Genomic DNA, 72089 nt, shown 5'->3' on the forward strand with positions numbered 1-72089 from the left:
TTACATGATTTGCTGATTAGGCTTAAAGACCAAACTCTTTCATGAACACCTCTGCACCTAATGACATTGATGCTATTGATGATGATGATATTGAGGATGTTGTTGATGTTGATTAGGATATTCATGATGATGATGACACTGTAGGGACCTGCCATTTCGGGTGGCAGACACAGTGAACTGTCTCAGGATCCTTACCATTGGTCAGTGGACCAAGCTCAGCTCAATCTCCATTGGCCACTCTAACATTCGCACCTAGGTGTGAAAATCACACAGAACAAAACCAGAGGAATTTCTTTGTTCCTTCTCTTTCGACTCTTTCTACTCATCTGCTCATCTCTCCTGGCATGCGAGAGGTGAGCTGCTGCGCTCCAGACCGGAAACAGCTCTGCTCTCTGATTCTATGTCCTGTTAGGAAACAGACATAGCCACAAGGAACCAAACGGCAGAAGATGCGAAAGCCTGCCTTTTTACCAACTAACTTCAAGCAACAACCGCAAGGAAGTTAGCACCAAGCTATCAAGCTGCTGGGAAGAAGTATTGGAGCGATCAGCTTCCTCCAATCTGCACAGCAAAGACGACATCTTTGATTTGGAACCACAACTTCAACACATGGAATTACAAACCCTGTTCTTCCATGGTAACGTACTGGGCCTTAGCATTAGCAATCGCACAGGGCTGAGCAAGACAGTTAAACTTTGATTTCTAGAATGTACCTGTATTGATATGGTTTAATGTTATTCATTGAGTTTGACTGTGTTGATTTATCTGTATTTGATTTTTGGGTAACTGGCTTCGCCACATCTGATGTGTTTAGTTTATGCTTCACATAGACAAGGTCTTGCATGCAACTAACCATCTTTTCTAACCCACTGCATATCTAACACACATTAAGATCACATACAGAAACTGTGAATTAGTTAAACATAAACATACAGCTTCAGATAATCTTAACCCCACATCACCCCCCTCTCTGTCCTTCTTCTCAGAAGAACAAAGAGGTCACGTGATGACATGCTGGCGGCCATCTTTGATTCCGCCATCTTTGTAGTTTTTCAGTGCTCACCATTTTGTTTGTAGGCCATACAGACATTTTGAGACAAGAACCCATCTTGTTCCCCCCCCTCTCCCTCTCTCTCTCTCTCTCTCTCACACACACACACACACACACACACACACACACACACACACACTGTGTTTGGTTGTTTAGTTTAGTTATTTAGTTAGATTAATATTGTGTTTTGAACCTTTATTATCTTGTAAATAAATGATTGTGGAATATACATGCTGGTCTCTTTAATGTTGCACAAGAGTGAATAATGCCAACCTCTGCTATGTCAAGAACTCCGATATCCTTCAACCTTTACTATCTATTTTGGTTATAGTTATTAATTTAATTATTAATCAACGTTCCAAATTGACAGTTTAGCATATATAATGAGACTATATTAACGTTTTGGTCATTGGTCCCTGATTCCAGGGTGGTGCCCCGTTTATTATTAATGTTTATTGATAATCTTTATTAATATTAATAATTCTATTATTATTTATTAATTAATTTGCTAATAACCAAAACCTACTAAAGTAGAATCCCTACAACACTGATGATGTTGTTGATGTTGTTAATGATGATGATGACAAAAAATACATTATCTGCTTCTTTACACCCTGTGCATTGCCTCTGTGCACTGCCTGTCGGCACCTATGTCCGATCGGACTTGAAGCTGTTGTTGGCACTTACTCACGTTGTTCCCTCCTATCTAGATCCTTCCTTGTGTTGTACGAATTCTCAGATGTACGTCGCTTTGGACAAAAGTGTCTGCTAAATGAAATTGTAGAATTGATTAGCACTAAACACAAAGTACAGCTGTGTCAAGAGGGTGCGTACGAGGTAGCAGGGAAAGAACCCAACTTCAGACAATCCAGACTGACATGAGCAGTTCGGTGATTTATTGCCAAAATAAACACAAGCTTACTGGCATGGGTAGCAAGTTCTGATGGGAGTCTATAGTTAACAGTAGTGGGACAGACAAGCAGATACAGATTTTGTTTCAGGTCCCCGAGGCCAGAAGGCAAAGACATGAAGCAACATTGATAATCTGGCATTGACGGGAGGTTAGGGGGGAACGGGGGTGGTTTCCCGTAAGTATTTACAGGGTGATTGAGAAATGAGAGCACAGGTGTGCAGGAGCATGTGGGAATCAGATGACAAGTATCGACAGGGATTACAATGTAATTCAATCTGTGGCAACAGTGAATGCTCAGAGAAAGTCCTGTGGTTTAAAGAGATAGTTTAAAGACACGCAAGAGGGGAGGTGGATAGGTCCAACAAACACATGGCTTTCATCCAGGAGACCGCTGTTCGTGTCCTGTGCGTCACGTTACAATCAGTTGTTCGTTTGTGTCCCGTATTCACAACATTCAACATCATTTTCACTGTACAAAAGTAGTAGTTTTAAGCCCAATATGTAGTTCTTTCCTAAACTTAACTATAGTGGTTTCGTTGCCTAATCCTTAAAGGGACTGTTTGTAACTTCTTACACGTATAAATCAATCCGGGTCGCTGTCCCATGCGCGCTTGCGTGTGGCTACGCTGTTCAGACAAGTCTCCAACACAAAGTACACGGAAGCACCAAAACCGCAAAGTTATATCTAGTGAAGCCCGTCTGTTAAACAGTGTTGGCCGCGGTCGGAGGACGTGGGGGAGACCGTAGCTTCGGTCTCCAGGGCCGGAGTCTCTGCTGTACTCTGCTCCTCTACTTGCCTTCACTCACATGCCTCGCTCGTTCTCGCTATTTCGCTCCACTCTCCTGTTCATGTGCGCACACAACACAATGCAGAAGAGTTAGTAGCTCTGAGAATATCTAGTGAATGTACAATGGCCGTTTGTGCAGAAATAACTGCTGCAGCTCCTCCAGACCAACAGAGGTTTCCCGTGTCTTGTGAAGTGACGGGGCTCCGCAGAGAGAAACGTTGACGTCCCCGACCAAAACTCCGGTGTCTCCCCTGTTCCTTCTGACCGCGGTCGGGAGGCTGAGGCAGGAAAAGCCAACACTAGGATCAGCATTGATTCATGGAGAGACCTTTGTCTGGTCAGCTAACATTACTGCTAAGCAGCTGAAATATAGAGTGATATTGTGGTTTTAGCTGACGTGTGTCGCCTCACTGTTTTGAGCGATGCTCGTTCATGTCTATGTAGAGCGAGCACAAGCGCAAGCCCGGCGCTGACTTTCGTTGACTTAACTGCCACAAGTGTCGCTGTTAACAAGCATTTCTGATTCTTACAAACAGTCCCTTTAAGTGACGCCAAGGGTAACTATAGTGGTTTTGGTGCCTAATCCTTAAATAACGCCAAGGCTAACTATAGTGGTTTTGATGCTGAAAATAAAGTGATGCCAAGGGGCGTCGCAAAGCAGCGATATGTGACGTATTGGGATGAGAACGTGTTGGATGATACAGTAGGGGCGGACAGAGAAAACTAAAAACAACTGTGGCAGACGTGACAAGCTGAGGCAGATGGGAATGTCATTAGTTTTGCAGGTGTTTGGTCATACCCAAAGTACTTGACAAATTATCTTTTTTACCTATTGGTGGCACTAGAGGAAAAGTCAGGGGATCACCAAAGTCAGTAGGATTCATCCTCTGGGGACCATGAATGTTCATTGCAAAATAAATCATTGCAATCTATTCAATAATCAAAACTGAGATACTTTAGTTTGGACCACACTGCTTAAAAATATTGATTATTGCAGCTTTAACTGTCCTCCCGAGATAAACAACAGTCATAGGTGCCTAAACCTAACCAAACCGTAACCACACAGACAAATGACGTCGTCCTGCCAATGAGAGCGTCAGATCAGAAAACATTTATATGTGTCAATCTAGACGCTATGGACGACGTGTCTTGTTGTTTAATTTGGACGTCTTACAAAGACAGAGCTTTGCAACATACTATGGGCCTAAACTGCACTATATATGAAAACATCATTTTACAAAAGGACTTTAAACCTATGTTCTTACAAGACAGGTATGCGGTGAATAGTGTCTAAATGCATAGAAAGTAAAACATAAAGAGGAACAGCAATAATTTCAGAAAGTACATGCCAACGCTTGATTATTTCCGGTCTTTTATACTGAAGGATTTTTGCAACAATTGCTACCATTTCTGTGCACCATATATTTATATAGTTTACAGATATTAGAATAATCTTCAGAGTTGTTTGATTATTTTTCTGTTTCTACCTGATAAACCTGTAACACTGTCACACCTGCTTTGAATAGTCAACATGGAGGCGTAGTGAATCACCTCGATGTTGCACCACTGTGTGGAGAAGGGAGAGTGACAAGGAAATTCCCTCCATAAAGTATTTTACTATGGAGGCGGTTTCCAGATAAAAGATATAACAACAAACAAGGTGTTCACCCCAGTTAAATTACACACCAGTTCTGCTTGGACAACACAAACCGTACCACCTGCAGAATAAAGAAAAACAAACGTCATATGAAGTCTGAATGTGTTTGCTGTTACTAATATAAAAATAAATGATAATATTCAAGTGTTGGGATGACATGATACTAAAATCTAAAATATATTCTGCACTGTGGCTGCACAACACTTTTAAATACTTAGACGGGGCTAACCCAGATGACACTTCCCTCCAGGGATTAAAAAAATGTGTAACTTCACATTTGAAAACTCAAATAATTTTAACTTGATATACCATAAAAGTCAGGAGGGAAATGATGAGATACACTCAGTTGCCAGTTTATTGGGTTCACCGAGCTAAAAGTAATGCAGTCTAATACAACAGCTCTGCAATAACTCCTAACCATGAAGATTACAATGTTTTTTGTTGAAACTCTTCGCAGTATTACTTTTTTTACTTACTAATTTAGTTTTAGTTTTATTATTTACTTTAAAGCTGCAGTATTTTTTACATTAATGGATAAAACCTCTTGATGTTTGTTTTCTTATCACAGTGCATTCTGGGAACAGTTAGTCAAAAGTACAGGACTTTAGCCCTGATTTTCCGCTCCCTGACAAAAGCTCCAGATCAGAGGCAAATCTGTGTTGGCTTGCCGCTCGTACATGTGTGAACTGCTCAAAGACGCAAGCTGAGAGGCTCGTCGATGCATCGCAGACACGTTCCACATATCTAGCATGCTAAATATCTGGACCTGTCCAGGACTCTGGCCACGAGCTGCAGCTAATGAGAGCGCGAGACACGGATTGAGGGGAAACCTGGAAGAGGAGGGGTCGCAAGTAGCAATAGGAACTTACTGTATGTGTTGCATTTGCAACAAGAATCAAAGTTGTTGTTGCATCTAGAGGAATAAATAGTCAAAAAGAGTGTAGAAACAAGTGGAAACAAGCTATTTTGTGAACACGTGCCAACGACAACATCAGCAATGTGTCTTGCGTATGGTATCACGTCATTTACCGTGTATTTATCTCAATGTGTGCCAACCACACCCTGTAGCATTGTTTTCACTATAACAACATGTTGCATCACTGAAGCAAGATGAAAACTTGCCATGGATGTAGGCCAGTAAAAACGTTTTGTCTTGTTTTTTTAAACTGCCGGTAAATTCCTCCTTGAGATTTGGCAGAGATTTTGGTCGGGATAACATTGTTCTATGTGTTGGTTCAAGCATTTGCTCCCATGCATTAATGTTCCCAGGACCCAACCCTTCAGCACAAGTGATGAGACCTTTCAATTGAACAATTACTCTTACTCAATGCTACATTGTGTAGGAAGATATCTTAATGGGAAACATTCTTGTGGATCTTGTGACAAAACTTCTGCGCAAAGAGAAGCTGATAATTGGCAGAGTCTATGTGAAGATGGAGCAAACCTTAGTTTCTGGGTCACAAAGTGCAGAGAGGGAAGCGAGGGAGTAGTGAAGGCAAGAAAGCAGCATTTCTAAGGATATGGGTGCAGCATAGTTCTTCAAATTAATTAGAAAAAGCATTCTTTTACCTAAACTGTAGATCTGGTGAAGCACTATTCTGAGACATAATGAAAGCAGAATGATAAGCAGTGTTTTTGACAATTAAACTGATTAAACTGAAGAATACAATACTCCCCCTCCCCCGCGCCCCAGTGCGACCCTCTCATCGGATGAGGAACCCCCCCCCCCCAAAAAAAGCCCTTTTAACAGGGAAAATATAAAAAATGGAAGAAACCTCAATAAGAGCAACAGAGGAGGGATCCCCTTTCCAGGATAGACAGAAGTGCAATAGATGTTGTGTGTACAGAGTATCAACATAATGAGAATAGAAGGCTGTCAAGCAGCTTCCCGGCGTCGCCAAACAGATAGGTAGGGCCAGAGCAACACGACCTCTTCTCCACGCCAAACAGATAGAGCCAGAGCAACACAACCTCCTCTCCACCATGGAACCTAGAGAGACGACCAGATTTTTGTTTATTAGGTCACAGTTTCTTGATAATGTAAACTTTTCCCGTGCCAATAAGCCTCTTTGGACTGAATTAAATTGATAGAGAGGCTAAATCTCCTGGAGAACGGATGTCCAGGTCCATCATACTATACTGCAAATACAAGTTAAATTTGGACCGTAATGTGAAGGGGATACTGAACAATTAGGCAGAATTTGTTGAGTTTACAGTAAATGACTGGGCTCTAATATGTTGCATAAGAAGGATCTGAGTGTTGCTGGACTTCTCAGGAAGGTATGTCGGCTTATTTGTTTCTCAAAACTGAAAGCTATTGTTTCCTTGTTTTTATGCCTCCGCATGGACGACAGCTGTGGCCGGAGGCATTATATTTTCAGATTGTCCGTCTGTCCATCTGACCAATTCTTGTGAATGTGATATCTCAGGAAAGCTTGGAGGGAATTTCTTCAAATTTGGCACAAACATCCAGTTGGACTCTGGGATGAACTGATTAGATTTTGGTGGTCAAAGGTCACTGTGACCACACAAAACAGGTCTTTGGCCACAACTCAAGAATTCATATGCTAATTATGACCATTTCACACAAATGTCTGACAGGATAAAATGATGAAGAGATGACATTTTGGACAGACATGGATGTAAACTGCAATTTGAGGCAAACAACCGCAAGGCGATAATTCTAGTTTTTTTATTTGTTTATTTTTTATTATGTTTCCTGATTCTATGGAAACCAAAGGCAGTCGTCCCTATCCTGTTATCTCGAGACCACAACTTAATTATCGTCTTAACACAGAATAACAAGATCATTTTCTCATTGAGAGCAAGAAACAGAGGGAGGAAGAAACATTCAGATACAGGGAGAAGTGATACAGAGACAGAAAGAGGCGACAAACATGTGATTGTGTGCACATCACACTGTGTTGCATCTCTAAGCACTTCAGTTCTGTGGAATCAAGCTGATCATTTTCTCCATTCATGCACAGGATTTGGATGGCGCTGTGTCATGCGCGTAGAAAATGTAGTTTGCCTGAGCGTGCAGCAGAGAGCATTCCTCACACATGGCAACACGGACTAAAAATAGCTCAGAAGCCCCTCATTCACCACTATGGGATATTTGCTCGGCAGGCGTGGGATCCCCGGCTGGCTATGGCCAGATTTGATGTACTGTATATACCTCTCACTTTCATCTCCAACGTCTTTTTTGCTTCCCTTTTTGGGTTTTGCAAACCAGCTGCTGGTGGATTCTACCAGGCAGGCGAAGCAGGACAGAGAACACTTCCACTAACCCAGAGTCACCACTCTCACTCCTCCTTATGCTTACACACTCTACATAAACATATGAGGCTTTCTCAGTTCACTACGTAGTGTATCACATGGTTATTTTTCTGATTGGTTTGAGCGAAATTTTGAAATCACTCTACTATTTAGTATTTCACTTTGCTTTACATACCGATGCATGTCATAATTTTGTACTGGATAATCTCTTATATGACATTCTGATGAATAGCGATTCTGCATTAATCAAGCACTAGATCACATAATGCATCTTGGGTTCTGAACCTTATAACAACAACCTGCAATGCTAAAGATCACAATAGATTAATGCCACGTTCGTGTCATATGGGATGTATGAAATGGGAACGATTTTCGCGTTTACGAAGTTTCATATGAAGATAGAGTTGGTCGTGTGGGGGTTAAAAATACTACAATACAGCACTTTTCCCATACTGTAACAAGTCAAAATGTCTGCTGTGACTAAAGTTGAATCTGTTGGGAACAGTGGGTTACCTCTGGGGTCTGAAAATTGAAGCCAATGCAGAAGTGCCTTAAACTTGCATTCTTTCTAATATTCTGATTTATTACCTCAGTAAACATCGTAAACATGAGTTTATGGTCTCAATTGCTAGTTTCAAGTCTTCTTCAATACAGCATGATGTTTATTTAATAAATTATGGTCCTATTTAGAGTCAAATAGACCATAAAGCAGGGGATGCTTTAGGGCGTGGCTACCTTGTGATTGACAGGTGTTTTCGTCTTACAACTTAAACCCTTTCACAGTGTTTTTTCAGTTTGTCACAGCTAATAATAACCTTTTCGGTCGCCTAATTTGTCTTATTCAGCGTTCGGTTGTGCTTCGCTCCACCCTCTCGCGTCACTTCTGGTTGCAAAAAAATCAAGATGGCGACAGCCAAATACCGAGATGGTGACAGCCAAAATGACGAACTCAAGGCTTCAATGGGTGACATCGCGGTGACTACGTCCACTTCTTATATACAATCTATGGTTGGGAACAAGCTGCAGCATCCTGTTGCAATAGCTATTTCTGGGAGATATGGAGTGCTACGTGCGAGATGTCACACCTCTTATACAGTTCAGTGCATGATTGGTCATGAAACTAATCGCAAAGGTCGTATCAAAATCAGCATTTGGTGTTGGTTGTGTGTCATGTTGCTTCTTTGCTTAGTAAGCAGTGAATCATTGAAACTGATTTTCTGTCGCATTCTGCCTCTCTGTTTCTCCTTTCAGCCACATTCCCGCTTCCCCAAACCCATTCATTGCCATCCTCTACCTATCCACCGGCTGCTCTCAGACTTTTCCACCTGCTGTAGTCACATGACTCCCTCATCCACGTGCTCACCTGTTTCCACTTTCCCCCATCTGCAGTGCAGTAACCCCTTTCCCTTCAGGCCCAAAGCCTTTCTCAAACCAGCCCCTACAACCTCTCCCTACCCACTTCCAATCCGTTCGTGTGGAGGGTCCGTCCTATTAAGTTCCATCCCAAACCAATTAGTGGGGAGTGGAAGTGGGTTATAAAATCCTCCAACAGCAGGCCTGCATCAATGCCGACTTACTGGCCACGTGCAATGGCGTTTTGTGTTCGTCATGGAACACGCTTCGTACAAATGTAAGTTCTGTGCAACTACCCATACAAACGTAAACTGCTCAAACTAAGATATTTAATATTGTCATATAGACGTTAACAACTTAAAGGTTACATTCAAATATACCCTTGTCTAGTCTAGAAAATGGCAGACACGTTCATTTGATTGCAAAGTGTTGTATATTTACAGGGACTGTTACAAAAACCAAGCAGCTCATAAACATCGGAGTTAAAAACGAAAGATGCTTACAGTGCATAGTATGCAATTTCGGATGAAGCCACCATGTGTTGGAATGTGAAATGGGTTTAAACCGAAAACAATGAGCCTTTTTGCGTTTCTTTCTCCATTTACTGTACCCACTAATGTCTTGCATCATCGTGCATTACTAATGGACAGCATAGATGCATTTAGCTGAGTGTGTGGCATTGGGCACCAGGTGTATTCAACACCCCACCACCACCTCATAGCCTTCGCTACCTCTCACTCCTCGCCTGCTCAGAATGATGGATGGGCAGCTTAGCGTGGCAATCGGGACACCAGGGCCATGTGAAATAATCCCCTCTTTCACTGGCACCCGGCTCAGCATGGTATTACCTGCCCTTGAGCTGTCCTCTCTACACACACTCTTTATCACTCAGCACTCTGGGAGGTCACAGAGGCTGTGTGGAACGCAGGGAGGAGGGGTTGGTGCTTGTTTATGTGAATGAAAATGTGTGTGCATGTGAAATGAACAGCGATTGTACGGGTGAATCATGAGGCTAAGTAGAGGAAGTGGAGTACGCAACAGAGGATATAGCATCATCCTGCAGACCACAGAAGGCTATGATGTGATGAAACATCATACAGCTGTTTGAAAAAACAGTTTCACAGAGGCAGTCATCATGTTATCAGCTAGCCTGGAGCTACGCGCTCAGAGATTCATATTGTGGATTTATTGCAACGGTGACGTAGGTATCAGTTCTCCAGGATGTGCCACGCAGCTCTGCCGTCATGTTGGCCATGATCCTCCCAATCAGGGTCACTATAAGTTCATGACAAACACAGATGTTTTGAAACCAGTTCAGAGGAATTCCTCAGCAGACGCCATGTGAACATTTAAATATTTTCATTGCAACACAAGATCAGCATTTCTCTAATTAAAGTGAATAGAATCAGCTCTATCTTTACCAATATGACGGCAGAGCTGCGCGGGAACTGACTGGAAAGCTGATACTTCATACTTATGTGGAATGATGAGCAACATTCAGGCTTTTTTCTAGGCTTTTGCCGAAGCTTTAACATGGCATTAACAGAAACAAATTTATCAACATTAAAGTGATGAACACATAAACCAATAACTATAATCCAATAATATAATATACATTATTCTGAAATGAGACATTCTGCATAAATCAAATCAAATCAATTTATTTTTGTATAGCGTCAAATCACAACAGAAGTTATCTCAAGACGCTTTATATGTAGAGCAGGTCTATGACCGTACACCATAGTTTTGAGACCCAACAGGATCCACCAAGCGCACTGTGGCCAGGAAAAACTCCCCGATTACTGGGAAGAAACCTGGAGCAGAACCGGGCGCAGGGCGGGCGGCCATCTGCCGAGACCGGCTGGGGGGATAGATAGATAGAGTGAGAGAGAGAGAGAGAGATAGAGAGATATAGAAGCAGCCACAATAGCAGTCTAGCAGCTGTAATAACTAATACAAGTAGGGCTGATAACGCAAAACCAATAGTGGTGGATGGAAAGAGTGATAATACAACTATCGGAAAGCCAGCACTGTCCAGCATCTCTCCTCAGTACGTCCATGTGTATTGGTGTGGGACGTCCCTGCGATCGATGCCCGTGCATTGGTTCCTGCAGCATCAGCATGCTTGCTGGGAGCTCTTGATGTCTTTGGCAGTGATTGAGAAGTGTTATTCTCCAGGCTGCCACATTGTCATTAGGTGTTGGAAATCCCTCGTTAGCATTGGTAGTCCCTCGTACAGACGTAGTTAATTAGGGATGGTAGCAGTTGGTGTCAAGCAGGCACCGACGCGGCAGCAGATGCAGCCACAATACCGGAGACCACCAAGATCCAGGTGAAACCCTGCTCCAAGTGTACCCATGCTCCAGGTATAACCTCGCTCCCTGGTGTGATCCCGCTCCAGGTATGACCTCACTCCTGGTGTGACCCCGCTCCACGGTTAGCTGCGAGACAAGGAGGCACAAGGACTCCCGGGAAGGAATGAAGTTAGTAACAACATGGACATGGGACATGAGTATATACAGAAGGAGAGGGGAGCTCAGTGTGTCATAGGAAGTTCCTTATGACAGTGTGTCATAGGAAGTCCCCCGGCAGTCTATGCCTATAGCAGCTTAAGTATAAGCGTTATCAAAGAGGAAAGTCTTTAGCCTACTCTTAAATGTAGAGACGGTGTCTGCCTCCCGGACTGAAACTGGGAGCTGGTTCCAGAGAAGAGGAGCTTGATAGCTGAAGGCTCTGGCTCCCATTCTACGTTTGGAGACTCTAGGAACCTCAAGTAACCCTGCATTCTGTGAGCGCAGTGCTCTAGTGGGGTAGTAGGGTACTATGAGCTCTTTAAGATATGATGGGGCCTGACCGTTTAGCGCTTTGTAGGTGAGGAGGACGATTTTAAAATCTATTCTGGATTTTACAGGCAGCCAGTGCAGAGAAGCTAATACAGGCGTAATATGATCTCTTTTTCTAGTTCTAGTCAGTACACGTGCTGCAGCATTCTGGATCAACTGGAGAGTCTTAAGAGACTTATTGGAGCAGCCTGATAATAAGGAATTGCAGTAATCGAGTCTAGAGGTAACAAATGCATGGACTAATTTTTCTGCATCATTTTGACACAGGATGTGCCTGATCTTCGCAATGTTACGTAGATGAAAGAAGGCAGTCCGTGAGGTTTGTTTTATGTGAGAGTTAAAGGACATATCCTGGTCGAAGACAACTCCCAGATTCCTTACGGTGGTGCTGGAGGCCAGGGCAATGCCATCTAAAGTAACTATATCATTAGATAATTTGTTTCGGAGGTGCTCAGGGCCTAGTACAATAACTTCAGTTTTGTCTGAGTTTAACATCAGGAAATTGCAGGTCATCCAGGTTTTTATGTCCTTAAGGCATGCTTGAAGTTTAGTTAACTGGTTTGTTTCGTCTGGCTTGATTGATAGATATAATTGAGTATCATCTGCATAACAATGAAAGTTTATGGAGTGTTTTCTAATAACATTGCCTAAGGGAAGCATATATAAGGTAAATAGAATTGGTCCAAGTACAGAACCCTGTGGAACTCCGTGACTAACTTTGGCGTACATGGAGGACTCATCGTTGATATGTACAAACTGAGATCGATCTGATAAATAGGACTTAAACCAACTTAGTGCAGTTCCTTTAATGCCAATTAAATGTTCCAGTCTTTGTAATAGGATGTCATGGTCAATGGTGTCGAAAGCAGCACTGAGATCTAGCAAGACAAGTACAGAGACAAGTCCTTTGTCCGATGCCATTAGAAGGTCATTTGTAATTTTCACTAGTGCTGTCTCTGTGCTATGGTGCACTCTAAATCCTGACTGATAATCTTCGAATAAATGATTGTTCTGTAGAAAGTCACACAGCTGACTGGCAACTACTTTCTCGAGTATTTTGGAGGTAAAGGGAAGGTTAGATATAGGTCTATAGTTGGCTAGGACCTCTGGATCAAGAGTGGGTTTTTTAAGAAGAGGTTTAATTACAGCTACTTTAAAGGACTGTGGTACATAGCCTGTTAGTAGAGACACATTGATCATATCCAGTAAAGAGGTGCTAACTAGAGGTAAAACTTCTTTAAGCAGTTTAGTTGGGATGGGGTCTAGGAGACAGGTAGATGATTTAGATGAGGAGATCAGTGAGGCATAGTGAGTACTCCTACTTTTGGTACTTTAAGTATATTTTGATACTAATACTTTTACTTAAGTGCACTTTTATTTAAAGGCACAGTGTGTATCATTTAGGGGAATCTATTGGCAGAAATGGAATATAATATTAAAAAGTATTTTTCATTAGTGTATGAACACCGGACAGTAAGAATCGTATTTCGTTATCTTAGAATGAGCCATTCATATTTAAGCCCTGTTTCCACCGCAGGAATGATGGGCTGAAAGAACCTTTTAGTTCCTGGAAAAGTAGTTCCAGGGACTAAAAGTCCTGGGAACTTTTGGTGGAAACTCGGCTTTATATAGGAAGCGGGTCCTCTTCACGGAGCCGGCCACTCTATGGAGAGGAACTTTTATATAGAAGAAAACAGTAAGGGGTAGATACACTACATATAGATAATACACTACATACTTTTCCTGCTTGGGCCGGAGCCGACAACATAACTCGCTCTGGAGTTAACCCCCGTCACACCACTCAGCCGCTGGGAAACACAGGAAACCTCTGTTGGTCTTGAGGAGCTGCAGCATTTATTTCTGCACAAACTGCAACTTCTACTGTTTTACTTGATATTCTCAAAGCTAAACTAACTCTGTCTTCTGCGCCACTGCACACATTTGCTGCCGCTCTCTCTCTCTCTCTCTCTCTCTCTTGCTTCACCACTCACTTACCACGTACACACACTCTACGCTCTGACTCTGCTATTCTCCAAATAACCTACGCTACTCTTACAACATGATATTGTTGAAATATGGAGATAACAGAGCACATTTTCAGACATTCATCGTGAAATAGATTAAAGAATAAAGAAAAGAGAATTTGAGAAAGACTCTCCCCTCATCCGATGATGGAAAGGTGTAGGGAGGAGGGGTTTCCAAAGTAGGGCTGATAATAACGCGTTAACACAAATTAATTTTAACGCCACAATTTCTTTAACACATTAAACCAACTTGCGATTTTTAGGTTTTAGCGGGCTCAGTTTTAAAGTTAGAGTGACGCTACTGGTATCATATGAAACTAAAAAACAAAGGAATCCATTGGTACCAACCATGTATACTAGCTTGTATGTTAGTTTGTTGCTAGTCGCAAAGGAGGCTAAACAACGCTCTACACTTACACTAAATTTTGGCGAGGAAAAGGGGGTCCCTTGACCTCTGACCTCAAGATATGTGAATGAAAATGGGTTCTATGGGTACCCACAAGTCTCCCCTTTACAGACATGCCCACTTTATGATAATCACATGCAGTTTGGGGCAAGTAATAGTCAAGTCAGCACACTGACACACTGACAGCTGTTGTTGCCTGTTGGGCTTGAGTTTGCCATGTTATGATTTGAGCATATTTTTATGCTAAATGCAGTACCTGTGAGGGTTTCTGGACCATATTTGTCATTGTTTTGTGTTGTTAATTCATTTTCAATAATAAATATACACATACATTTTCATAAAGCAGCATATTTGTCCACCCCCATGTTGATAAGAGTATTAAATACTTGACAAATCTCCCTTTAAGGTACATTTTGAACAGAAAAAAAATTTGTGATTAATTTGTGATTAACCGCGATTAAATGATTTAATCGATTGCCAGCCCTTTTCCAAAGCTATTCTACTGCCCAACAACCACTTCTGATGGAGCATAGTTGCAATTGGTGGATAGACCATGACCATCAAAGTTCACCTTTTTTATTAACCACAGTCTTCCCTTACCCTTAACCATAGTGTATCTGCAATGCACAGATAATGTTGATTTGATATTTGATAATGATATTTTTTTTTTTATGAGTGTGGTACTCCATACCAAATCTGTGCAGAATAATCCAATATGGACATAATTCCAAATCTGAGCTAAAAGATCAGTAAATATTGTATTTATATTTGTTGGGTGGCCAGAAGCACAACCCTAATGTTGCTAACATGTTATATATAGCTTGAAAATCAAAAGAACTTGACAAACCAAACGTTTTTGAAGGCTGCGCTGCTGGGTTTGTTCTGCCCCCTAGTGACCAAATCGTTCAAGGTTTAAATTATTCAAGGTGACTGAATCTAAAATTGGATTCACATTATTTTTGTGATATTGAAAAAGCTCAGTTTTTCGTTTTTCACCTCGGGGTTGTCTTGTGGTTTCATCCGGTCTGGTACGAATGATGTCACCTAGAAACGAACCCTTGAACTGCTCAATAGACTGAATAACAGAAGAACTAAACTAAATAGCACATTTTTTTTTTTTAATATAATATTATATTTATATAATTATTTTGAAGAATGCTTTGCCATTGATAAATGTCTTTGTACTCCACAAATGTTCAATTTAACACATTTAACACTGGTACAGCAGCCATGAAGACTTTTAAACTGACACAGTTTATGATTTTCTGATGGTACCCATGCATTCAACTAAATATTTTGATGAAACTTTAAATTTGGACCAATGTCAGAAAGTGTCGGTGGTGTAAAAAAGTGTCATTATTAGACTAAATGTTCTGATTTCCAGCTCACAGGGGACACAGTTTGTAGATATTTACCTTTATCCATCCATCCATCTGCAACCGCTTATCCCGTTAGGGGTCGCGAGCCGATCCCAGCCGACATTGGGCGAAGGCAGGGTACACCCTGGACAGGTCGCCAGTCCATCGCAGGGCTGACACATAGAGACAGACAACCATTCACGCTCACATTCACACCTACGGGCAATTTTAGAGTCCACAATTAACCTAACCTGCATGTCTTTGGACTGTGGGAGGAAACCGGAGTACCCGGAGAAAACCCACGCTCACACGGGGAGAACATGCAAACTCCACACAGAAGGGTCCCAAGCCGGATTCGAACCTGCAACCCTCTAGCTGTGAGGCGCCAGTGCTAACCACTGCACCACCGTGCAGCCCATATTTACCTTTATGTCCAACATAAATTGAATTTATGAATATTTGACTTTAAAAAGTAAAATTAGATTAGATCCAACTTTATTGTCATTGCACAAAGTACAAGTTCTGAGACAATGACATACAATTTAACATCCAACCAGAAGTGCAGAGTAATGTATATAATATATAGAAAAAAACAGTAAGGGGTAGATGCAATAGATAATACACTAGATACAGTATTAATCATTTGCAGCAGTTACAGGCAAAATATGCAGTGCAGGTATTAGTACAAGAAAATGCAATAGTCATATATTATATTCAGAATAAATAGCTGGCTTTATGACTACGGTGTACTATAATAATACACTATAGGTCAGATATATACAGTATAGACAGTATAAATATGAATACACCGTAGGTCAAATATACAGTATAGACAGTATAAATATGAATACACTATAGATCAGATATATACACAGTAGTACTGTATAGATACAGTATGTATGTTTATTGGTAGGTCTGGGTCATTTAGAGTGCACTATAATGTGTCTATGTCATCACCTGAAATCTTTGTCTGTGCTCTAGTTAGTAGTCAGCAGATTATTCAGTGATTCATGCTCCCCCCGCCTGGGGAGGATGACAGACTGACGACAGCTGGGTAACTTTCAGTACCTCTAAAATAAAACGGTACACTGGAAGGCGCCCCGTCGGGCCTTTCACATGTTGCCCTGTTGACCTGCACCATGTAATGCCTGTATACGGCTGGGTATTTTTAGGTTTCAGGCAAACCTCAAAGGATACAGTCGGCCATGCTTCTTAGATGTTCAAAGTTAATGTGATAATAACACGTTAAAGCAAATTTGTTTTAACGCCACTAATTTCTTTAACACAACTTGCGATTTTTAGGTTGTAGCGGACTCAGTTTTAAAGCTAGAGTGAAGCTACTGTCATCAAATGAAACCAGAAAAAACCCAAAGAATACATTCGTGGATGGACCATTAACAAATCATATTTACCGTTTGGAACAAATATAATGGACATGGTCACGAAGGAGGTTAAATAACGCTCCAAACTTACGCTAAATTTTTGTGTGGCAAAACTGGCATGGCCATTTTCAAAGGGGTCCCTTGACCTCTGACCTCAAGATATGTGAATGAAAATGGGTTTTATGGGTACCCACGAGTCTCCCCTTTACAGACATGCCCACTTTATGATAATCACATGCAGTTTGGGGCAAGTCATAGTCAAGTCAGCACACTGACACACTGATAGCTGTTGTTGCCTGTTGGGCTTGAGTTTGCCATGTTATTATTTGAGCATATATTTTATGCTAAATGCAGTACCTGTGAGGGTTTCTGGACAATATTTGTCATTGTTTTGTGTTGTTAATTGATTTCCAATAATAGATAAATACATACATTTGCATAAAGCAAGCATATTTGCCCACTCCCATGTTGATAAGAGTATTAAATACTTCTCCCTTTAAAGTACATTTTGAACAGATAAAAAATGTGCTATTATTTTTTGTGATTAATCACGATTAACTATGGACGATCGTGCGATTAATTGCAATTATATATTTTAATCAATTGACAGCCCTACTTTTTACCCTACTCCACTGCACTGACTTAGATAGATTTATTCTTCAGATCAACACAATATATGTAACACATAAGATCAGCATTGTTGAAGATTAAACTACCCAACAGTGTATGAAGTAGTCCAAATCATCTCCACCTCAACAACATTAAAATGCTACTTACATTTTAGTGAGTCAGTAATGATCAATATAACATAACTCTGAATGGGGCCATTTTGCATTGTGAGTTACTTTTGATACTTTTAAGTACAATTTGCTGATAATTTGTATGCACTTTTACTTCAGTAAGGTTTTGAATACAGGTCATTTACTTGCAAAGGACTATTTTAACATTGTGGTATTGATACTTTGACTTGTGTAAAACATCTTAACTTCTTCCACCACTGTGTTCGTCACTGTATCCCTCAGTATCTGAAACATAAGCAGACATTTATATACGTCTGCTGAGTACTAAGAAATTGCATCAAGGCCAAAACAGATGTTGCAGATAATATTGGAGCCCCTCTACATCTGACCTTATCAGGAACGGAACATGTAGTCTTGGAAAGGTGACGATCAGTCAAACTACTTTGAGAATTGTTTACTTACCAGTAGTGGAAAGTACTTTTACTCAAGTGCTGTACTTAAGTATGAGGTGCAGGTGCTGGTACTGGTATTTACATTTTATGTTACTTTATACTTCTACTCATTTCAGAGTGAAATATTGTACTTTTTATTCTGCTACCTTTACACACAAAAGCCAAAAATGACTGTTTCCAGCTTCTCAAAATGTGAATATTTGCTGGGTTTTCTTACTGTTCTATGATTGTAAATTTAATATATTTGAATTCTGGACAGCTCGTCAGACTAATCAAGCAGTTTATGGATGCACACATACTGATACCGGATCGGATATTGGGCCGATACGGACTCAAATAGCTGGATCAGATATCGGTGATAATGGGGCCAATCTATTAAAATAAATTCTATGTTTATATACTATATACATTATATACTGGAATTTGAATTCCTGTTTAAGTTTGACCAATTTGTTGCTCCTTTAAAATGGTTTACACCTGAATTGTAATTCCTGTTAATTTTGAAGATTTTTTTTGCCAAGTTATTGGTGTACGATTTATTATTTTAATAATAAATAACAATTCACTAAATTTATATCCATGTATTTATTTGTTGCATTTAGTTTTACAAAGTTAGGAAAGCAATGTTTAAGTCACGCCTGTTGTTGCCTTACACATAAAATAACGATTCCAGTCACTTCCACACAGTGAGGCATACAGATGATTAATTTAACACTGGTATCAGATTGATGCTCAGTATCGGCCGATACCCAAAGCCCAGGTATCGCTATCGGTATGGACTGAAAAAGTCAGATCGGTGCATCCCTAATGCAATTTAAAGATGTGTCTGAGCATTTTTCGCTATTTTTTTTTACATTGTATGGACAAATATTGCATCAATTAATTGCAAAAATGATCTGCTGGTTAATCAATGATAAAAAAAATTAACTGTTACCTTAAAAATATCAAGAAACATCTTAACAACTTTGTCGCACTGATCCTGTAAAGATAGAGTGACCTCCAGCCATAAGTGGGAGGATAAAAAGAACACACCTCTCCTGAGCAAAAACCTTTTTTATTTCTCGTTGAAAGGAACTTGGTAGAATATTACAGCAGAACACACATGACTGAAACAGCTGCCATTTCACGTAACACAGTACAGGAAGAAGGATGTAGTTCAATCTCATGTGTAATATTATATATAGTATATTTATATGAATAGAAAAGAAAAAAAAACTATTGCTCCCATGTGTATATTTTTTTTTTCATATGGCATTTCTCTGCTGTGTTGAAGTGGGTAAAGTAAAATTCAACGAGAGGTTTACACACCAAAGGAAGTGGGGACAATGAAAGTGACATTTCCCAAAGCAAGGGGACTTTGTGGCTTTTTTTTTTTTATTAGGCTGAGAAGTAAACTTTAAACTGTTTCCATTGCAAGAAATAAAACTTGAAACCGCTCTCAAAAAAAATGGATAAATACCATCATACAGCAATCAGAATATGCGAAAGAAAAGAACACAAGGCAGCTCCGCGTAAGAGCACGCATGCAAAAAATATCATATTCTTAAAAAGGAGCACTAAAGACAAAATGATGATTGCAGGTGTTTATGTTTGCGTCGTATGGCAACTGATGGAAAGCCAATTTGTGACAAAACATGGTAAAACGGGTGGACTGAAACGAGGGGACAACTCGATGCTATGTAAAGTGAACTGGAGTGCTGAGTGTTTGCTGACAAACTACTTCAATGAAGTGGTTTCTAGAAATTGCTATAACATACTTTGTTATCAATTTGTTGTACTCTTCTTAATTTCCTCTAAGGAATAAAAGAAATGTTAGGAAAAAAAGCAGGTATGAAATATCACCCTGGACAGTTGCATCCAAGTTTAGTGTTTTAAATAAGCCACTTTAGGCAGCATTATCTAATAAATGTCTCATATTTCTAAGACATATTTCAATATATCTCTTTTGAAAAATAATCCTATCTATACTTGATCTTTTTAGTAAGTAAATCTCTTCCAGTATATATATATTTCTTTTTTTTTTTCTTAAGGTACAGCACCCCACTGTGAGTTTTGTTTTCCAAGAGGACCTAATTTTTTCTTACAATCAGACTGAATATTGCTTCAGTCATTAATGGTCTGAGTTCAAGATTAAAGGATCCAAATGGCGCACCCTAAATAGGTCAACAAGGTCAATTCCCTGGAGACCATAGCTCAAGCCCGGCAATATTAAGCTTTAACTCGAAAAAATCGTGACCAGTGCTAGAGGCCCGAGCTCACCGTGTCCCCTTTGACAAAAAGGTCACAGGGGTCAAACGTGGGCTTGCATCGTATGAGACATCATCAGTTGCCACAGACGTCTCAACTGCAGCAACAGGCTGACCAGATCTGCACCCAGAACCTCTTGAGGATGATGCACAGGCACAGGTAATGCTGATATACCCCAAAAATACAGATTGGACTAGCCAGTCCTGAGACAAAACAAGCCACGCGTGAGGACGCCTCACCACGTTTCAGCTATCGGAGCAGGAGGTTAGCACCTGAGGGATGCCCAGGAGGGAGGGAAGAGGAGGGGAGAGGTCATTTTGGACCCGTTTGGATTGTCCAGAGAATCCATATGAGTCGTGTGCTTGTAACAGATTACCGTTATGGTACCTCGCTGGGCCGAGTGGATGTCCTGAGATGCCAAGGATGCCCCCTATAGCTGACACCGTGGCTCTGGGTGTTGTGTGGGTCTGTCTGGGGCAAGCTGTTCGTTACAGGTCATTTTTTAGACAAAATACACACACACACACAGCCATGGTGAGTGATGCAGGCGCTCTATCTCACTCCTGCTGGTATGAGTATGTCACACTTCCTTGTTATCATCACACAGACTACAGGTCAGCGTCCAGGTGAGCTGTTACCATTGGATAGTAAGCAGGAAGTGGGTCTGATAACCTACTGGTGTAACTTGAGCACTGTCAAACTTAATTTGCTGGGCTACATGTGAGTTTATCAAATAGAAAATCCAATATATATATATATAAATATAAATATAAATATATATATATATATATATATATATATATATTTATTCGTTTTATATATATCAATGGGGAATCTCATACAGGAGCTGACTACTGCAGTCTGCATTTAGCTATAACATCCACCTAAGCTTTAGGGACATGATTTCTCTTATATAGACAGTAATTTTCTCAGTCAAATATATATATTTTAGCATTTTTAAGTTCGATTCGTCATGCACAGAATAGTCGTTCCTATCTATCTCTTGTTGTTTATCGCCAGGCTTTTTGCATCATGTTGTTGTCAGCTTCATCACAAGTAGCCACCTTCTCTCTCCATCCATCTCCATCTCCATCAATCGTCTTCCACTTCGTCGCCCTCCTCCGACTCCTCTCCTCCGGCTCCTCTCCTCTCGTACGTCTTGTCCCGGTGCCTCTCCTGGATCTCTTTCATTTCCTCGGCGTAGCGGCTGAACGCTCCTCCGAACTTGCCCCACGCCTTGAAGGGGATAGTTATAGAGTTCCTGTAGCTGGGCTTCACTTCGCTCACCCGCAAGAAAACGCCGTACTTGTTGGAGCCCACGTCGAAGAAGAACCGCTTGGAATCCACCATGATGGAGGTGCCCTCCGGGAGCTCGCTGTAGCCTCCTGCGCCTCCTCCTCCACCTCCACCGGCCAGCTCCTCCTCATCTCCACCGTAGTCGTCTATCAACTTGGCCAAGGCGTCGCGGAACTCTATTAAACCTTGAGCCGGGAGTGCAATGGTTTGCCCGGCCTGTAAGCCAGCTCCCGGGATGCCACCGACTCCGACGCCGAACCCAGGGCCTCTATTCACGGTCTGCCGGATCCGGAGAAACCTCCCCCGCTGGTTCTCCTTCAAATCGAGGTAGTATTTTCGGTTCTCCCGCACCAGGAACTCGCTCTTCAAGGCCCGTCTAGGCCCGGTGTCATCCCCACCACCACCGCCGGATGATTGAGCGATCTGCTCCGGAGTGCTAGGCCCCAGCTGGGCGTAGTGCTCTATGAAGTCCCCGAGGTAGTCGCGGAACTCGGCCGCCACTGACATGGAGAGAGTCAGCCGGCTTTTAGAGCCGCCGGCGCCGACCTCCGCGATTTTGATGAACCGGCCTTTGGCGTTCTGCTTCACGTCGAGGTAGAAGCGTTTGTTCTGAATGTCCAGCCGCTTCGAGGCCAGCTCCTGGGTCTCCGCTTCCCGCTGGTAGTGCTGGAATCCACCGCTGCCTCCTCCACCCCCTCCGCCTCCGCCACCGCCGCCGCCACCTCCGCCACCGCCGCTGCTGCTGCCGCCACCACCGCGCTCACTGCCACTATCCCCATCCGCCATCTTCGCCACCAGCAGCCCGTTTCTCTGCGTATCTTTGACCCCCACACCTCCCTCCTCCTCCTCGAAACCAGACGGATGGTTTACTGGGCTCTGATTGGTCGCCTCTAGTGTCAATCACAAACATCAGACTCTGATTGGTCCGCTGCTGCTGCCAATCGGAAATGTTGCCGGGCTCTGATTGGCTCGCTGCTGCTGTCAATCACAACATCAGATAGAGGACGTGCGTTTTCATTGGCCAATTCTCCTGCCTGTCATCCCAAAAACGTAACCTGCACTTCTGGATGACATTCAAAGTACATAATGTATTTACAGTCCATAACGGCTTTCCACGTCAGTTAGTGATGATGGGAATTCCGGCTCTTTTTAGTGAGCCAGATCATTTGGCTCAGCTCAACCAAGAAGAGACGGCTCCCAAACGGCAACTTAATTTTTTTCACTTATGATGTGTATGATGTGTGTGCACATATAGCGCTTAAATTATCGTCGGTATTAAACATCATGTTACAGCACGTAACATCACTAACATTCAGTCACAGTCGGTGCATGGAGTGCCCGTGGTGCGGAGAAAATTGTCCTATCATTCTGCATTGAATTAAAGGGACTATTTGTAACTTTCAGAATTGCTTGTTAACAGCGACACCTGTGGCCGTGAAGTCAACGAAATTCAGCGTCGTGCTCGCGCTTGTACTCGCTGTAAGTAGACATGAACGAGCATCGCTCAAAACAGTGAGGCGACACACGTCAGCTAAAACCACAATATCACTCTATATTTCACCTGCTTGGCAGTGATGTTAGCTGACCAGACAAAGGTCTCTCCATGAATCAATGCTGATCCTAGTGTTGGCTTTTCCTGCTCCAGCCTCCCGACCGTGGCCGGAGGGAGACACCAGCACCCGGTCGGAGACGATAACGTTTCTCTCTGCGGAGCCCCGTCACTTCACGAGACACGGAAAACCTCTGTAGGTTTGGAGGAGCTGCAGCATTTATTTCTGCAAAAACGTCCACTGTACATTCACTACATATTCTCAGAGCTAAACTAACTCTTCTGCAGCGTGGAGTGAGCGCACGTTCACGTCTAGAGGTGGAGCGAGACAGCGAGGACGTGCGCGGTGTGTGTGAGTGAAGGCAAGCAGGCAGAAGAGGAGAGACACGGCCACACGCGAGCATGAATGTGTCCCGACCCGGTACATTTATACGCTTAAAAAGTTACAAACAGTCCCTTTGATAATAAAAAAAAAAAAAAAAAAAAAAAGAGCCGGCTCTTATCGTTCACTTAAAAGAGCCGGCTCTTTGAACCGACTCGTTCCTGACCGACACATCACTACCCGTCACAGTATTAAACATCATGTTTAACGGACGTCCACGACGGAGAATGTGTCCGTTGGTGACTTTACTGTTGGCATAACCACTTTTATGACAAAGCTACTTGTATATGAAATAGTTATGCGTGTCCTTGTACTGAAATTGAAGAGTTAATTCCAACTACGGCCGCCTGATTAATGTATTTTGTACATTTTTGGGGTGGATGGATGCCCTCCTATGGAAGGACACACACACACACACTAAGTCCCGCCTACTTGTTGGTTCCGTGTGCAAAAAAAAAAAAGCCTAGGCACGATGATGATCTTATTTAAGGGTGGGGGATGGGTGACTCTTCTGCAAACCCTTCTGTGATTGGTCGAGACAGAGATTCGAAGTATGAAAACGCAATCCGATTGGCTGCGGAGGACTTCCCACGAGGGGTCGCATGTAAAAAGGATTTTGCGAAAGGAGGTTTTATTGTTTCTTTTGCTTTTTCGGGGGAAAGAGAGCCCGACATTTGTTTGCTTATCTTGCTCCACTTCAATCAAATAACGAGAAGGAAAAAATGGTAAGACATCGGTATATGTATACTGTAATGAATGTGTAAACTGTAGAGAAGTGTTGTTGAGTTAATCCGAGCAGAAAGGTGTTGATAAAGAGCTAACTGTCAGCTAGCACGTTAGCATCAGAGCTAGCCGAGCTTTTAATGCACATTTCGTTAAAAAGGTGACATTAGATTCGCTCTGTGTTTAATGATTCCTGTTTTGCACAAGTTGAGTGTTTCATTTGATTCATAGTTGTCTTTTTTTACGCTTTGGCCTCTTATGAAATGTGGATTAGCAGCCATTAGCATGCTTAGTTTAGCTCGTTTATTAGCTTAGTAGTTGACCACACAAAGTCTCCCTAAACCCAGCCCTGAAAACATGAGAATCAACTGTGATTCATGTGCTGCTAAGTGACTCTGTGAGGGGAGCTTTTAATGTGTTAAAAAAATGAATGAAAACGTCAATGTTTTGTCGTCTTAATCCGTTTTAAAGAGGAGTCACTTAGCAGCATCCTGCTGACAGACAACAGCATATTTGTCAGAATTGCCCTTTTATTAGTTTTCTCACCTTTTATTGGTTTGTTTCTAAGTTGTTGTTTTTTTATATATATATTATATACATTAACCATTATCGTGACCACCTCTTTTATTTGTTATATATGTCATTGGCGGGAAAGCGACCACTGTTTAACTGGGCATCTTTAACCTTACCTAATTAATGTAATAGTAGAGTTTATTGTTGACTCATTTGTTGAATTTTGTTTTTGCAATGTAACCACTTATTGCACTCATATCTGGCTTTGGAAAACTCCCCAGCCCACTACTTTGTAAAATATGAGGTGGTGTTATTTTTGTTATTCAGGAGCTATTGCACAAAATCCTAAAACTAGATTTTGTTGTCTTAGTAGTTGACCACACAAAGTCTCCCAAAACCAGCCCTGAAAACAGGAGAATTCACTGTGATTCATGTGCTGCTAAGTGACTCTGTGAGGGGAACTTTTAATCTGTTAAAAATGAATGAAAAGTTCAATGTTTTGTCGTCTTAAAGAGGAGTCACTTAGCAGCATCCTGCTGACAGACAACAACATGTTTTAGTCAGAATTGCCTTTTTATTAGTTTTCTCACCTTTTATTATTTTTTTTTTTTTTTTTACATGTAATATATATACATTAACCATTATCGTGACCACCTCTTTGATTTGTTATATATGTGATTGGCGGGAAAGCGACCACTGTTTAACTGGGCATCTTTAACATTACCTATTGAAGGTAATAGAGTACCTAATACTGTGCCTTTTAGTGTTGACTTTCTCATTTGTTGAATTGTTTCTTGCAATGTAACCACTTAATGCACTTATATCTGGTTTTGGAAAACTCCCCAGCAAACTAATTTGCAAAATATGAGGTGGTGTTTTTTTTTATTCAGGAGCTATTGTACAAAATCTAACACTAGATTTTGTTGTTTTAGTAGTTGACCACACAAAGTCTCAAATCAACCCTGAAAACATGGAGAATAAAGTAGAATTAACTGTGTGGTTTTATATGCTGCTAAGTGACTCTGTGAGGGGAAAACTTTTAATTTGTTAAAAATGAATGAAGAGTTAAAGCGGAGGAGTCACTGTTTGGCAGCATCCTGCATGTTATTGGTCAGAATTGACCCTTTTATACGTTTTCTCACCTTTTTATTGTTTTGTTTCTAAGTTGTTGTTGTTTTTCTTTTCTTTACATGTTATATACATTAGCCATTATCGTGACCACCTTTTCGATTCGTTATATATGTGATTGGTGGGAAAGCGACAACTGTTTAACTGGGCATCTTTAACATTACATTACCTAATGAAGGTAATGGTAGAGTTTAGTGTTGACTTTCTCATTTGTTGAATTTTGTTTCTTGCAATGTAACCACTTAATGCACTTATATCTGGCTTTGGAAAACTCCCCAGCCCACTAATTTTCAAAATATGAGGTGTTTTTTTGTAATTCAGGAACTATTGCACAAAATTTGTTTTGCTCCTCTCACTTTCTACTCTGATTTCTCTTGTTTCCTGAAATCCTCCCTATAGGCTGGTGGCAAGGCAGGAAAAGACAGTGGCAAAGCCAAGGCGAAAGCAGTGTCTCGCTCCCAGAGGGCTGGGCTGCAGGTAAATCTTTCAATCTTCGTATGTCTGTTTGTGGCTTAACCGCATACGTTTTGTTTCACTCAACCACTGTTTCCTGTCTGTTTCCTGCCAAGTTCCCAGTGGGTCGTATCCACAGGCACTTGAAGACTCGCACAACCAGCCACGGTCGTGTAGGAGCCACGGCAGCTGTGTACAGTGCAGCTATCCTCGAGTACCTCACCGCTGAAGTAAGCCTGCCCCATTTTGTGGATGTTTGTGATTAACCGCGGCACTGGATGTCACGTCAGGCAGTGTTTCTGTGTGAGATGGTGCTTTTAGCGTTAATGTCTGCTCGTGGTAACCTTTGTTCTCAGGTACTAGAGTTGGCAGGCAATGCCTCCAAAGACTTGAAGGTGAAGCGTATCACTCCCCGTCACTTGCAGCTGGCCATCCGTGGTGACGAAGAGTTGGACTCCCTTATCAAGGCAACAATTGCTGGAGGAGGTGAGCTGACGGCTTCCAAAATGCATTATTTCTGTTTTATTCTGCCCATGTTCTTTCATGTTTTTGTCTCGATTGTATGAGCATCATATTTGCTTCCATGGTGTTAATGTGCTCTGCTATTTCTATCCTACTCATTCTGTAGAAATATTTACAGCTACCTTTGCATGAAACATTAAATCTTGCTAAAGATTTTTGTTTGTTTTGTTTTCAGGTGTCATTCCCCACATCCACAAATCCCTCATTGGGAAGAAGGGCCAGCAGAAGACTGCATAGATGCCACGTTGACCAGAAATTTCGGGGCTTGGGCTTTGATAGGACCAGGAGTTCACATTTGTTCTTTTTTATTAATATTATAGCAAACAAAGAGTGATTGTTAGGATTTGTGTTGTAATATTTTCCCATAACTAGAAAAAAAAAAGTTCAGAAAACCCCTTAACGTCAAAAAAATCCCCTTTGTATGTTATTGTAGAACATTTGACTGGGGAGTTCATTATTCTTTCAAATGACAGTGAATTTGTTTGATTGGCCTGGGACTCTGTAATGTTTTATACTGAAAAGAAATTGTTAAAACCGTTTTTTATATAAAAAAAAAAAACTTGTTTTGTGGTTATTTTCTTGAAGTTACAATATTTACTATAATACAAGTTTTTAAGGAGATGTTTTTCTTTTGGACAGAAAATTAGGTAACAACAAATTGTGAGATGGTGCTTTTTCCCCTTTTGACCTAATGTAATATTTTGAACTGCACACAGTGATGTATTAAAAGTTGAATTTTTTTTTAACATCAAAATGAAAAATCATTGAAAAGAAGTTATTGCAAACTTCTGCTACAGTGTTTTGTTTATAGCACTTCAACAAATGTGTTAACCTTAAAGCGAAGTGTGATCAGGTGACACTGATCCTGCAGTTCTGTGGAGCCATATGTCAAGTACATATCACTACTATATAGTTGGTCCCCTGATATTTGGAGAAGATGGGTTGAACCATATCCGTGTTATAAAATGTATTCCCAGTACCTAAATGTATACACAAACTGAAATGTCCAGACTTAAAGTTCCATTCCATTTTTCAAGTAAAGAAGTCAAAAAAAGCTACGTGTTCAGGGAAATTACTTATATTATCTTTGAATAAATACCCGTTGCATGTTATCCTTTGCTTGAAACAACTACTGGGATTATTTTTACAGTTTTGAATATGATGAGTCTTATATGTAAGGTGCCATGGCTGTCCAATAATACATGAACGAAACTGCAATATGTTTGGTTTGTTTCTTGAATATTTACATTTTGGGAAATAATCCAGCAAGAGAAGTTGGTTCAATTATCTAGAACAATTGTTACGAGTGAGTTTCTGCATTTTCAGTGTGGTCGAAAAGCAAATTCATGTATTTTTAGATTTCTTTTTATGGAGTTTTAGTTGAAGAATAGCCTATACGTTTATAGTTTGACTTAATTTACATTTTGGTCATCTGACAAAGCATCAATTCTTCATTTCCAACAGTCTCACTTGAGGATTTGTCCTGCAGGTTTACATCATACCAGCAGGGGGAGCCACTGGCAGTTGAATTGCATCACTTTCCTTTCCATTAATCAATAAGTAGAGATATACAGCACATATAATATTCTTCCTTCGGCCAAACACATCTGCGGCATACATGCATCAAATATTCAGGGAATATATATGTTATGAATGGACTGTTGGTTGTTATTACAGCCCGGAGCCAATAGAGGGCTCCAATGCCATACACATAGTAGGATTAGAGGTGCAGTGTGTATACAGCCTGGGCAGCAGAGACTACCCCCATGTTGGGCATGTTGTAATGCTGTTAAGTTGTTCCTGCAATAAAGTCAGCTCGACTGAAGATGAAGTCTATCTATCTGGGAATTGATATCCGACGATATCACAATATAGTTGGAAGAAATGCTAAATGAGGCAAACCTACTGCAGAAACAATACATTACAGAAATAAGATGGATATAAAATATAATTTTATACTTAATAAAAAAAAAAGTCACATGTCATGAGGTCAGGATTTTATTTGATCTAATCTTTTAATCAGGTTTTTACAATATTTCACTGAGAAGGCTTAAGAGATGTAAAAACATGATTCATCTCATACAGTTTGTATTCTTTACCTGCTAGAAACTAGAGAACACTTACATGTAAGTTATTGGCTTATATTAATGTATAATGAGTTACAATCCAAGCTGCCAGTATTTAATGGCTGCAATATTTCATGCAAATAGGATTTTAAATAGGAAAACGTAAAAAAAAAGAAATTGGCAAGTATATTCAAACTCTTTTCTATAACTTTAACAACCTCACTCTTGCAGCAATATGCCATTTTCACAGTTTTCAGGATTAGTGCATTTTATTGGTTCCCCCAATACTAATAGTGAGTGCAGTTTTTGAACGCAGGCCCTTACCTGAATCCTCCTCCACCAACCCACCAATCAGGCCAGGTTATATGAGGCACCTCTTGCTTCTGCCTGCATGCTGTTGTAGTTTTGGTGTTTCTGCAGGTATGTGAAACCGCTGGTTTAAACTGTAGTTTGACATTTAAACCATGTGTTTATCGAGACTTTTGCTTTTGTGGTTTTAGCTTTTACCGTGTGACATTTACCTTACCCTGGCCCATGGTTCCACTGCTTATGCCTAACAATTATTTGTGATGCACCAGCTTTTTTTTTGTTTAGTTTAATTTTAGACTGGCAGCTGTAATATTTTAAGGTAACATTATATTTTAAATTTCGTATTAGGCCTTTTTTAAGATATTGTAAAATAAAGAACTATTTTAATAGTTTGTGTAATTTTTAATCTGTTTAATCATCTTTTCTTTCACTACAGCTCCACTCCCATCTTATTTAGTGCTTTTTCTTTGATTAATTCCAATAAAATATTTGACATCTCTTGCAAATGTGTCTCTGCTTCATCAGTAACGAATCTGTGTGCCTTATCCATTAACCCACCCGATTCGACTGTTATCAGGCCATTAAATAGGCGTTATCAGTCGCTATAAGCACCATAGATGTGGGTCAGTAGGGGCCTACTTCATTGTGAAAGTGAAACTTAAAAGCAACACAACCTAACATGTTGTAAAACTGAATGAAACATCACGCTTTGAACACAAACAGAAAGGCTTCTTTAGGTTTAGGCAATAAAACTACAACTTCTTTAGGTTTAGGCAAAAAAACAAAACAAAGACAACCACACATTGTTGGTTTCACACGGGATGCAAACTCCGGTCTCCTGGGTGGAAACCCTGTGTTTCAACCCCCACCCCTCATGGAGTTTCACAAGTCTATACTACAGTGCCCGACTTCCGCTTCTGCTCCTGTCATAATTAAAAATAATCGGTGACTTACCATGTGAATAGAAGATCAAATCTACTAATGGCTGCAGTAGGCCCCTATTGACCCACATCTATGGGGCTTATAGCGACTGATAACGCCTATTTAATAGCCTGACAACAGTCTAATCGGCTGATTTACTAGAAAAGTATTGGGTATATGGCTGCTGTGAAAAAGGGCCCATTCTTTTATTTCCATTATCATTCATCAGAAGCCTGATTAGCTTTAATTCCCTGACAGAAACAATAGTCTAACTATATTTTACTCCTTTGTATCCCAACAACACCTCGGCGTCATGCTCGTCTCATTATTTCCTTTGTTGCTCCCACTGGCTGAAGTGTCAGAAAAACTTCTTGTTATATGAGCTGCAAATGATGTGGAAGAGATGAGTACGACTGCAGAAGAACAAGCAGCTCCGAGGGTGACGGGAACAGAAAACTGGTTCATTAAAACAAAGTTTTGTTTACTCCTGTCTGACTCAGAGGTGTAATGACTCTGAAATGATAAAACATGCTCTTTCAGCTGCGTGGGGCTCACAGCCCAACGCGGACGGCGAGGATCTTATTACAACACTAACAGGACTGACCTTTGCAAGAACAGCAATAACTCCACTATCGTCCTGAGGCCCACAGTCTGACAAACCTCAGATCTGAGTCACACTGATTTAATACCATTTTGACAATTTACCAGCCACAAATGGACATATTTTCAAGATTTAACTGGAGGAACATAACATCTTCTAAATTATAGTCAGAGCTGTTTTGCTGTATTTGTGTGTTTGCATTTGCTGTGAGGTAGATCTTATGGAAATCTGATGGCCTTTACACTTGCTAAAGCAGCTGTTTGTTCTAGAAGAGCTGTGAGTACATGCTAACATGCTGATATTTAGCAGTATGTTCACCATCTTACCAACGTAACATTTGTAGCAGTACTAAAAGTACAGCTGAGGCTGATGGGAGAGTTACTAGTTTTTCAGGTGTTTGGTCGTAAACAGTCGGCTACCTCCGGGTCTGAGAAGTGAAGCCAATGCTGAAGTGCCTTAAACTTGCATTTCTTTCTAACAGCCAGCAGGGGGCGACTCCTCTGGTTGCACAAATAAGTCTGATTGTATAGAAGTCTATGAGAGAATGAGCCTACTTCTCACTTGATTTATTACCTCAGTAAACATTGTAAACATGAGTTTATGGTCTCAATCAATAGTTTCAAGTCTTTTTCAATACAGCATGATGTTCATTTAGTAAATTATGGTCCCATTTAGAGTCAAATAGACCATAGAGAGGCGAAGTCCCTCCCCTTCCGGTGGACCCCGTGTGACCTTATTTTGGAAAAAGTATGTACGGTAGTCAATGGCGAGAGACAAATATTGTTTTTATACCGTTTGAATTGCGCCATGAATCACACGTTTGTCAATTTAAAAGATAATTTTGCAAGTCAAGACAGTCGTAGGTTTGTCGTAGTATCATTTAGTTTTTTTTGTGAAACCGCTCAGTGAACTACATCTCTCGTCTCGCACAATATACGTCACCAACACTAGCTAGCTAGCTAACTTAGCTATGTTGCTCGCACAAATGAAACGTTATCTTACCTGTTGTGTTTTATCCAGGGACTCGTGGTCTTTTTATCAGCCGGGAAGTGAAAGAACGAGCGAGACCCGTTGCTGGTGTGAGTACATCCCATTACGAAACAAACAGGCGTTGTAGCTTCAGCAAGAGAGACGTCACTTACGCCTCTTTTGGTTGTGTAGTTTTTCTAATTACATATTTTCACAGTCTTATACTTCAACAGTTTTACAACAAACTGAGATTTTCTTGACTAGCAAAATTGCAATTCAAACGGGATCAAAACTATTAAATGATTAGTTTCTCGCCGTTGACTACAGCGTGGCTACCTTGTGATTGACAGGTCATTACTTCAGCGTTGTCCGGTGTGGGAGTTGTCCGTGTTTTCGTCTTACAACTTTAATCCTTTCACAGTGTGTTTTCAGTTCAAGAAAGTTAATTGTAACATTTTGGTAGACTTAAAATGTCTTATTCAGCATTCGGTTGTACTTAGCTCCACCCTCTCGTGTCACTTCTGGTTGCAAAAAACCAAGATAGCGACGGGCAATATGCCGAACTCGAGGCTTCAAAACAGCAGTCGGCGTTCAATACCGCTGCACAAGGCACCCTTGAGCACCTGTATGAGACGCATCAGGCTTTCTATTAACTGCAATGTAAACTCATCCGTGTCATAATGAAACACACGTGACGTAGTTTAAAGAGCGTAAAAACACACACCGGACAGGCGGGAGGACAGGTGGATGGGTCCAACAAACACAAGGCTTTCACCCAGGAGACCGCTGTTTGTGTCCCGTACGTTAAGTTTCACTTTAATGTTACAATCAGCTGTTTGTTTTTGTCCCATATTCAATTAACATTTTCACTTTACAAACATAGTAGTTTTAATCCCAACCATGTTGTTTGTTCCTAAACCTAACTAAGTGGTTTTGTTTCCTAAACCTAAAGTGGATCTACAAGGATCGTGACAAAGCGGCAGTATGCGACGAGTTAGGAGGAGAACGTGTTGCAGTCTCTTGGTGGCGCTATAGGAAAAGTCAGGGGATCACAAAAGTAATTCACTGTCTGGGAAATCATGTTTGTTCAACATTTTATGGCGATCCATCCAATAGTTGTTGAGATATTTCAGTGGTGGATTTACTGACCGACATGTCCATCCCTGTCTTGTGGCTTAAAATGAACTATTCCTGTCACAGCACAAGCAGTGATAGATAGCCTTCTGGCTGATCAGAGAAAGAAAACAACACTAAAAACTCAGTTTGACTGACAGGTGATCTCTGGGAAGTGCAGCAGAAACACAACATAAAATATGCCACCAAAATAGAACATCTAATCCTGCAGATACAGTGAAGCTGATGCTGACAAACACTTCGAGACAAAGTTGGTTATGAAACTGCTGCAAACTCAGGAAGCCCAACACATGTAGTAAAGATTCCTCTGATCAAATGTGACATGAGATGTATTGTCCACATGGGTGCGAGCCTCAGCAGGGAACACATGAAAGACGCAGCTGCCTCACATCTTCAAAGAGCGTGAATCATTTGTTTATTCTTACATCTCTCTCTCCGTCTGTCTTTACAGTTTTCTCTTGAGGACGGTGGGAGGGTGACAGCCAGAGGTCAGCCTTCAGCTCCCATTCTCTTCTGCAGCGAGACGCCTCAATCGCACCACGCAAAAAGTGACAATGTTTAAGGTAATGATTCAGAAAAGTTTCTATTGCTGGATGCTGTAACAAGAGTTGCCATTCAATCTGTAATGAATATCTGAAAGCGTTTTGTTTTAAATCATTTTCTGGGGAAAAAAAATCTTGTTTTTGAAAACAGAAAACTCATGATGTAGTCTCAATGTTTGACTGATGAAAAAATTAAAATGTTTCTTCGCAGCATGAAAACATCATCAGTAAAACCTTAAAGAAATCATCACTTTAGACGCTTGTTTTTGGTAAATCATGTAAAAAAACTAGTGTAAGCTTCTTGTTTTTAAAAACTAGGTTCATCCTCAATCAACAAGAGAGTCATAAATGCGCTGCACATAAGTATAATTCATTGGGTCAAACTACGGGTGTCGCGATATACCGGTAGTGACGATAACTGTGATATTTAAAATGAAATATTGATATCATGTTAATAATACACATATGATAGTATCATGTGAATAATCCAACACCTCTTAAAGGGCCACTATGTAACATGTCGAGGGATCTATTAGCAGAAATATAATATAATATTCATAACTATGTTTTCATTAGTGTATAATCACCTGAAACTAAGAATCACTGTGTTTTAGCTTAGAATGAGCCCTTCATATCTACATAGGGAGCAGGTCCTCTTCACGGAGTCCGCCATGTTGCCACAGTAGCCCAGAACGGACAAACCAAACACTGACTCTAGAGAGAGCCTTTCACGTTTTTACGTTACCTGAAAGCCACCGTAGTTCTCCGACACGCTTGTGAAACTGTGGTAACGTGAGCCGCCGAGTGCAAAACTGTGGTACCGCCAGCTGCCGTCTGACTTCCGTTGCTCCTAAACTAGTGTTATTATGGTAAGGATGACCTCTGAGTGAGGCGAAAGGCGTTACCACGGTTTTGAACTCGGTGGCTCACGTTACCGCAGTCTTGGAAAGGAAAGAGTGACCTCATGCGACCGTGGTGTAGTTCATTTATAGCCTAACGTTAGCTTTTTACTTCTGCCGATTGCATTCACACTTCAAAAATCATAAAAGTGGTGTTCGTTTGTGAAGGTTATCTTGGTGAACATGTAAGTATCAAACGTTTGTTTGCCACAGAGCTTATTTTCTGTAATAATCCAAAATCCAATGGAATAATCCCATTGGCTTTTTGTTGAGGGAACCAGGGCGATGCTAACTTCCTGGCTGGCCAGAGTTTAACCTTACCCTAGTGGATTGTGGGAGAGTGAGTCTCACATAAAACTATAGCAATGTCTGGGTTAGAAACAGCCCACATATCCTTTATTCCCGTAATTTAAACTTTGTACTCTGATGTCATGACATGTCGGCCTGATCTAGTTCTTCCAGATGAACTGAATTAAGTTCAGAAATCCATTCTGGCGTTGGATAAAGACAGGACTCAAACACACACAGCACCTCAGGTGACCTGTGTGGTGGTGAAACTGGAGATAATTCCTTAAATAACGTCACGATGAAAAGAAACGCAGGCGTCCTTTGATCCTCGATGTAAAGAGCACGTTAGATAGACACTGACAGAGAACGTCTTCATACACTCTGGGAGAGAGGAGCTTTCAGAGGAACCTGTCAGTGACTCTATGTGTCTTTATGTTTGATGTTTTTAAACCCATAAAACCTTATAGCCGGGTTCAATACCAGGCAGGAGACTGTAGGACTGAACACATTTATTAGAAGGACATCTTAGAAAAACACAAACTACATTGGAAATAAGAAACAAAAAACAAGTTTTCAAGGTGTCTACTTTCAAAAGAGCTAAAAAAAAGAAGGTATTTTCACTAAAAGTTTCTCTAAAAGGCAGTCTTGTAAAATAACAAAAGAATGAAGTAAACAGGATGACTCAACTAGCACACACACACACATACACACACATACATTACAACTGTTGAAAAAAATCAAAGCAAGGAGTTGGTTTCTGTTTTAAATTGTCCACATTGAACCTTGTTTTATGCAAATAGAGTTCATAGTGCAACAATTCATTAATTCAACCATCTTTTCACCACTATTTCTACGTCACTTCAAAGTCTGCACATCTTCTTTTAACACCCCACAAATGAGCACTAACAAGCAGTCAGTTGTGTTTTTCACGTTCAAACTTGCGTATGGCACGGTTGTCGTGGCTTGTTCAGGTGAGTCTATCCATCCAAGGAGGCACCAGTAGGGTCACGGTAAAGGTTTGTTTCAACGCGAGCAGCTCAACATGTCTTCACACACATACTGTATGTGCTGCTTTAGTTGGCCACATTTATACCTGAGTAGGTATCAACAATAAGAGATGTTTATGACTTTAATTGAACTAAAATGGTTCCACTCATCTACCTACAAAAACACACGAACCACAGTTGTCTCTCTCCCTCCGTCTCCCTGAATGTGTTGACATTATTTGTCTCTTTTCGCCGCTGGATCAGCACCAGGAAAACGACCTCCCCACCATTTCAAAGAACAACTTGTTGGGCTTTCTGAAGTAGTGACAAAGCTTCTTAAAGGCCTGGGTGCTCAGCGGCGCGTGCGGCCTGCCTTTAGACTCGTCCAGGCACTTGTCGTGCCCGGCAGACAGGAGGCAGTAGAAGCCCTTGGTGGTGTTGTAGTAGAAGTTGTTGGGGCTAATCCTGGGCGGCAGGTCCAGAAACCTCTCGGCCTTCCTCAGCTCGGGGAAGGGATCCCGAATGAGCGCGTCGCCGTCCACCACGTGGATCTGCTCCCTGGGGAAGACCTCCAGCCAGCGAGCCAGATGCTGGTGGTACAGGCTCCTCTGCAGCGCCTTGTACCCTGGGTCAATGTGGCCCTTGTGAATGAGGAGCTCCTCTAGCGGCTGGTAGGGCTTGTGGCGGGTCAGGCGGTTGTGGAGGACCTGGGTGTAGTCGGAGATCAGCCTCTCGGCCGGGTCCCGGACGATGAGCAACAGGCGGACGGCGGGGTTCATGTCCCAGACACGTGCAGGAACCTGAGGGGACGCGAAGTAGCCGGGGGTCTTCTCCACTGTCAGCTGACCAGGGAAGGTGAGGGGCATCTGGGCTCGGTACCAGGCCAGGCCTCGGCGGAAGTGCTCCTCCAGGTTGAAGTAGTGCACCTGACACAGGGACAGAAGGTGGTGTTAGTGAAGACAAGGAAAGCAGCACAGGGGTGTGGTTTCACCTATCTTTACCTTTTCACTTGGACCGCGGGAGTTAGACAAAGAGGGTGAGATAGGCATGGATATTTTCTGTTGACCGTCACTTCACGTTTAGTTATTCCAGTTAGCCTTATTGGTTGTAATTCCTTTAATTTAATAAACGCATCCGGACTTTTGGACTTTTTGGAACGAGTCACACAGTAGAGAGCCTACTTCAGCCTCTTAGCGGCTTTTTAATTGATTGTAGTTGCTACACTTTCTTTAAAAGGACAGTGTGGAGGATTTGGCGGCATTTAGTGGTGAGGTTGCAGATTGCAACTAACTGAATATCCCTCTGCTCACTCCTCCCTTTGGCGTTGCCACAGTTTTGCACTCTGCGGCTCACGTTACCGCAGTTTCACAAGCGTGTCGGAGAACTACGGTGGCCTCCAGGTAACGTAAAAACACGAAAGGCTCTCTCTAGAGTCGGTGTTTGGTTTGTCCCTTCTGGGCTACTGTAGAAACATGGCGGACTCTGTGAAGAGGACCCGCTCCCTATGTAGATATGAAGGACTCATTCCAAGCTAACAGAAACACAACGATTCTTAGTTTCAGGTGATTATACACTAATGAAAGCATAGTTATGAATATTATATTCCATTTTTCTGCTAATAGATTCCCCTAAATTTGACAGACTGTTCCTTTAATGGAACTGGAAGAATCTGTAGGGATGAGAGATGTTTCTATGAGACACTGAACTCTTTTCATTTTGTCCTCGTCTTGTCCGGACCAATCTATTCCTTCGCTCCAGCTTTCCAACTTTGCAGTCCTCACCTCGAACCACCCTGATTAGGATTGCTCTCTGTGCAGCTTCTTCGGGACAGGCCCGTCATCATTCATAATCACGTAAGTAAACCGTAGAAGGCTGAGCTGACTTTGTTCTCATTTTATGTATGCCTCTCTGCATTGATGATGATGATGACAGGAGAAAAGTTCACCTAGAGTGGGACACAAATTCACCGTAACACTTTTACAGGTTAAACTTGATATATTAATTGTAAATTGAGATACATTTGCAGCAGCTTGACAAAACACTGTCCACGCTTAATGTATAGTATTATGAGCAACCGGCTGTTATTTGTACCAGGTAGGAAACATCATGGTTTATTGGGGAAATAGGAGGATAAGACCTCTCATAAGACACCTCATAGATCTCTGAAAGCATGCGCTTCTTTGTACTGAGTCACAAGCCAAAAAGGTTTGGAACCACTGTAATGCTGTATTTTATTAACCCTCTGAAACCCACAATAGACCCGTTTTTATCTTTTTTAGGGGGGTACAGTTGGTCTTTAGGGGGCGATAGCAGGTCAACAGTGAATGTCACATAGAATTTGTGTACATCATCTGAAAGCTGAGAACCTGGAGATTAATTTGAGATGCAGCTCAAACAAACATGAATTAATTAATTAATGAATCAATTAAAATGAATTGTAAAAGTGTATAAGGGTTTAGAACATGATGATATTGGTATATGATGGCCATTTCCATGCTATATTATGTCTCATAAGTTGTTTAGGGTTGATACCATTTGTTACACAGATTTGGGGCTAAACTTTTACTACTCCAGAATTGATAAAATGGTTAAAAATTCCTCCTAAATACCACATTAAGACACCAAGACCTTGAGGAACATCATAGAAACACCCATGCTGTGATTTGGTATCAAAAACGTTTGACATTTGGAAATTTCTGCTAGAATTTCATTTTTCTGCGATTGGATGGCGAGCACTTCTGTTGTGAAAACTGCTCAGAAACCCCCTTATTGTTGATATAGCTAGGAAAGCCATTCATCCTTTTAATGCCCTAGGTCTCTAGTTTGTGGTTGTAAAGTTTCATGAGGCTGTGAATATCCTAAAGGTCACCACAGGTCATTTTATACAGTGGGATCAAATAAAAGAAATGGTCTCACTACAATGAAATGGCCACTATGGGGACTGACATCATCACACATGAATACAGTTGGACTCATTGGATCCACAAGAGTCGCAGCATTACAGTGATACCCAATGTATGTAATTCAAGACTGTTTAGAGACCCCAGTATGCAGAAATATTCACTTAATAACATTCTTAACTTAATTCATAACACTTAATTTTAGAATAGGCGAAAATATATACTGGATTAAAAAAAACTGTATGGTTTTTTGCCCCAAACTGCATGTGATTATCATAAAGTGGGCATATTTCACTGTGAGATGTAGCAGAGCAGTTGTATAACAGTATAAAATGGAAATCCTTAAGTAAAATACATCAAAATGTACTTAAGTACAGTACTGGAGTAAATGTACTCAGTTACTTTCCCCCACTGGTGGTGGTATAGTACAGTTATCAGGTGACAGTGACGGCCTTTTACCTCGGCCTTTGCCACTTCCACGTCTGGGTGCAGGTTGAGCATCTCCAGCAGGGCTCTGGTGCCGCCTTTCCGCACGCCAATAATAATCGCCCCGGGCAACCGCAGCTGGGTGGCATTGTGAGAGGAGGAGGAGGATGATGATGAAGAGGAGTGAGCAGGGGAGCTGGAACCCCCGCTGCGTAATTCCCTTAAGCACATAGACAGCTGAGTCTGCAGCAGCAGAAGCACCAGCAGTGCTAGTATCACTGTCCACAGCATGGTGCCACACACACACACGCAGACACACAGAGGTGGAGGGGAGGTTATGTGCACACACTCATGAAGCTCCCGCACTTGTACAGAGTTGTGCTTGTTATCAGTCAGCAGGGGCCCTCAGGAGGAAGCTCTTCAATTGAAACCTATGAAGAAAGAAAAAAAAGGTTATTGTCCACTTGCTGTCTCACTCCATCGCTTTCGTCTTTAATACAAGGTGGGAAAGGGATAAACACTGCTGATAAACAAGAAACATGAGGTCCTCTCTAATGTAAATCAAATGGATAAAAAACTCAGAGCTGAACTGAGATCCTTTTTTTTTTAACATTTCTTATCAAGTTTATTGCGACATATTAGCACATTTTATGACATATAAAGACTGTAGCTCTTAAAACAAGGAGACGGCAGTGTCAAATCATAAAAATCAACAGCAAGAAAGAAGGAAATTAATATTGTATCTTCTGTCTGGAACCCATCTCAATTTGTCACATACTGACGCTTTGTCAGACCCCTCGGCGTCACTTTTTGGTCGCAGTAAACACGTGTTTAATGTTGTGAATTAAACAAAAACACTTGCTTAGGTTTAGGCAAAAAAAACCCACTATAGTATAGGAATAACGTAGTATAGGTTCAGGAAAGAACTTCATGGTTGGGCTTAAAACTACTACGTTTGTACAGTGAAAATTACACTGAACGAAGAGCTGATTGTAACGTGAGGCACGGAACACAAACAGCGGTCTCCTGGATGTAAGCCTTGTGTTTGTTGGACCCATCCACCTCGCCTCCCACCTGCCCGGTCTCTTTCGCTCTTTAAACTGCGGCACCTCAGCACAGTGTTTAATATTGTCGCGGATGGGTTTACATTGTAGTTAATTGAAAGCCCAGTGTGTCTCATTCCGTCTCTAAAGGGTACCTTGTGTGTCGGTATTGAACGCCAACGGCCGTGACAAAGCGCCGGTATTTGACGCCCTGGGAATGAGAACAAGCTGAACCATCATTGTCAGTTATTTGTGTATTTGTTTATTTGATTGGATCCTCATTAGCTTATTTCATAGCAGCTGCTAATCTTCCTGGGGTCCACACATGTCCAATTAAAACACTGATACAGTAATGAAACGCTAAGATTCGAATGTAAAAAAAAATCAAAAGTAGATTAAAAAAAAGAGCAGAAATCGATTAAAACAAAGCAATAAGAGCACAGAAATAATCAATAATACAAATAATTGGTTCAAACAAAATAAAGGTAGAGTGTGCCAAGCAAGCACAGACACGGCTACATGTAAGCACACAACCATTCATTCAATTTAAAGGTTCATACTTATTTTTTTAAGTTTCTACGAGAAAATGTTTACATGATTTAATGTTCAAAAAACACATTATTTTTCTCATACTGTCTGAATGTCCCTGTATTCACCCTGTCTGAAACAACACACTCTCACTCTCAACGCCGCTTGGTCAGTGCCCCTCGGCATCAGAGACCCTCGTTACATGCATAGTGTCCTTTCAAAATAAACTTCCTTTTTCACAGGAAGTATGTTTAGGCAACACAATCACTTAGTTAGGGTTAGAAAACGGTCGTGGTTGACGTTAACTTCACTGAAGTATGACTCACGTGACTAACGGGACTACGTGGCAAAATAGTCAACGTTACTTTTAGTTTCATATAGGACACGAACACCGGTCTCCTGTTTTTGTTTGACCCATCCACCTCCCCTCTCACCCCACCCAGCCTTAGCGGACTCTTGCGCTCTTAATACTACGTCCCATGCTCTGACCGTCCCTTATCTGTCCGAAAGTAACGCAAGAGCGGCGGTACTTGACGAGTTGGGAGTGAGAATGAGCCGTGACAATCTGTTAAGCATATCAATAAAAGTAGTTTGATATGAAAAATGGATTATAATAATGACTTAAAGATTAATGACTTCTGTTTAACAATTTAAATTGTATAAACGTCAATAAACATACAATACAGCCCTGTCTCCGCATGACAACATGCCGGTGTTCTGTTCACTTTTCTGCATTTCTGCAAGTCAAACATACAAATACACTAACAGATCTCCTGAAGATGCACAGGTTTGAAAAACGGGTGCATCCCGACATGATAAAATCACAAAACCTTCTGCACAGAAAGAATAAAAATGTTTCCTTTGAGCCGAGGGAGAATGCTGTGTCAGCATCACTCACAGATTTCAAGGGTGTAGTCACAGAGCGTTTCTTTCTCATCTCACATAGCTACAGCTCCATGCACGCCATGCTTGCTCGACTGTTCCATGATCCCGTACGTCTGAGACAGCTCTGCACTCATTTTTACAAAGTCCCAGTCCAAGCAGCTGTGGTTTCAGCCCAGAGTATAGGACTGTGATGTGATTATGGCCAGAAGATATTGAAATATTAATCTACATCTAAAGCACACAGAGAGGAGATGCATTGAAAATTAATGCCGTTATGAGGTTTAGGACGTCCCCAAGGTGCACGAACACCCCTCTGAGTTCAGCTGAACCACTTTTACAGTATAGAAGACAAGTTGAATGTCTCACCGAGAGACACGGAAAGACTGTTTTGTTTCAACTGAGCGTCAAATATAATAAAACAAACCTGTGGTCAAGCCACAAAATGTTCAAATATATATTTATTCAGAGGCAGTGAATAGTGAAGCGCTCTCTTCTCCCTTGAGCAAAACACGTAGACCCCCATGTGTTCGATCAGCTGCTTTACCACGGAGCAGCTCCCCAGGGTGAATGTGTTTTGAAGAATATAAACAGACGTTCGATAAGAAAAGAGCCGTTGTTTCTGAGTGACCACAGGACTTATTTTCGCATGAGCTTATATCGCTTGCAATGGTCTGGACCAAAACTGATCTAAAAGTGACGCCTAAAGACATGTACTCACAGTGCCGTCCAAAGTTTAATAGGCTTGACGGGCCAACAGAGCATAATAAACAGCACAGAAATTAGCGCTGAAGAATCTCATAGATCCATATTCAGCCAGTTTTCAGTTAAAGGAATAGTTCAAGATTTGGTGGGTGGGTGCTACACTTCCGCAATGACGCCATCAGTCGAGACAGCTGTAATGGCCGTATGAAAGCAGCGGCGGCCGTGAGTTAGCCAGTGGGGCACGCTCACATGCACTAAAAGCATGCCTGGCTGGCTCGGTTACGTAAACAAAGCACAGAGAAGCTCAGATTACAACAGACACAGAGGGAGAGCGACATCATTCTCTGCTCAGGTAGACATTACACCTCTATACTTTTACATAACAAATAGTTATGCTGCTATATTAATACCATGTCGGTCAGACCGTAATTACAAGTGGCCAAGTGGGGAAAAACTGTCCATGGAATTACAGGGAATTTCTGACAGCTATAAAATCCCTCAGTGGTTGAAAAGATCTGCAGAAACCACAATCATTGGTAGTTACCATACATCTAAAGCTGTACACAGTTTGGTTATAGCAGGTTTCACTTGTTAACAAGCATTATGGCTGCATTGCATTCTGGTCTATTGAAGCTGCTTTGGAGGGAGATTCGTATACATACTTCTTATATGATTGTTTTTCCCCTGCATGATGTAGAAAGATGCTTTTGCTCTTTGAGTTTTAACGACTGAAAGAAAAATCTGACATACTCCTGCGATAGTATTATATTTTGTCAGAGTGAGGGCAGATACACCACAGATATAAAATTGGTCAAATTAAATAGCTTGCAGCTGTGTTCAAAACTTTAAGTGATGATTTCTTTCACACGGTTGTTAGCAAAATGCTAAACCCCTCCTCTTGTTCTTCTGCTCTTCCTGTTGTTGTTGTTGTTACTGTTGAAGCCGCCCTGATGCGACTGAGTTATTAATTAGTGTAACAATGTTCTGGTTCAGAGGAGGAACCCTGTCTAGCGTTGTTCCTGTAGTGGAGCGCTAATTGCACCTTAAGGGAGCATCCCTGCACCACCGACCTTCTGTGCTATCCCCTGGCTTGGCGACATTGTCGTCATCGATGTTGCAACCTTTGCCATCCCTCGTTGACTGTGAATGAGAGTTTCAATGCAAAGCAGTGTTCGGTTTGTCGATGTAGGCGTTATGGGAGTGTGGTGACTGTTCACTGCCGTGTTGCAGCGAGGATAGGCTCCAGCAGATTTATTCTAAGATAAATATTTTTGGCCTTCTGCGGTGCTTCTGTGTCAGACCAGTTGATGTTAAAAATGTATGTGAGTGAAATCAATTATAGATAGTTAAAATCCATGGACATTTTCATGACAAGAACATTTCAGAGGAAGATTAAACAGCTCCCTCTTTTTGTCTGTTTTTAAGGTTAAAATATTTTTTGATTTAATAATTCGAAAATCAAGGCCAGCTTCCTGTATTTTATTATGAAAAGAGCTGTTTGATCCCCTTTGACTTTTTACTGCAAAGTCATGGCTGAGAATTTAGAGGCTGCACTTGATGAACCGTAAAGTTTGTTTTTGCTTTTATTTTTTTTGTTTAGTTTATTTGAGAAGTACGACGGAGTATTAGGGGCCACATTGAGGGAAAAAAAATCTGAGATTTCGAGAATAAAGTATATAATAATAATAATAATAATAATAATAATAATAATAATAATAATAATAACATAATACATTTGTAATTTAATGAGAATAAAGTCATACTATTTCAAGAAAAAAAAAATCGTAATTTACGTGAAAAAAAGTAATTTTCTCCTCCACAAAAGAGACAATTTCCCCCAGGTCCGTGTGGTTCGTTCTTTGGAATAAAAACAGTTTCTTTTCAAGGTCCTGATACTTATGATAATGTGGTGCTGATGTGCCAAAAGATTAAGTATTTCGTTATTTGTGAAACCTAAACAAAAGTATAACTTCACACGTGCTGCTCTATTTCCCCTCTAAAATAACATGTAAAATTACTACTTTATAATATTATGACTTTATTCTCATAATAATACAACTTTTTTCTCATAAACTTATGACTTTATTCTCATAATATTATGACTTTATTTTCGAAATCTCCGATTTATTTTTTTTCCTCAATGTGGCCCTAATGCTCTGTCGTAGAGAGGAAATGAATAAATGCACATGGTATAAAAAATGACAGAATTAGCCAAAAGGCTATTTTTCATCTGTTCTGTGTGGCCAAGGTGTAACAGAAGGCTTCCTAAAATACAACACAACAAAAATATAAAATATGACATGCAGTTTAAAAGTTGGAAAAGGACATACAGTTGTTAAAAGCAGTAGAAACAGTAGTGACATTTATAACTGCAAACAAGCAGGACTCATAGATAGAAACAGCAAAAAGACAGTTGTATGTATTAATCATCCATTGTTTTATTTGGTAGTGAAAGATCTGTAGGTGTTTAGTTATCTGATGTGAATTGGAGTTACATTCCACTCTTTTGAACCTCTGACAGACCAGGCTGACTGGCTAAAAGCACTTTTCTCTTATAGACCCCCTAGTGACACGATTAGTATCAGCTCCTCTGTTGATAGAGGCTACAAGTGGTGAAACCATATAGTTGTTTAACTTTAAACAAAGTATGTCTAACAGACTTTTAAGCCAATGAAATGTACTTCCAAAATATTTCTAGACATCACCACAGTGATGCTCGCCTCACCAGTCTGGCAAGGCTTCAAGTGAAGACCAAAATTACCAGAAAAAACTTTAATCAATCAGTGCGGCAAACCAAATACAATTAATCTTCCATATGCGGCTCGTTGTCATCATGTAAATCGCTCTACATACTTCACTGATTTGGTCTGGCTCGCAGCTGCGGAGCTCAACCGATTCTGCTCCGTGTCTCATTCACTTCAATTAAAAGCCTGTACGACTGATGGATGCATGTTTTGGTGCGTTTTCGGTTTTGGGAATTTGCACAGTTGGCTTTTAGAAATAATATCATTTTGATGTTCGTTATGTTTGAAAATGATTTTTGATTGTTGCAGTCTCCCATCACTGTTTTGCACAATGCACCAGACGATAAACTGCAGCATAAACACCAGGCTGTGCATTCAAATGTTACACCAGCTCTTTTTTCACCTCGGAGCAATCCTGTCTCTTTGCAACTGTAGCCTGCATTATGTCTCCAGGTAAGGTTTTTTTTTGTTTTTCCTTAGTGTGGAACGAGCTACATTTATGTACGACACGCAACTCGTGGGCGCCCTGGTAGAGACGGCAATTAGCACCCTGAGTCCCTTTGTGTGTGTTTATGTTTAGGCAATAAAAGCGCTTTAGGAAAAGATTGTGGTTTCAGTAAAATAAATGCATCACGTCACTGTTGACTTTTTCAGTAATAAAGAAAGACCATGTTCTTTAACCAAGTGCTGTGAACGCTTAAACATCACCATAGTTTAAACGGGTCAAACACAGGACTTTCAAGCGGGAGACTAGTGTTCGAGACCGGTGTTTTTTTTTGTCACGTGTTTTCCGTACTGACGTTATGTTTTACTTAGTTTACCTACTTATTTTAGCCCAACCGTGATGTTTTCCCTTAACCTAAGTGGTTTTGTTGCCCCCTGCTGGTACTGCACCTTCATACAGACGTGTAATATTCACGTCTCTGCGAGGCAAAACGTGACGCTGACACGCTGTCCTCTGGTGGACAGGGCAGGTCTATCACATGCTTTGGTGTGATATCAGATTGGATATAGCTATCTGTCACTCATGTCTTTTGAATACTTCTCTGTGAATTCAACCGGTATCAAATGTCCTCTATATGAACTCTGCCTCAGCGTACATTAGCTGCAGAAAGAACGCCAGATTCAGAGCACCTGCAGTCATCATTTTGATCTGAAATAGCAAACTGTGGGCCAATCAGAGTGTGTACAGTTCACGTGTGTGTGTGTGAGAGCTACTGAGACAAAGAGAAATCTTTTGGGAGCTTTTTGTGTGTGTGTGTGTGTGTTGCACAGCGAGACACATGCGCTGTGTTAAGTGGTAGCGTGAGTCCCTTGTGACTCCTCTGTAAGCTGGAATATTCCCCTGCTGTCAAGTCGCTTCGCTTCCAGCTCCCCTCATGACCTTCCTCTCTATCTCTCCTCCACCACCTCCCACCCTCCCTCTCACCTTTCCTTGTCCTCTTCAACCCTCACCCTTGTTCTCCGTTTCCTCATCCTGTTCCTGACTCTTTTCTTCGTGAGTCGTTTGAATCCCTGTTTATGTGGCTCCGCTAACAAACCCTGGCTCCGTGCTAATGGGGATGCCCTGCAGCAGCCTCTTAGCTGCTCATAAATAAAACACAAGCGCACCTTTCTGCCCTGAAATATTTTTTGAGCGAATGAACTTTTAATCTTGACGAATTGGAAATGAGACAGGATTAGATTTAGAAATGAGAAACAGCTCCATGTACATGTCAAAAGTGTCCTGGGCTTAATTCAGCTCCTATCATTTTGCTGCACTTGAAACTGTTTCTTCACTTCACTCTCAAATATTTAGATTTGAAAGCTTTCATATACTGTAGTCCATTCTTTGTACTTTAAACTGCAGATGTCAGTAAAGGCCGTGACACACCTAGCCGACGGTCGGCCGCCGGACAGTTTGGGGACGTCGGTGAGTGTCTGTCGGCCTAATTTTTGCGGTGTATCCCGCACCGTCGGCTCTAGTCTTACCATTTCGGAGATTTTTCGGCCAGTTCAGCGTGTTGAATCGGCGGCGGAGCTCGTTGGTGAGAGAAATCACTCTGATTGGCTGCCAAGCTTCAACGAATCAGTGCACGAGAAGAGAAACACAATTTGGGAAAGCAAGCCAACGAGTAAAGTCAAGAGGAAAAACACAGAAGGCTCTTCTCATTTTTCATCTTCATCTCATCTGATCATTCCAACACACGGATATTTTCACAGCGACATGGCCGTCTGGAATGAAGCTAAGTAGTGAGTGAGAGTGGTGTGAAAATGAAAATGTACGCATTATAACAACGGCTTCTATATTCGCCGTCCTGTATAATGAATACAGACTACCGCTACCTGCTGGTGTTGAGAGTTATTTTCTGAACTGGCCGTCGGCTGTCGTCTTTGCGGTGTGTTCAAATGTAACTCGTCGGCCAAGACAAAGGCGACGTAAGGCGACTCAACAGTCGGCCTTCATCGCCGCTAGTTCTTTGACGTTGGCTTGGTGTGTCTGGACCTTAAGATAAAAAAGACTATACACTTACTTTACAATATATTCATCCCCTTCACTCAATGCTCCTTGAAATATGCTTTTTATTTTGACCGAAAAAACATAATTGGGAGGAAAAACACTTGAGACATTTCTGTTTAGTTTAGTTTAACTTCTTTGTCCTCACTGGTATGTCTGTATTTATGTTTTAATTTGTTTTCTGTTTTATCACCAGCAGCTTGAATTGCTTTTTTTTAATATGAGATGGTGTTCTACAAATGTTATTGTCTGCTTATTAAAACTGCTCTGTGCTGTGCAGGATTGTGGAGGATTTTAGGAGACTGTTTTTGGCTCTTTTTTTTTTTTTGGTGTAAATGTCACAAAACCGAAACAAAATGTCCGACTTCATTAGCACCGCTTAACGGCTGGACGGCTCTTTTTATCATCACCATATGAGCTCTGAGTTGGCCTCTTAGCTCTGCTCAATGAGGCTCACACGAGTCATTGCAAGTCCTTGTCTTTGTCGCTCATCGCTCCTCGTGATTCACATTAGCCAGCATGGATAGGGAGAACAAACAACAACAACAACAATGCCAGCATTGTCAATGATGCGTGAATTCTCCATATTGACAAACACAAGTATCTGTCCGGGCTGGAAAAGATGGAGAGGGGAGTGTGGAGTGTAATTATCTGTGAAAGGCAGATGCTGTCATCTGCGTGTTGGGAGAGTCTGCGTAAGTTTTGGTGTGTGTGTGTGTGTGTGTGTGTGTGTGTGTGTGTGTGTATCTCGTCTCATCTGCATGTGTGCAGCGCCCTCGCCTTTTGTGCGAGCACGCAGCATGCGACTGCCTCCGATCCAGGCACTTGGAAATATCTTTTTACTGAGCGATGGTATTTGGGAGGGTGGGGGAAGGATTATCCTATATGGAGAAACTGAGGGTGGCAGGGAGGCAGGATGGGGCTGAGGTGTGTGTGTGTGTGTGTGCGCGCTCTGCAGGAGGGTGTGTGTGTAAGGCAGCAAGGAAGATTGTCCCTGGTAGGGGGTGGCATGGTGAAACGCTTCGCATTGCCAAGCCTGTCATATCACCAAGGCTGTGAGAGTCAGATAAAACTCTCTCTGTGTCCTTTCTTTCTTCTTCCATTCATTCCCCCCCCTCATCCATCTCTCTTTCACACTCCTGGACTCCTTCCTTTTCCTTTATTTGCGGGGTCTCACCTTCATTTCCTCGGCCATTTGTCTTTCTTTACCTGCAGACGTCCACCTCGGCCACACTTTTCTCAGTTTTCTGTTCGTCTCCATATACCTTCTCGTGCCCCGCTCGAACAATCACGCTTGCTGATTACGGCACACATGCATCACGTCCGCGGACGTGATTGCCTTTCAGAATAAAAACCGAAATGTAACAAGGCTGGTCCTATTTCCCATTTCGTTCCCATTACCCGCCTGGAGAGAAGATGGCCAACGCTCGGAGGGGGGTCTGTAATCAAAATAGATGAAGCCATCTGAGAAAGACGGGAATCAGTCGCGCTTCCAAATCTGTCCGACTGCGGGCGTTCCTCCCGTGTCCCTCAGTTATCGCACGGAAATACGGAGGACAATGAACAGCGAGGATTTGAATGGTGGTTTAAGATGTTTGATGATGTACGAATACAGAAAAGATACTCAAGAGATTCTACAAGTCCAGTTTTCTACTATTCCCATCACAATATGTTACAAATGTCCTTTTAAGCCCAAGAAAGCTTCCTATCTGCTGCCAGCGCTTTCAAAGTTCATAGATAAGATGAAAGAAACATGAGGTGTGGATGAGAGAGTGAAAACAACTCTCCCGTCTCCATTGAAGTCGAGGAGTTTCGCCTCTTCCAGGCACTCTGTCTATCTGTGTGAGTAGTTCGAGGCACCCTGCACCAGGTACCGGGCCTGGGGAGAGAGATGCTCAGTTATCCACATGAGTGGAAGATTTGATCTTTTCCTGAGAGAGATTCAGAGAAAAGGAGAATACATAAAGAGGGCGAAAAACAGAAGTAGATCCTGACAAGAGCCTCTTCCTCTCTCTTTATATCTCTCTCTCTCTCTCTCAGAAGTTTGCCTGTGCGGCCAAAGTATGTATGGGCATTAATAACAATATCATGTGCACTAGCAAAACACCAACACGTTCTCATCCCAACTTGTCACATACTGCCGCTTGTCACGCCCCTCGGCGTCACTTTATTTTCGGCATCAAAACCACTATAGTTCCCCTTGGCGTCAATTTAGGTTTAGGCAACAAAACCACTACAGTGAGGTTTAGGAAAGAACAACATGGTTAGGCTTAAAACTGCTTTGTTTGTACAGGGAAAAATGACACTGAACATGGGACACGAACAGCGGTCTCCTGAAAGCCTTGTGTTTGTTGGACCCATCCACCTCCCCTCCTGTCCGCCCGGTGTGTCTCTTATTGCTCTTTAAACTACGTCACCACACCCCCGGCTAACTTTCTCTGAGCTTTAACCATTGCCACCAATGGCTTTACATTATAGAACACCTTGTGCGTATCATACCGGCGCTAAGAGCAGCGGTATCAAATGCCGATGGCTGTAACATTATAAACATGAGTCTATGGTCTCAATCGCTAGTTTCAAGTCTTCTTCAATACAGCATGATGTTCATTTAGTAAATTATGGTCCCATTTAGAGTCAAATAGACCATAAAGCAGGGGATGCTTTAGGGCGTGGCTGTCTTTTTGGTTGCCTAAAAATGTCTTATCCAGTGTTCGGTTTGTCCGTTCTGGGCTACTGTAGAAACATGGCGGCTGAATCCGTGAAGCGGACCCGCTCCGTATGTAGATATAAATGGTTCATTCTAAGGTAACGAAAACACAACTATTTGTATTTTCAGGTGATTGTACACAAAAAGAAAACATACTTATTAATATTTTATTCCATTTCTGCCAATAGATCCCCCTAAACGTTACACATCCTTTACGACACTGATCCTTAGCTAGTTTATGTGCAAAGTGTTAGTGATTGGATTAATATGGCTAAACAGCACACACTGATGTAGTCACTTTACACATACAGTATCTACACACCCAGGGCCTCCAACATGGCTGGAAGGCAGAAAGGGGGGTGCTTAGCGCCTGCTGAAAGCCTCTCCTCACCTAATGTCATTTTATCATTTCTTTATTTGTGGGCTTCTCTCTCTGTGTTTATCTCGCTCGCTCTGACCTTTGCTGAGGTCTGTCCGTCTTTTACCCATCAGTACCCCGCTGGTTTTCAAATTAGACTCTTTGGGGAAAAAAAACCCCAAACCTCTCTGAGCAGCCAAGCGGCACACCCACCGCCCTTTCACCCACTCATCATCTTATTCACTCACACATGCATAACACCCAGATAACCCTCCCCCCCCTTCCTCCTCCTCCTTCTTGCATCTTCAGCCGTGCACGCTTCCAAGATCTGGGTCAACCGTATCAAACACCAAAATGCGCCTGCTCCTTCTCCTCTCTGGTGTGTGTTGTATGGAGCACGGATATTGAGCGTGTGTGTGTGTGTGTGTGTGTGCAGGAAAAAAAAGTGGGGGTTCTACAGTACTGTTGTTGTTTTATCAGAAAGTGCTCGGGGGGGGGGGGCGTCTGATTAGGAAATCCAGTTTTATCAAGGGAATCTTTGTGTGAGTGTGTGTGTGAGTACATGCATAAAAAAGCAAGCTGTTTCTGTAATAATGCATAAGTGAGTGTGTGTGTGAGAGAGAGAGAGAGAGAGCGAGAGAGAGGCAGTCTGCCTGGCGATGCTTGGTCATCCCCTGAGTCAGGTACATAATGGGGCCATCTTTCTTTCTCTATTTCACATTTTGTCATTCATGTCTGCCTTGATCTTCTCTCCGCCTTCCTCTCTTCTTCTTGCAAAAAATAGTTTACCCACCGTTCAAGGTTGAAATACAGCCGTTGCAAACACTTAATATCTCGTGGCTTCAGTCTAAAGAATGACAAACACTTCAGAAACTCGAAAGAACTCAAAGAGCACTTTTCTCCACCAAGGTCACAAAATCTTCTAAATTTGGGAATTTAAAGGAACAGTGCGTAAACATTTTGAGGGATCTATTAGCAGAAATGGAATATAATATTCATAACCACGTTTTCATTAGTGTATAATCACCTGAAACTAAGAATCGCTGCATTTTCGTCCGCCGTGTTGCTCCGCCATGTTTCTACAGTAGCCCAGAACAGACAAACCAAACATTGGCTCTAGAGTAACCCATTCTCACTCCCAACTTGCCACTCGGCATCGGAAACCGGCGCCTTTTAGCAAAAATATGTGACAAACCGGGCTTTCAGCTAACTCCAATGTAAACCCACCCGCGGTGTCATTCGACGGTTGGAGCAAATGATGTAGTATTAAAAGTGTGAGAGTCCGCTCAAGGTGGGAGGGGACAAGACTTTCAACCAGGAGGCCGGTGTTCGTGTCCCGTATGAAACTAAAAGTAACGGCCGATCCAGATGTTTTGGCTTCACTTTTGGGGAGCTGTCATGTTGTCCATCTTTATATACAGTCTATGTTCACAACATCACTTTATAAGAGGAGTTATCGACACCAAAAACTATTCATTTATTCCTTGATCCATGACCTGACCCTCCACCAAAGTTCACTGAAAAAGTAGTGGTGGTAGTTTTGAGATATTTTAGTAACAAACATAAACAAAGAAAATAAACATACAAAACAAACAAACAGGACTAAAATGTATTTATATTTAATGTGGTGTAAATTTGCTCAACATTAGTGGATGATCACCTTCTGATGGTCGCTCCGTTGAAGGGTAATGCATCATTTTAATTACTGCAGCTTCACAGGCCATACACAACCGTGCTTAATTCACACCCGTCTCCATCCCGCTGCCAACATCATTGTTTACACTCTCTCTCTCTCTCTCCCCCCCCCACACACCACACCACACACACACACACACACACACGCTTACAGACATGACATATGTGGTGTCTCTCACAGTGACAGTGGCCTCGACAGCTTGGCCTGACAGTGAGAGGAGACTGACCCGTCAGAGTGGATTTAACCCGACTGTTACTGAGTGACGGGACACTCGAGGGGTGCAGGACTGTATGTGTGTGTGTGTGTGTGTGTGTGTGTGTGTGTGTGTGTGTGGTATTTGGGGGGGGATGGGAGGATTTGGGTGCGTCCCTTTTGGCACATCGACGAGGTCAGCAGCAGACACAGTCTACAGTCGACTTGTTTTTTTTCCGTGTGAATTGTATGTCGCTTGCCGGACGTTTTGAGTGTCATACTTGTGTACATATGGGCGTCTGGAACGAGGGCGAGCTGACAGATGGGGGCGGGCAAGTTGTGTCTGGTCAATATCATCATGGGCCAGTGAGCCCAAATATGATCTGGGTCCTGAACTGTGTGTTTTCTGGGTTACATGCAGAAGAAAAACAACAACAGAGAGAAAAAAAAGCAGATGGTGTTTATGTAAAAAAAAAAAAAAAAAAGATTTGAGGTTTTGAGGAAGAAGAGTGGAAAATGAGTGAATGATGAAGAGAAAGAGACGAGGAGAAATAAACAATGTACCAGCATCATCAGGTGTGTTTGGGCTCCTGCTGCTAGCTTACCATAGCAACCATTGTTTAGATCCCTCTCACCTGGGCAGTAGACCCCAGGGAGGATTATTAAAGCGAGGAGGTTGAGAGGAGGGATGGAAAAGGAAAGAAGAGTGAGAGAATCAGGAGATAAGGGAGGGTGGTGGTGGTGGTGGTTACAGATGATGCCACAGTTGGTGTGCTGTAACGGCCAAACGGTGCCCTACGGCGACAGTAATAAACCAAACCGGCTGCTGGTGGCTTTGTTGGCCAAAATGGACGATTAGTCTGATTGGTGTCTCAACTGTTCAGCCCTAAAGTCAACACAGAGAGACGGATACCCCGGCTAGCAGCTGTGTTTGGGCTTTTTAAAGCAGCACTAGTCAAGATCTTTTTTATTAAAAACACATCAGTCTTATTGGTTTAAATCACAGTGTCCCTTATGTGAACTAAATACAACAAGACAGGATTTTAAAGAAGTAACCTCCATGTGAGGCAAATAGAAACAAGGAAAGTAGCATGCCAGAGTATACTGATGGTGTCATTGCTCAGCTTTTTGTCTACTAATGTTAAACTCTGCAGCAGCTGTCAGCCAGCTGCATGTTAGTGTATTCATGTCAAATTTCAAATTTCACATTTTATTCAGAGCATTAATATAACAGCAAACCTCCATGAGGAGGTGCAGAAGTCTCTCAGAGCACTTGAATTACAATATAGTGAAAGGTTATTATGGCAATTTTGCCCAGTGATACCAAAATCTTTTGTATGTGTGTAAAATGTTATGGTTAATAGTACTGCTGCATGCACAGTGAGCGTTTTACATGACCAACATGTTTGATACTGTTGGACACATAATGCTAACAACGTGTTTGATCTCATTTTTCACTCTTTCCTCTCTATAGGCATTGTTTCTGCTTCTTTATGGTTCGACAAACAGTTGTGTATTTTTCAAATAGTATTGTTACAGTTTGTTAAAACGACGAAAATCAACAAATGAGGGAAGAAAGTTCCCTTCTGTTTCTGTGGATCATTAGGACATGGGTGAGCTTTTGGACCTAACTGTGTTTGCGCTGTTTAACTCCCAGGCCACTTTAGATTCTTTAATTTGACCGTTTAAACTTTTGCAAAAAAAGTGTGTCTGCGAGCCGAACAGGAAGCGCATAATGGACAGGAGTCCTGCAGTGGCTACAAATTAGGCCGAAAGTCTGACTCACAGGCGGCGACGTAGGTGCAAATGCATGCACATGTATTTACACGCACAAACACATCGCGATGTAGCCGGACAAATCCCCGCATCCGCTCTGTGGCTTTTCACAGGGCTCCACTGGTGGTGCATCCTTTCTGCCTTTCTTTCTCTCTTTGAGCTCAGTATCCCACTGACTCTCCAGACTGGCTCGTTCAGCCCCTCAGCACACACACAAATGACACACCGACACACACATGGATGCACAAACTCATTCCCGCACATACACAGAAACATGTCGCTCTTTTTCTCGCATCCACACACACACACACACACACACACACACACACAGCGGAGGACATGAGGTGCCTAGCAGGGGGTGGTTTTGATTGACCAAGCACTTTATGACTCTTAAATGGCTTTATTGCCTTCGTACTTAACCCCCACAACCACCTCCTTCCTCCCTGTCACACCACAACACACACACAGTCCTCAGGCCGGGTCTGCGACTGGGAATTAATGAGAGCCATCGCTAACCTCATACACACATACATATTGCCACCCAGCTTGCGATTTGAGCTCCCTCCTACTGTCTGGAATCCATCAAGGTCACCCCGCAAATCTAAAGCTGCTCCTCCCTCCGGAGTCTTTTTGTTTGCCCTCCATGACCTCGCTTTGATTCCTTTTTTTCTAAAACATTTTGGGAGCGGGCCAGGATTCGTGTCTAATGACTTTGTTACTGTACAGAGGAGGTCGATATGGGAGATTGGGTTGATTGATTTTAATTGACAGAACAGGGAGGGCGGGAGGGCGATGGTCGTGCAGACTATCCAGCCCGGTCTCACCAAATGGCGTATGAACGACACGGTAATTTGCAAGTCATTTTCGCATGCAAGTTCTTGCTTTTGAGGTGTCATTTCACGCCATGTAGTCTGTAAACTAACTGCAATGTAAAAGCATCCGCGTGAATATGATATGCACTTAGAGCTAGTGGCGTAGAAAGTGAGAAAGACTGCTTATGATGGGCGGATCAAACAAACACACGACTTTCAACCAGGAGGCCGGTGTTCCTGTTATAGACTGTACAAAAGACAGACCTGTCAATCACAAGGTAGCCACGTCCTAAAGCATACCCTGCTTTATGGTCTATTTGACTCTAATGGGATCATAATTTACTGAATGAACATCGTGCTGTATTGAAGAAGACTTGAAACTAGCGTATGTTTTTGTAACCGGAAGAAGTGAAGCGCCGAAGCGAGTTTATACGTGTTGAAGTCGGAAACGACTATTGAAGATGCCAGCCTCCGCCGCTTCAGAAAAACACCGACCGTATATATACTAGGCATTGCAGTAACAGCATGTTAGAACTGACTTCAAAATAAAAGTGACTTTTCGGTAAATGAGATAGGCCATTTCACAATAAGTCAGTCTGTCAATAATAAATAAATAAATACATAAATAAAAACGAAATAATGAATTATTAAATAATAAAATACCGTCTGCAAACTGTATTACAGAGAAAATTAAAGGGTTAAATAGTGAAAATATGAAAATATCAAGATAAATATCATATATCGCGGCATAGCCTGAAAATATCAAGATATTATTTATAATAGGCTGCTACTTATCCCTGTTGTTCAAAAATGAGAGAACATTTTGTGTGTCAGCCATAATTGAGATTTTGGGCAGTTTAGAAAAGCATCTAAAACATTAAAATGCACAATGAAAACAACCCAAAAAGGTTATGGAACCTGATTAAAATGCTGCTTAAATATAGATTCAAGCATCATATCATAAAAGCTTTTCTACTCCTGTAACTATTCTCTACAAACGTACACATTTCCAATATTATCCAGAACACTATTCTCACTCAGTCTGCATCAGTATTCCACTCAGGTGGAGTGATGATGTTCCCGTTCATAGTGAGTGGGAAGATCATCCGTCAGCCTGAAAACTTTGGCTCGATCCCAGTGTGTTGACAGAAATCTAATCCTGCTGTTGTGCCCTTGAGCTAGACTCTGAAACCCAGCCAGCCGCAGGACAGCTGCTCTGCAACGCTCCGTCGCTGACCTCTGAGCTCTGTGTGCAGGAGGGCAAGCGAAAGGAAAATTCCCTCCAGGGATCAATGCAGTATCACATAATTAATAGAGCTGAAATGAGTCTGTTCAACTCTACAATCTGCAATAAGCTTCTATGACAAAAGTGCTGTTGTTGTAGTCGCTTTTCGGACTTCACAATGTTTGTTTCGTCTGGTAACCTCTTTCTCAAGGTGCCAGTTCAGGGTTAAAGAAATGCTCCACCTAAAGTATGTCTTCTGAGTATCGAACACTCTGCCGCCAGCTTGAAAGGCTCTCAAAAGTTTGTAGCTTGCTTCTTTGTGGAAGACAGCAGCAGCAGTAGTCAGCTCATACCCTTTTCCCCAGTCTGTTCTCATTCCCAGGGCGTCAAATACAGATGCTTTGTCACGGCCGTCGGCGATGCACCGGGCTTTCCATTAACTACAATGTAAACCCTTCCGCAGCAACAGTAAACACTCAGGGAAAGTGCTGTGGTGATGTACTTTAAAGAGCAAAAGAGACGCACCACGCGGGTGGAAGGGGAGATGGATTGGTCCAATAAACACAAGTCTTTCATCCAGGAGACTGCTGTTCGTGTTCCGTGCGTTATATTTCACTTTCACTTTACAATCAGCTGTTCGTTCGTGCTCCGTGTTCACAACGTCAAGTCCCATTTTCCACTGTAAAAACGTAGTATTTTTAAGTATTTTTTTCCTAAACCTAACTAAGTGGATTTTTAGCCTAATCCTAAGCAAGTGTTTCTGTTTAATTCGCAACATTAACCACGTGTTTACTGCGGATTTGACAAAGCATCAGTAATGTGACGAGTTGGAATGAGAATGTGTTTTTTTTTTTAGGTTTAAGACAACATTGTAAGATTGTCTCATTCTCTCTGGAGTTAAACTGTGAATAAAGTCACAGTTCGGTTGGGCTGTGAGGTCCACGCCTGCAGGTCTTGGCCAGAAAACAGGGTGGGACCATAACAACACGAATTAGGATTGTGTGGTCGTGCTGGCTCTCTCCATCTGCCAACCACCAGGAGTTCTTGTCACCTCAGAGCTGCTGAGGTGTGACGGCCTCGACCGTGTACGTGTGTGTGTTTCCCTGCTAAGTCATTCTGAACCTTCACCCTGACAGAGCTGGCGGCTGCCAGGCTGATGAACTCCTATCCCAAGGTTTTACAAACAGCGTTAACACTGACCTCCTGATTGCATGGCCTCCCTCCAGCTCCAGCTCTTTAAGCACCACTACATCCCGGAATAAGACCGTCACCACATAAAGACCTCAAAGGAACATACCAGGGATTTTTTAATGTTCAGGGCTCATTAACTGAACTTGATTCCTCTATTTCAGTTCAGGTGGAGGTACACTATGAAAATCAACATGCAGAAGATTGAATCTCACTTCAGGCCACACTGAAGCTGCGCTCTGGTGTGATCAATTTTAGGCTTGAAGGAAGTAAAAACTTAAATTATTACTATTTAAAGGACCAGTGTGTAACATTTAGGTCGATCTATTGGCAGAAATGGAAAATAATATAAACTAGAATGGCACTCAGAGAGCTCAGACCTTCGCCAAGGTGCCCAAGTACGATTGCCCCCCTCTCCGTTCAGCTTGCGCCATCATCCACGTGTATTTTTGTATATGTTGAGATCAGCTGTACGTAGCGGAGCATCGTAAAACAATTCATCGAGTTTAATGTGAAAAAACGCAGAATCTACAGTTGTCCCACCCCCCACTATCTCTGTCTCTCTCTCTGAAGGAAAGAGGCGGGGTCATGCGTCATCAACGCGTCATCAGTTACACTGCGCTTGTGTTATAACCAGAGGTCTTAATGTTCTGACTGATCGGAATCCTTAAAAAAAATCCAAATCCAGATCATGGTCCAGATCGCCACCAAAATCTAATGGATTGTTCATTGTGCCACACCCCACCCCTCCAAAAAAATTCATTCAAATCCATTGCGGACTTTTGGAGTAATCCTGCTAACAGACAAACAAACAAACAAACAAACCAACGCCGGTGAAAACATAACCTCCTTCCTAGGCATTCAGCCTTGGTGGAGGTAATAAGTATGTTTTCTTTATTGTATAATCACCTGAAAATAAGAATTGTTGTGTTTTCGTTACCTTAGAATGAGCCGTCTACATAGGGATATAGATAGGGCCATTCATGCTTTCACATACCGTAGTTCTCCTACACACTTGGCACACCGGAGAAGCTACAGTTGGTTGCAATCTGCTACCTCACCGCTAGATGCTGCCAGATCCTTCCCTTAGTTGGGATAGGAATATTTGGAATTTTTTAATTATTCTGCATTTAATTTCTTGTGGGAAAGCCCCAACATCAAACCAAGGTTATTATAGTTTTGAATTTTCATTTAGTTTGGATTTTATTTAAGTTTTGAGTTTTCAAGTTTATTTTAGTTTTAGTTAGTTTCCCCAGTGTGTTGGTTATTTTTGGGTTGGTTTCTTAGCAGAAAAGCATGCCGGCTTGCATACTGCAAAACCGGATGTAGTAGGACAACCTGGTATTTTTGGCATACTGCATTTGACATACTATTGGGACATACTAAATCTTTTTCTGGCGTACTAAATATTTTGGTAGTATGAGTATTGGAACGCACAGCTCGGTTACAGATTTCAAGTTGTGTGTGTTCTGTAAAATCACACTGTCGTGAATCGAAATCAGTGACTGCAGAAGGTAGAAAAATAGTTGGAAGTTATTATAAATGATTTGCAGTTAATCAAATAAAACATGCAACAACTAAATTGAACATTAAACCTATAGAACATCTATCACTGCAAAGGTAAATTGTTGAAATATTTGAGCAGTTCAAGTTTAAAAAAGTGGATATTTGTAAAATTTTGTTTAATAAAAAGCATATCTTGGTTACCTCGTATTAATCTGTCAATAATATAAAAGTATGAGAATCCTCTAATGTTAAAAACAATCCTCTGCTGAGGATTTCATGCCTGCAGTAATTTCCGTGAGAGTAGATGTCAGATGATATCTCACTTTGGAACAAAACTGTTAAGTAACGGATGAGGCTGGAAGATTCAGCACGCCTGATAAAACTCCAATCGTAAAAATGTCACTTAAAAGTTTTTGATTGTCGGAAGTCATCTGAATATGAGTCTCTTGTAAGTGCACTGTGTGTGTGTGTGTGTGTGTGTGTGTGTGTGTGTGTGTGTGTGAGACGTTAATGGGCTCATTGGCTGCCCTGTTAGACCTGAGGACCGTTCAGCGGAGCGCCCCAACCGTCTGCTGCCTCCTATTTTATGTTGGCATGTAGGAATTTGGAGGTTTAGATATTGTTAGTCACACACTCAGCTCCTCACTGACACACACACTCACGGTCACGCTGTCTCACACAGATATAAGCATACTGTATGTACGTTGCCAGTTTGCCAGATTTTGTGATTTTGAAAGCGTGTAAGAATGACTGAAAAAGGAGGACTTATTTTTCATGTGTATATGTGTGTCTGTGTGTGTTTATATAGTATGTGTGTGTGTGAGGGTGTGTGTGTGTGCCCCGGTTCAGTGCGCTTCAGAGGACGTATGCACTCTGCTCACAAATAAAGGCCATGCATTATTCAAGGGTGCTCCTCCAGCTAATGCCCCTTAATGTGCCCAAACAGCCATAATGTACTCTGCTACCAAGGTGGCAGAGACCCCTCTCACACACACACACAGACGTCAAACCTCCACCCCTGGATTTGACACGTCTTTGTCAGTGTCGCTCTCAGCCTCTTATCTCCCTCTCAAATCGTCCCATGTTCCTAATTTTCTCCCCCAAAAAATCCATTTCGCTTTTGATCCAAATTGCTCTTGCTCGCGCTGTCTCGCCATGTTTCCATCGAACTTTGCTCGATTTGTCCCTAATTCTCCATCGTCACTGTCTCCATCTCCCTCTCCTCCCCCGTATTTCTCCCCACTGTCTCTTTGTTTTTTTTTTTTTTAAACAGAAAATACATCTGAGTACTGAAAAACCTACTGTTCCTCCCCTCTGCATGGCCCCGGGGTGCCAGCTTTCTGCAGAATTAGGATTGTGTCTAAACAAGGATTTGTAGCTGTGAAGCTCCGGCAGCAAAGCTTCCTAAGTGCGTAATCTTAATCAGTTTCGGGGGGAAATTAAACTGATTAAATTCGGAGGTAAACAGGAAAGAGTTTGAAATACCATAAAATCGGTTTAAGGAGAAATGTTTATCGCTGCTGCTTCGCTTGTCTGCATTTTATCGACAGTGTTTTATGTTCTAATCACTTTATCATTGATTCGCTTGTTTACCGTCTGTGGTTTTAATTGCTTTGACAGTTTGTGATCCTCTTTTGTTTTGGTCTTTGTGTAGCACTTTAACTCTTCTGAAGTGTAATATAACTCAAGTTCACAATTTATATTTGTCATAAGAAATAATGCATGTGAGGCACTGTTACATTTTCTCTCTGGATTGTTGAATTTCTATCATTTCACTAATTTGACACTCAACGCAGGAAACATTTACACTGAACCCTGTTTATTACACTTGCATTGCCACACCCATCAGTGATGTCATATTGCACTATTGTGCACCGTTACATCACTTTTTGGGTGGACATTTTCTATATGGAAGGATTTTCAGTCTAAACGTGCAATTGGTGCAATTATATATAATAATATATGATTATTAGGAAAAAAAGAGAAAAAAATTGTTATTTCCTTTTACATTGTTTTTGTTTGTGCTGCTTTAAAGCCTGTAGCTTGTCACAAGCAAGTTAAAGCTGCTGCAATCAGTATTTTTATATTGAAATGAATTAGATGACCACTTGTATGTAAAAGGAGTTGCTTGTACTGATGAACCCACAGAGAATTATCGCCTCAGCTCTGCAGAGCTTTATAGCAATTTTAGCTCATTGTTTTCCAGCACGCAACTTTACTGTTCTTTTTGCGTTGTTTTCAGCTGCAGCAGGCAGATGTTTGCAGCAAAAACACTCAAATAAAGCCCGAGCAGAATGGTCTCACACACTGTTGTAGCTATTCCTATGAAAAATAATGCACTGTAATTCATGTAATATCCAGAAAATTAATTAATGTGTAATCATGAGCCAGGAAATAAATTATAAAGCGCGGCAAATGATGCATAGAGAGGAGGTCGAGGTGGATGAGTGGGCCTAAAAATACCGGACGCTCGCCCAGGAGACCTGTGTTCGTGTCCCGTTTGAAACCAGAAGTTAACGTTGACTTATTTGTCATTTAACTTACATGGTTATTTCGAGCCAAACCACGATTTTTTTTCCGAAATCGAACTAAGTAGTTTTGTTGCCTAAACCTAGCCAAGTCAATCTTTTCCTAAACCTAACTAAGTAGCTTTCTTGGCATAACATAAGGAAGTTGTTTCCTGTGAAGACGGAAGTTTAATTTGAAAAGACTGCATGCATGTAACGAGCGGAGATCGACACGTGTTGCTGGACATTCGTAGGAAAACAATCAAAAAAGGAGGAATCCATTTTTCTTAAGATATCATACGAACCGTTGTATGAGGATACGTTGACCTGAGCAGAGAATGAAATCACTCTTTCTCTGTGCGAACTTGGTTCTGCTGCCCCCAAGTGGCCAAGTGGTGTAAAGATTCCACCTTTCCTGGGATAGTTTTTGAGAAATGTATGTTTGAGGAAGTCATGTATTTCTGCATTTATCCACATGAACAGTTCACGGATGTAACAGTTATTTAACGTGATCTCTTTGTTTACGAGACGCGCCACATCTTGGTGTAACATTAACCTCTCACATGACACTGATTGCTCACAGTTTGTTTTGAGACACACAAAAACACACACCCCCCTCATTCAGCACACACACAGACCAGACAATGACTCCATTCATCCCTTTGCTCTCTCCGTCTCTTCTCTCCTCCTCCTCTGCTCACATCAGCTCTTTATAAACACAGTGAAGGTCAGAAACACAAAACACACTACGTCTGTCCCTCTGCAGCCTCTCTGACCTGGATCTGCTCCGGTTGTCTTTTTTAGTCTGTTTGAATTCTTCAGACGCTCCAGACTTGATATTGTCTTCGTCATGGTACAGACTCACTTTACCAATTAGTCATGTGGGAGTGTCATGATGAGTGGTGCTGGTGGTGAATTACAGCCTTGTTTTAGCTGTCGTGTGTGTGTGCAACACTTGGCCCAAATCATGCTGAAGACATTTAGATACAAACTTAGTTTGACATCATTAGAAGGAAGACATTAAAGGGTAAATTAAATTTATATTTTCCCATGTTTTTGTGTCTAAGTGACTAATGGGGACAACAATTTCTGATATTGGTCCAGTATTGAGGGAGAACGCTGTAACCTGCAGCCGCAAAACAAGCTGCAAGGGCAAGTGAGCAGCGTCAATGTAACGTGATGTCCACTACAAGTGCTTGTTCTTGCCACTGACAGAGAAATATAATGTTTTTCTTACCTTTCCCGCTCAAGGAGAAGTCTCGTTGTGAAATCTGAATATCTGTATACTCTGGCTCATAAATAAAAATGGGCAGCCATCAAATTCAAAGACCTCATCCACATTATGGAAATCATCTCAATATTCAGCCATGACATTGAAAATCTTTTAGAGAACACTAAGCTACGCTTTCTGTACTCCAACACAACAGACTCTGCCCGGCTGGCACTCACGTTTCCACCATAAATGTATTCCACTATTCCACTGTTGTCTTACGGCAACACATCACTTTGCCAGATTTCACAACGAGACTTCTCCTTGAGCGAGACTCTTTCCATAATGTCAGACACTTAACAATCAGAGCCTGTCGTGGCAAAAACAAGCACTTTTACTGGACGTAAATGACGGGGCCAGCTTGCCCCAATAGCAGCATATTACAGCCTGCGAGAAGCTGTCGTCTACAGCGCTCTCTCTCAATACTGGACCAATTTCTGAAATTGTTGTCCCTGTTAGTGTTAGACACAAGAACATGGGAAAATTGAAAAATACTGAAGTTGCCCTTTAAATGAAAGACAACAAAATGTCAAGGATAACACAATAAAATATCAAACTTATATCCATTTTGGTCTTTGCAAAAACTCATCCAAATGAAACGCCAAAGTACGTTGTTCGACCATAAACTCTATTTATTTTGTGATCATGGGTTTCTTTTTACAAAGTTTAGCTTTTTAATTACCTGTAGACATTTATTTAGTTGATACATATTTTTTTTTAATTTAGAACAAGTGCACTGCAGACAGAGTGCAGATCTGCTTAAGCAAACAGAGACAATGCAGACAATAATGAAATGTTCATTTAAGTTCAGCAATTTTGTTAAATGTGTTAAATTGTTGTATTTTATCAAATGCAAAAAAAAACAATAAAAAGCCAAACTTTTAAAACTGTGGTGCTTTTTTTAAGGTGCAAAAGTAAGTTATTCTGATTAGGGCTGTCAAAGTTAACGCGATAACGCCTTAATGCAAATTAATTTTAACGGCACTAATTTCTTTAACACATTAATGCAGTCAATATTTCGGAGTTTGTAGCAGACTCAGTTCGGGAAGGAGGGTTAAAGAACGCTCCAAACTTACGTTAAATTTTGGCAAGGAAAAACTGGCATGGCCATTTTCAAAGGGGTCCCTTGACCTCTGACCTCAAGATATGGGAATGAAAATGGGTTCTATGGGTACCCACGAGTCTCCCCTTTACAGACATGCCCAGTTTATGATAATCACATGCAGTTTGGGGCAGGTCAAAGTCAAGTCAGCACACTGACACACTGACAGCTGTTGTTGCCTGTTGGGCTGCAGTTTGCCATGTTATGATTTGAGCATATTTTTTATGCCGGGAATCAAAATACCTGTGAGGGTTTCTGGACAATATTTGTCATTGTTTGGATTTGTTAATTGATTTCCAATAATAAATATATACATACATTTGCATAAAGCAGCATATGTGTTCACTACCATGTTGATAAGAGTATTAAATACTTCACAAATCACCCGTTAAGGTATATTTTGAACAAATAAAAAAAATTGCGATTCATTTGCGATTAATCAATTGACCGCCCTAATTCTGGTTCCTGGCGTCACCAAAAGTAAAGGAACAAGTGCTTGTGTTAGTATTAAACCTCGGCAAGCACAAGTTCTAGTGTGATGACTCCCCGCGGCGACTTCACAAAAGCGGTCTTTGAGAAACTCTGTTGTTAGATTTAAAAACTTCCTCCTGAAACATTTTCCCTCTGCTTTCACTTCCCTCATATCTCACTCTGATTTTGTACACAACCAGCGCACGCTTGGACACACACACACACACACACACACACACACACACACACACACACACACACACACACACACACACACACACACACAAAAAGACATCAACCTCATCAGATGAATGAACCTCAACATTTCTTTCCTCACATTTGTGACTTAGAAGCAGCTCTTCTTCTTCTCTACTGTACTCTCTCAAAACAAACAAAAACATGTGACTTCATGAACTTGCTGTACAGAGCAAAGAGAGAGTAGATGAGGGTAACTCACTGATACTACAGGTACAGTGGGACTTTACACTGTGTAAACATTGGCTGAGAGTGTAGTGGGGTTTTTCAGATTCAGTGTGCTATCATGAAGATAAGCAGTGAGTGAATGGAAGAGATAAAAAAGAGGTCTTACCTGATTGATGTTTTCCCAAAATGTATCTTCTACTCCTTCCTTCCTTCCTTCCTTCCTTCCTCTCGTCCCCAGCGTCAATGAGGAGGTGAGGAGTCTGAGTGTGTGTGTGTGCTGGTAAGAGAGCGACTCTGCTTTGTGCTGCCGACCTCAGCGAGCGTGTTGTTGCAACTGACTGAGTGACTGGGAGAGAGAGAGGGAGGGAGTGTGTGTGTGTGTGTGTGTGTGTGTGTGTGTGTGTGTGTGTGTGTGTGTGTGTGTGTGTGTGTGAGAGAGAGATTAGTTCACACACAAACACATCTCCGCCTCGGGGAAACACCCCACTCCCTCTCCTCCTCCTTCCTCACCCTCTTTTATTTTCTCTCCTTCTTGTCTTTTTTATTTCTCTCACATCAGGTTTTTTCTTTCATCTAATCACCTTGAAGGAGCAGAAAGATTTCCTCCTCATTCTCCACTCCTCCTGCTTGATTCCCAGTTTTTAACCTCCTCTTTTTGTTGCCTTTCCGCCTCATATTCATTCATTTTGCTGTTGCGAGTCCCCTGAATCATAAATAAGTTAAAGAGAGCTGGCACAAAACAACACAAATATCCCTGATGGGCTTCTCTCTCTCTCTCTCTCTGTCTCTCTGTGAGCTGTTGCTTTTTGTTTGACCCCATATCAGTGAAAAACCTGTAATCTTTTTGCACTTTCCATGTTTTTTTCTGCCTTTGACTCTACGCAGAATTGAATAGCGAGGCAGTAGGTGGAGAGAGAAAGGAATCTTTTCTCTTTTCAAATCATTTCAGGGACAAACTACTTATTAATGGTCGTTGAGTGACAGCACTCGGATAAAGTTGTTGGTAAATATCGCGACGTTGAGTGTTAGAGAACCATGGCATGAATACTTTGAATGAACACTAGATTTAAAGGTCTGATCACGGTCATGCACTTACAAGTTTCTTTCTATCAACAAATCTTTTGCAACCGCTTCAGTTAAATCTCCATCTCATCAGGTCAGGTAACACTTCATTTTACAGGATCTATTTGAAATTTCTTTGGAATTACTGCCAACTTACCCCAATATTTACCTCAAAACGTATCAAAAAATACTTTAATATAAACCTTATTTAATAATTATATGCTAAAATAGCATATAATCGTTAAAATAGGGTCCTTAGGCTTGAGAAGCGGCTGCTCTTCATCGGAGGTGGAAAACCAAAACTAACAGAAGACACTTCTGATCAGGCACAAATCTCACCATTGTGTGACTTATTGTCTACACAAATGTAATCTGGTAGCTGATGGCATGATTCAGGGAGTTTTTAAAGAAATTTTAAATAAGTTATTTGCTAATTATTATCTATTTACCAGCAGACATGGAAATAAAGCATATCAATTAACTTTGTATTATTTTCCTGGAAATGTATTAAATAAATTACCAGCTATTGGGAAATATAATTATTAAATAATGTTTGTAATAAATTATTTTTTGTTAAATTTCGAGGTAAATATTGGGGTAATTTGGCAGAAATTCCAAAGAAATTTCAAATAGGTTACCTGTTAATTATCACCTAGTTACTGTGAAATTTGTGGACCTGTAAAATGAATTGTTACCGAAAAATCTGTTGGATAAGAAAACTGCACTAGAATCAAGAAAAAAATAAATGAATCAATTTATAATATAATACTTAAGACAAGTTGTTTGGAAACAGGATAAAATATTCTTATTTTCCTTTGCTCAATTACAGACAAAAATGACTCAATTAAAAGGGGATCTTTAAACACAGTTTGCCAAATTTGCCATCCAAATCAATACCTGAATACAGAGGAAAAAAGCTGACCGCCTGAATGAACACTGGCAGGTAATAGAAAAAGACAGCAATCATTTTAACCTTGAGGAGACCCCACTCAGTTTCCTTTAAACCCATCACAGCGATTACAGAATTTAGCGTTAGCCTGCTAATCTGCTCTAGATCCACATTAAACTGCTCCTCAGGAGGCTCAGCAGAGGGGGGTGTTTTTGTGGGTGTGTAATAATATACATCACGGCCTCCTGAAGTATTTGAACTCTTTGGTTTTGCGAGTGCATAACGTAAGGGAGATGCCACCGCAGTAATGGCGACTTGGTTACTTCCGGTATAGTTCGTGTGAGATTCGTGTATTGAAATGATAATTTTGGGGTGAAGTATTCTTTAAGGAGGTCATATGTTCTGGATTGGGGAAAAAAAAATCTTAAAACATATTTAGCAAAGCAAATTTGTGGTCTATAAAAACATTTTATTGCACCAGCAGATTGGGTTGGCATAGTCATCAGTCAAGTTTCCATACAGATGCAGCACATATTTTAATCTACGTCTTAATCGCATTTTGTTTTTATCGATACACCAACTTTTGGCGTTTTCAAAAACCTTTTTAAAATTTCTGCCGTTTCTACTCAGGTTCTTTTTTATGTGCAAACTGCAATTTTATGTGCACAAACAACGCGTTGTCAGCCCCAACTCCTCACATACTGACGCTTTGTCAGACCGCTCGCCGTCACCTTACGGTAGCAGTAAACACGTGCTTAAAGCGAGGATGACTCTGTTTTCAGGCTTTAAAAAATCTAGCTCGTGACAGGAGACTTTGTCCAATCACAGGTCATTTCAGAGAGAGACTGTTCCTATTGGCTGTGCTCCGGCTGGTGGGCGGTGCTTGGTATTTGGTAAACTTTCTCATTTTACAGCTAAACAGCGCACTACAAGATGTTTCTGAAAACATTTGATGTTAGAAATAGGCATTACAGTAACATAATATTAATTCATATTTGATCAGCGCTGCCTAGTTTGACCGTTTGGTCGGAGTTCGCGAGTGATTGACAGCTGCTCAGAGACGGCAGGCTCCAGCTCGGCTCTTATTGGTTGTTTTCCTCTGGTCTGTGAAATCTTGCAGATGCCATTAGGAGCACCGGAGGACACAGAGGCACATGCGCTACTGTCAGGATATAGTGACCGTTTTATAAAACAAACTTTTTTTAATCATATTTGTCCAAATTTTACGCATTGCAGCTTTAATGTTGTGAATCAAACAAAAACACTTGCTTAGGTTCAGTCAACAAAACCCCTTAGTTAGGTTTACTACGTTTGTACAGTGAAAATGTGACTTGGCGTTGTGAACACGGGACACGGACAATCAGCTGATTGTAAAGTGAAACTTAACGAACAGGACACAAACAGTGGTCTCCTTGATGTAAGCTCTGTATTGTTGGACCCATCCATCTCCTGAGGGTTTACTGTTGCCGCAGATGGGTTTATATTGTAGTTAATGGTGCGTCTCATACCGACGCTCAAGGGTGCCTTGTGCGGCGGTATCAAACGCCGACGGCCATGACAAAGAGTCGTTATTTGACACCCTGGGAATGAGAACGAGCTGGCATAAATGCAGGTGTATTGAAAACGCACTTATTGTTTCATTTTGAATCTGATGGGATGGAGTACAGAGCCAAAACAAGGGGAAACATGTCACTGTCCTAATACTGACAGACTGCATATGTTTGTTTAAATGGATGTGTGTTAAATCTTACATCGGTAGGTGGGCATTGTGTGTGTGTGTGTGTGTGTGTGTGTGTGTGTGTGTGTGTGTGAGAGACTGTGGGGGTGGTAGATGAGTAACTGAATTAGAAGAAGCCCCCCCAATCTCTCTGAACAAACGCTGCTCCACTAGCTGAAATATGGAGCGTATGTGCCTCTGGTACCACCATGTTACTGTCGAGGGTGGTGAGGAGGTTTTCTTTTTTCTCTGCAAAACAAAAAGCTGATCCCCCGTTGAGCTTCTCTGTGGGGGGCGCACTCGCCTTCCTCTGCCTCTGAGACCCCTGGGAGACGCTCAACCAGCCCCTCCACCCCTCCTCGCCTCCTCCCTCGTTAGTTTCCATCACCCCCCCCCCACCCTCCCGCAGTCTTTCTCCTCTCATTTCCCTCCCTCCGAGGAGGCTTGAGTTAACTCTTATCGCTTTCCTCTCCTTTTTTTGCCCTCTTCTCTTTGTGTTCAGGTAGTCATCTCCACCCTGTGTCTCTGTCCCCTGCTCCTCTCTTGCTATCTCTCGACCAAAGAGTAAAGAAGCAAAGAGGCGAAACTCTTTGACAAAAGCAGCTAGATGGCGTTGTGGTAGCGCTGCTGCCATTTTGGACTGAAAACGCCAATGACTCCATGGCCATGAATGTATAAAGAGACGTCTGTAAATCAGAGGATATTTTTTTTTGAGACAAATCAACTTCCCAGTACGAACACTTAAATAGCCCTCATTTAAATCATTATGTCCTAAAACTTGTAAAATTAAGTAATAACTGAATCCAGAGTTATTTTTCTCGGCATAATAAACGTGCATCAGACTTACAGGACTGCACCGCCATGCACGCTTGTAAGACATATCCGGTTCTGCTGGCTTCCTGCTAGCTATATGTGGCTTTAATAATGGATATACAGACTGTAATTCATCACTTTTATTATCTTATAATACACCCAGTGGCTGTATGCTGTAAGCCTGTACCGCGGTGGATGTATTAACGTCTCTGTTCCCAAACAACCAGCTATCGGCCAGTAGCTAGTAGTGAGAGTAGCATGACATAAACGGAATTGAATGTAGTTGTAGGCTATTTACTAACATGCAGGACTCTCATACATCCATGGTCTGTGGTCGATTGCACATCTATTTTGGAGGTCCTTGACATGAAAAAGTTTGAGATCGCTCACAAGATCTGTGTGCTTGATCTTTCTAACTTCTATTTATGTCCATCACTCACTTTATGCTCCTCTGGGAAGCGGCCGGGTAAAACAGTTTAATAAATAAATAAGTAAGTAAGTTAATAGTTATAATAGTAAGCATATTTATAATATTGTTATTGTTCAACACAGGCCATTTCAGTAGAGACATTGAATATGACAATAGAATAGAAATAATTTTGTTTTACTTTTGTACGGCTCTTTGTAGTTAGACGTTTCCAGTAGTCGCTTTCAGTCCAAAATGGTGGAGGCGTAGCTTTGCTGCTGGGCGCTGGCGCTGCAATGGAACGACCAATTGAATTTCACTTCTTCGCAATATACATTCTTTGTCTCGACCTCCCCCCTCTGACCCCGACCTGTAATCTCCCTCCTCTTATCTATCTTTTTACAACTTCTGGGAAAACACCACCTTGTCTTTCCCTTCTCTCTTTTCCCCTTTTTATTCTCTGTCGTTTTTCTCTGCTTCCAAGCAGCAAAGCGATTTGGCGCTCGCTCGGGCCTGTGAGAAGACCCAGGGGGTTGGTTGCTCTATGAGGCGACATCTCTGAATAAATAAGCATGGGTAATTTGCTCCGAACCTGCAGCCCCTTATTTATTTTTTTTCTTCTTTTCACCCACCCAGTTTAGAGAGAGGAGATAAAGACACAATAAAATGGTGGGAGATCCTCACAGAGGCTCATTATATGGTTGTCAGTGAAGTTTTCTCACAGGGCTTTGTGACGGATCGCTCAGCCCCACTCCGCTCCGTCTATTTCTTTTCAGGGCAAATTATCTATATTACATTCCTGTTTTTCCAATGGCTGAGTATTTGGATGAAACCGGTCTCATTTAAGGAAGTAATGAACCGTCAGTTCTAGCTGAACTAAGGCAGATTATTGAGAACAAATTGCAAAGCTTGTCGTACAGAACTAACAGCTATTAGCGGCGTAACACCTCGCACACCCAGCCAATGAGACTCTGATAAGGATTAAGCCATTTCTGAGCCTCCAAAAAGGAGATGCAATGAGCTGGATGTGGTGTATCCATCCTGGATGTTATAACACCAGTTTAATTCTCCGTCTCCCTGCTACACACACACAAACACACACTCCTCCATTCATGGCCCAGTGAGGAAAGTGTGTGAGCCAGGTCAACTGTGAACATCAGGTATTAATAATGCAGGACAGGAAGCAGCCCCTCCGACTACAAAGCTGTGCACTCTGACTCTGCGTCTCTGCTCTCCATCCCACCGCTGTGAGAGCTACATAACCCGACACAGACTGGGAGGAGACCTGGAGAGGTGTGTGTGCAGGGGAGGAAACCTGCTTCCGAAACAGCTTTCAAAACTGGGAAAAAGGCTAAAAAAAAAACATGAAATAAAAAAGTTGATGTAAGTAGTATAGTTTATATCAATTGGGAAAGAGTACTGTGAGGAGATGTAAAATGATAATGTGAAATCTGACCTGATATTTTCACCTCATTTCACATCATTGGCCCAAAATCACTGATTGCAACGTATCCTCATACGGTTCGTATAATACCTTACGAAATGTTATTCCTTATTTTTGTGCGTTTTTCCTACAAATGTCGTGGAAGTTTTTGAAACCAAATCACAGCATGGCTTTTTCTATGGTGTTCCTCAAGGTCTTGGTGTCTTAATGTGGTATTTTGGAGGGATTATTGATCATTTTTATCAATTCTCGAATGGTCAAAAAATGGTTAAATTTAGCACCAAACGTGTGTAACAAATGGTATCAACCCAGAAATTGCTGCAACAACTTATAAGACATAACAGAGCATGGGGATGGCCATCCTATATTTTCATCATAATGTTCTAAACCCTTATACATTTTTACAATTCATTTTAAATAATTAATTAGTTAATTCTTCTTTATTTGTGATTTAGGACTAGAACAACTTGACAAACAGTACTGAGTTGCATCTCAAATTAATCTTTAATCTTTTCCAGCTTTCAGATGATGTACACCACTTCTATGTGACATCTGCTGCTGACCTGCTATCTCCCCCTAAAGACCCCCTTAAAAAAGACAAAAAAGGGTCTATTGTGGGTCTCAGAGGGTTGAAATAACACAGGAAGTGGTTAGATTTAGGAAAAGATTGTGGTTTGGGTTAAATATCTCTGGACAACACATCATTACAAATTAGGACATGACCTCAAATGATTCCTCTAGACTTCAATTTTCCTCCATTTCCAACACCAGTCATGTTGCTCCCATGGTATACCCTCGTTGTCGCCGATCTGCAAGTTCTGCAAAATGATATTCAAGCTATTCTTTTCACGGCCGTGTACGAGAACAGACTCCGACACCGCGAACAGGCAAGAGGCTGTGTTACAAACTGCGGTGAAGACTCCTATTGAGACGCATATTCCGAATGCCCTGTATACATGTCCAAAGAATCCTGAAAAAACGAATAATATCGGCATATCTTTATCAGAAAATATTCAATTTGGAAAA

General features: G+C 41.5%; 3 protein-coding genes across 3 annotated transcripts; 1 reads left to right on the forward strand and 2 right to left on the reverse strand.

Annotated features, from left to right (window-relative positions):
- Positions 1-19281: 19281 nt before the first annotated feature.
- On the reverse strand, positions 19282-22595 carry LOC141769601 (transcriptional regulator protein Pur-beta). Its single transcript, XM_074638842.1, has one exon. The coding sequence runs from the start codon at positions 22573-22575 to the stop codon at positions 21586-21588; it is 990 nt and encodes a 329-aa protein (XP_074494943.1). The 5' UTR covers positions 22576-22595; the 3' UTR covers positions 19282-21585.
- A 1656-nt stretch (positions 22596-24251) lies between these two features.
- On the forward strand, positions 24252-28277 carry h2az2a (H2A.Z variant histone 2a). The gene is made up of 5 exons (XM_074638843.1): positions 24252-24445; positions 26484-26561; positions 26654-26767; positions 26894-27023; positions 27235-28277. Exons 1-5 carry the CDS (start codon positions 24443-24445, stop codon positions 27294-27296), a joined length of 387 nt encoding a protein of 128 aa, XP_074494944.1. The 5' UTR covers positions 24252-24442; the 3' UTR covers positions 27297-28277.
- Positions 28278-35277: 7000 nt separating this feature from the next.
- Positions 35278-39627, reverse strand: hs3st1l2 (heparan sulfate (glucosamine) 3-O-sulfotransferase 1-like 2). Its single transcript, XM_074638844.1, has 2 exons — positions 39134-39627; positions 35278-36700 (listed from the first exon to the last, which is right to left on the reverse strand). The coding sequence occupies exons 1-2, from the start codon at positions 39389-39391 to the stop codon at positions 36035-36037; spliced, it is 924 nt and encodes a 307-aa protein (XP_074494945.1). The 5' UTR covers positions 39392-39627; the 3' UTR covers positions 35278-36034.
- Positions 39628-72089: the final 32462 nt, after the last annotated feature.

Source organism: Sebastes fasciatus, chromosome 6 (assembly GCF_043250625.1).
Source record: "Sebastes fasciatus isolate fSebFas1 chromosome 6, fSebFas1.pri, whole genome shotgun sequence".
Lineage (NCBI taxonomy): Eukaryota > Metazoa > Chordata > Actinopteri > Perciformes > Sebastidae > Sebastes > Sebastes fasciatus.

What these genes read in the sequence shown, in the direction of transcription:
- h2az2a (XM_074638843.1), top strand. An exon ending in CCCAGAGGGCTGGGCTGCAG is followed by an intron (nt 26,562 to 26,653) that starts GTAAATCTTTCA and finishes TTTCCTGCCAAG; the next exon opens with TTCCCAGTGGGTCGTATCCA. An exon ending in TCGAGTACCTCACCGCTGAA is followed by an intron (nt 26,768 to 26,893) that starts GTAAGCCTGCCC and finishes CTTTGTTCTCAG; the next exon opens with GTACTAGAGTTGGCAGGCAA.
- hs3st1l2 (XM_074638844.1), bottom strand. Translation starts at nt 39,391, where the DNA reads ATGCTGTGGACAGTGATACTAGCACTGCTGGTGCTTCTGCTGCTGCAG. An exon ending in TGGAAGTGGCAAAGGCCGAG is followed by an intron (nt 36,701 to 39,133) that starts GTAAAAGGCCGT and finishes TCCCTGTGTCAG; the next exon opens with GTGCACTACTTCAACCTGGA.
- LOC141769601 (XM_074638842.1), bottom strand. Translation starts at nt 22,575, where the DNA reads ATGGCGGATGGGGATAGTGGCAGTGAGCGCGGTGGTGGCGGCAGCAGC.